Below are 57530 nucleotides of genomic sequence, written 5' to 3'. Positions count from 1 at the left end.
GGGTTGGGGTGATTTTACTGCAGTTTAGCTTTGTTGGCATTTAGATAAATCGTCCCCTTCTGTAATTTTAAACTTTAGCTCAGTGTTCTCAGAGAAGATATAAATTATTAAACAAAGGAAAGCAACTCTGGCTTCAGATCAGATGGCAATTAGCATCACCTAGCACTGAGAAAAGTCCCTTCATGTGGTCCACGTGTCAGCATAAGGAGCTTACAATTTGGCAACCATGTTCAAGTTCTGGCTGATATTAATCTCAGATGTGCCTCGAACCTGGAAAAACTAATTGACATTCACCCCGGCTAAAAGAGAAAAGAAAACCAAAAAAAAAGAAGAAGAAGAAGAAAGAAAGAAAAAGAAAATCTTGATATAAGAACAGAGAGAATCTACATTAACTGCTCATTTTCTATGTCCCATGTAGGATACAGGTGTCTCATTTTAATTTTTATATCATAAGGAAGGTACTGCGCTCTCTGCTTTGCATACAATGAAACTGGGGCTCCCGAAAGCTGAGTAACTCACCCAAGGGCACACAGCAGGAGCAGGAGGAGTGGACTCTCCATCTGCCTCAGACTGAGCGACCTGTCTGAAAAGAAGTCACAGGACCCCACAGGGAGCGGCAGAGTACACCCCAAAGGGCTCATGGACCATGACCAATGATGCCATGGGACAGGTTTAAATCTGGGCTCCCCACTCTGAATGAGTATACGAGGAAGGAGAAATAAGTCTTCATATATCAATGACATCAGAATTCTTTCCACCCCGGGAGAAGGAAAAGATTCTTTTATTCCAAACTGAGCAAAAGTCCTGAGGTCCTAGGACACCATTTCCCGGTGTGTTCTTCACTCTGATCTCCCACGTCAGCCTGTATTGTGTCTTCCTGATTAGATTAGGATCTGTGTTATATGTGTAGGAGTAGCGATGGAAATATAGATCTTATATCCCCCTTCAATGATCGAACCAGCTTCGTCCCCAACACACACTAAGTCAATATTTGAATGAATATATGTTTTACGTAAAACATATCATGGAAATAAAAGATTATAATGGATCTACCAAAATCGGGTTCAAAAAAGAAGGCTTTAGGCATTGATTTTTTTTTTTTTTCTGATTCCAAAAGTAAATCCCCTCTTGGAATTCAGAAAGTGGCAGGAGTTATTGACACTGGAATATGGGAAGAGGGGAGGTTGAATTAATCAGGTATCAAGACAAAAATCTTTATTTACAAAAATAGTCCCTCTGCCCCTTCCAGCTCCCTCGTACAACGAATGATCTTCTCAGAAATGGGGGTGGGGGGATGTGATTTATAAAGGCAAATAAAAGAATTAAAAGGACACCATCAGAAAGGCATGTAGGGCTCCCCGGTCAGAGTTCCAACTGGCCAGACAAGTGTTAACAGGACGGAGGAAGAGCAGAATGCTGCAGAGCAAGAGACCCTCAAACCACCCAGACAAAAATGAAATCCTGAACAACGAAAGCCAGAAAAGCAGGGAGGAAAATACTGCTTCAAAGCTTCCTAGCAAAGCCCTTTGACCCCCCACACACAAACTGACAGGAATGTTTCCAGACCTTGCAAGCCTTCTAGCAACCATGGCTGCTGGCCCCTGCACTCTTGGTCCTAGACCACCTGCTCGGGGTGAAACAAGCCACAGATTCTAGCTGAGCCTCCCAGGACCATCAAAGTTCACATTAGCTAGGTGACTTCTGAGCCCAAGGAAAGAGCCAGCTCAAACATTTCACTTGGGGTCATGCCAAAAAGCAGCTGCCCACATAACAGCCCCATAACCAACTCCAGTAAGATGGTCCCTCCAGATGAGAAGGGTCATTCACGCTGCCAAGAAATGGGCCACGTGGTGGTGAGAAATAGTCAGGTTAAAGACATTGACAATGTGAGAAAGTCTATATCTTTCTTCCTTGGAAATTCCAAACCTTTCTGAACAAAGACCTAGAGAGGTCCTCTGATGTAGCTACTCTCGGCCATTCTGTTACTGACTCACCTTCATAAAAGAGCTAGAGGGTATCCAACATCACCTACATGCCCAGCACTGTTGTAAGTATTTAGAAGTATTAACTCATTTAATGCAAAAAAATTCTATGATGTGTGAAATATTATTACTCCCATTTATGGATGAGGAAACTGAGGCCCCAGAAGGTTAACTTATCCAAGATCGCAGAGTTCCAGAGCCTTCACTCCTACCTGCTCCATTATACTGTATCTTCTATTAGGATCCCAGGGAATGACTCTTAGATTTTTCTGTCACTTGCTGCTGTTGACAGAGTAACTTGTCTTTCCATTGGGAACATGGGTGTGTTCCTGAGGATTTATCTAATTCAGTAGAGCCAATGAACACGTATTCAGCACCTGCCAGGGGGGAAAATCAGGGTTAGATGCAATGGCAGGTTCCACCTGGTGGTGGGACAGGGCTCTGCCCACTGCAGTTCAGTCTGCAGACACGGGACTCAGCTCCAGACACCCCGTACCATGGGGTATCCTGTGCAGTGAACAAGAAGTTAGATGCTCTTGCATCCTTGACCTGCTTTCTCTCCTCCTTATTTAATCCCTGATTTTATTTCCAGATTGTGTCCTCTTATCCTGTTAAGTGTGAGGAGTTAAGCCTCTAGCTTCCTACCAACTCCCTTCTCCCAACTCTCCCAGGGGCATGACTTAGAACAGCTCTGCTCTAGGCCATATTTCCCTAGACCTTCGCTCTGTTAGATTCAGTTGTCCTGTCCCTCTACCTTCACAGAGTGTAGTCAAGACTTGGAGGTGGGCCTCAGAGAAAGGAACCTAGGAAGCTAGATTTTAGTCGAGTTTTTGAGCTCTACAGGAGGCAAAGAAGACACTGTGACTCATATGTGGTAAAGCTAGCTCCCCTGGCCATGAGTTCCTCATGTATAGTTATCAATAGTGTGCTACCCTCTGGCCATGTCCTCCATGCAGATCTGCCTCAAAACCAGTAGTGGTAAAGAGGGACTGATTGAGAATTCTGGTTTTCAGAATTATGAAACCTGCCATGTCTACACCTCCATCTTGGAGACATCTTAGTGATATGAGGATCAATGAGCCATGGTCCTTCTCTACCATCAAGGAACTTAAAATCCAGAGGGGATACAGACTTAAATGCAAACAGCCAGGTGTAAGTAGGCAGAGAACACATGGTCTACTGGATAACACAGCAGAGGGCATGATGGACTTCAACGACAGCGATCAGAAGAAGCAATTAGGATTAACAGGATTTCATAGGCAAGGGAGGGAAGCACATTCCAGATCAAGGGAACAACACGAATGGGGACTCTGAAGCATGAAAGGCATAGGGTTTGGAGAATATTAGTGATGGAAGCATTGAATGTAGGAGAAGCTCAATGAGAGATGAAGCTGAAACCAGGATGTAGAAGACCTTAAATGAGGGGCACCTGGGTGGCTCAGTGGGTTAAAGCCTCTGCCTTTGGCTCAGGTCATGATTCCAGGGTCCTGGGATCGAGTCCCGCATAGGGATCTCTGCTCAGTGGGGAGCCTGCTTCCTCCTCTCTCTGCCTGTCTCTCTGCCTACTTGTGAAATCGGTCTGTCAAATAAATAAATAAAATCTTATTTTAAAAAAAAAGACCTTAAATATCATATTAAAGGACATGGTCTGTGTCCTTTGACAAATAAGCAAACATTCTAGGTTGAGTATTTATTCTCTGAAGACCTTCACCTACTTCTCTCTTGAACTTGGGACTAGCAAATCCAGCTGCATGGACTTGGCACATCCCCGCTTGTAATTCCCATACACATCTCAGGTCTAATATGTCCAAACCAAACTCTGATCTTTTCCCCACACCTGCTCTTCCTGTGGTCTTCCTCATCTTCCTGTTAGACCCCAAAACCTAGGTTTTACTTCTCTGTTTCTCTCACACCCTATAGCCAACCCATCAGCAAATTCTAATAGCTTGACCCTGAAAATATATCCAGAATTCTACCACTTCCCACAACCATCTCCACAGCTAACACCTTGGTCCTACTGCCATGATTTCTTATCTGGATGGTGGAAAGAACATCCTGTCTCCCACCTGGTGTCTAGTCTTCACCCAGCAACCAGAGTAATCCTTGGAAAATGGAGGTCATATCATCTCAGTCACTCCTCTGCTCAAAACATCAGGAGTTTCCCTCTTGTTTGGAATAGAGGTCAAAGACATCCTACATGACCTGCCCTTGCCCCCTTCTCTGAGCTCTTTTCCTACTGCCTCCTCCCCTTGCACTCACCCCTTCCAATCATACTGGCTTCTTGACTGTTACACACCAAACACATTCTACCTCAGGACCCTTACACTTGCCACATTCTTGGCTGGGATCTTGAGATGGGAAATTATTCAAAATTATCCAGGTGAGGCCAATGTAGTCAAAGACTTCTTAGAAGGAAGAGACAGAGAGACCTTCTAGAGAAAAGGGGAAGGTCATGTAATAATGCCAGCTGAGGCTGGAGGGGTGTGACCATAAGCCAAGGAATGCAGGCAGGCCCCAGAAGCTGGAAGAGGCAAGGAACAGAGTCTCCCTAGAACCTCCAGAAGAAACTGACCCTGCTAACACCTTGTTTTTAGCTCCCTAACACTTACCAGGCTTCTGGCCTCCAGAACTGTGAATCCATTTGTTGTTGATTTGAACGACCAAGTTTGTGGTCATTTCTTAACAACAGCAAGACGAAGATATAACCTGGAACCACAAGTGTCTGTCACAGGTGGAAAGGACACTGGAGGGGCGCCTGGGTGGCTCAGTGGTTTGGGCTGCTGCCTTCGGCTCGGGTCATGATCTCAGGGTCCTGGGATCGAGCCCCGCATCGGGCTCCCTGCTCCGCAGGAAGCCTGCTTCCCTCTCTCTCTCTCTCTCTCTCTCTGCCTGCCTCTCTGCCTACTTGTGATCTCTGTCTGTCAAATAAATAAATAAAATCTTTTAAAAATAAAAAAAAAAAGGACACTGGACAGGGGTTACTGGATCTCCTTTCACTCTTAAAATTCTTAGAAATGAAAGGGGCTTTAAAAAAACAAAATCGTGGGGCGCCTGGGTGGCTCAGTGGGTTAAGCCGCTGCCTTCGGCTCAGGTCGTGATCTCAGGGTCCTGGGATCGAGTCCCGTATCGGGCTTTCTGCTCAGCGGGGAGCCTGCTTCCTCCTCTCTCTCTGCCTGCCTCTCTGTCTACTGTGATCTCTCTCTGTCAAATAAATAAAATCTTTAAAAAAAAAAAAAAATCGTTGTAGCCTCTCCTGCTTCCGGCTCCTTTCACGGCAAGATGGCAGAGGCAGAGCCCAGCTCCGTGCCAGTCCCTTGTCCACTCAGCTGGGCCTCTTTTGTAGCAGGAACTTTAGCAAACACAATTTCCAGACCTGACATAGAGAAATCGTCTTATTTTTTTTTTAAGAGCATTCGCTTTCCTAGCTTTTTCTCTCTTTCCTTTTTTCCCTGATGGGAGGAGGAGAAAGAGAAGACTTCATGCCCCGAAGTAGAAATAATTACCTTCCGGACTGCAAGACGGCATTCCCATGGCTTATGCCGTTCTGATCAAAGTCAGTCATGAATTAAGCACAAACTGCAGCCTTCTATTCACTATTTCTTTAAATAATCTTTCTGCGTCTCCCCTTTGAGGAAAAAAATTTAAAAACTGAAGACTAGCATTAACCATAATGATAATGTTTCACATTTGTATTCTCAAAGAGCATTAGCATCATTAGCCAGTTAATGCATATGACACTTCTCTCAGCGAAGCAAGTCAGTCCTGTCATTCCCTCTTAGCGACAGGGATCTGGGGTCTATGAGATTCAGCCCTCACTCGTCCAGTGCCATCCATCAGTCACAGAGCCAGGGCTGGAAACCGGGTCAACAGCAACTCACATCTCTCCATCATGTGGAGAACCATGAGCGGCCAACAACCCCCAGAGGAGATTGTGTTTTCAGAAAAGGGGTGGGGGGGAGAAGTTTCTCAGTTATCAGTTGTGTGGTTCCTAGTCTTTAGGAGAGATAAGAACAAAAAACACATAACAGGCGACAGCATAAAAACCCAGGGCTAGGCTGTCCAGCGTAAACTGTGAGAGCTGTGGGAATTCGGAAAAGGGAGACATTGGCAGTGAAGGGGTCTGTGCGAAGCTTTCTTTTCCCACAGTTCACATCAACTAGAGTCTGCACAGCTCAGATTGGGGCTCTGCATTTGCACAGTGGGGGAGCATATCCGACCCATGGAAAGATAAAGCCGTGGCTACGTCTACAGCAGAAAAGGATGCATTAGGCATTAGTACACCAGCCTCTATGTTCCTCTGTTATGGTGAGTGACCCGGATTTAAGAAATCTCCTATAGCTTAGTGATGGCATTTCTACAAGATCCATGTGACCCAGCCTGGATCCCTGCTCCAAAGAGATAAAAGACAGAGAGAGAGAAAGAGAGAGACTCTAGTACTTGACTTGTCCTATCATTTGCTGAAATGAGCCAATATTTTAAGTAGTCCAGCGTCTCCCTTAAGGCTGCTAGGTGATTTCAGTGGATTTTTTTTTTCAAAGGGATGGAGAGGAGTTAAACCAATGGTTTCAGACTTGGGGATTTCACAGAGCAATTCAAGTTCCCCTCCCCTCAACCAACCAAAAAAAAAAAAAAAAAATGAGGGACTCAGGAACGTTTTGTTTAGGAAAGTAAAGGTATTTTTTCCTTTTAATGCTATTGTCTGTTACCATAACTTTATAAAAGAAATGGCATTTCATTGTCAAATGGCATTTCATTGTCAAATGACGTAGAAGGACTCAATCTCAGAAATCTAACAGAAAATGCACGGAGCTCTATGAAAACGCACTCCTTTGTGCCTGTTTTTCCCATTTCACTGAAGGCTGGTGAAAACTTTGCAATGCTCTGGCCACACCTGCAGCCCCGTTTCTTGGAATCTCTGCCTTAAACACTTCTTAGGTCCCTGACAGCTTTCAAAGATCTCATTTGTGGCTTGGCCATTTGTATGCAAATTCAAGGCCAGCCGGGCCATCTTCCTTTGTTGCTCCTTGAAGCCACAGTGACAGGTAGACTGTGCCTAAAGAGGGTGGTCACTGAGGGGACATTTTTTTTCTTTCCTTTCTTGAAGTACACTTGGGGAACACACACTTTCATCCATTCCACAGTTATGGAGCACCTCCTGAATAGACCATCCAGGGTCTATTTCAGCAAATGGGGAAGCAGAGAAGAATCTTCCAGCCGTACGATAACACCTGTCACGAAACAAGAGAGACAAAGTTGCTTAATGCAGCAACACAGCCCATTGCTGTGCCTGCGTCTCTCTGGGCAGAGTCAGAGATGAGGGGTTTGGGGTGTGGGGATGTGGGCACGTGCAGCACCCACCAACACTCCATTTCCATTGTGCACACCCGGTAACGCCGCTGACAGCAGGCATATCTTCAGATAAGGCAGACAATGATACATCCCACTGTTCTAATTCTGGAACCGCTATGCCACCTCATTAATATGTGAAAATGTGTTAAAAAGCTGCTGATAAACAGCTGCACAGAGGCAGAAATAGTGGCTCCCATCGCATTTGCAAGCTTTATTGGCTCTCAAACATGGCATGAGAAACGAAGCTTTGCCTGCATGTATAAACTGGGTAATTTGCTGCAATACTCCCCTTTATTGGCAGACATTTTGCCCTATCATGTCTCCCCAACCACACAGTTTCAGGACACTTCTGATTTACACGGCTCTGTTAACTGCCTCTTTCTTAGAAAGAGCTGTCGTATCGACAGGCATAGTTGTTTTAAAATTCCAATTTATCAATAAAATGGAAGATTGACTAGCTTTCATGCATTGCACAATTTCTAATAACGGAGTTTCTATTCGCCCCGAGAGCATTTGATTAAGGAATTAGGTGCAAGTTATATATAAATCAGCGTGAGCCCCGAGTCAACTGAGGCCACAAGAAGTGCATTCTGCAGGCGGGAAGAGGAAAATTTTATCCCAACCCAGGATCGGACCTGGAGTTGGCAAAGAGGCTTATCTGAAATGTTATGGCCAGAGCAGATTTTCATTTCTCACCACACTGCTCCCCAAGGTCAGGGCACAAGCCCCAATTTACCTTACCTTTGGGATGGCTCTGCTCTGTATTTCTCCAGCTACACTTCCCGCTGGAGAAAGAGTCCCAAGTGAAGCTCAATTCCAATTACCTCCTTTCTCCCCCGCCACGTCTCCCCTTTTACATGACAGATTGATGGTCTTCTCGGGTGCCTCCTGACTGCACCCGGAACACGGGATAGCAAAACTGAGCTCGCTGAATTGATTTCCACCGTGTCCCTATTTAGACCAGCCCTGTGCAGGTGATTTTCATCACTGACCTCCCCCAGCCTCCCCCTTCCCACGGAGGAATTACAGCCTGTTGGGAGACCTTCTTTCCTGGATAAATATTAAACTGCCAACTGGTAGCTGCTCTTTTCCTTCTGGGTTGGGGATTATGTATTTGTGTGATTTTTATATTGTGTTTGTTTTCTTGGCAAACGGCTCACTTCTCATTAGCGGGTGGCATGGTGGGGAGAGGAAAGATGTAACTCTAGGGGCATGTTCTCCTTGGTTAAAGGCAGATAATAAAAAGGTGGCTTTTTTTTTAATGCACGGAGAGCAAAAGTATATAATTTAACTAAGCGCGAAAAGCCTTGGATCCTACAATTATCCAAGCAATATCCAAGCAGTGCTTGGAGCAGAGTAACTTAGAAATGGGATTTTCTTTTCAGAAGAATATAGATGAGTCTCTCGGCACCTACATCTTTCACCTAGCTCTCCTGGATCCCGTCTGCACCCCACACCCCCTGGAAGAGTACAAAAGCAGGCTCTGGGTCGGCGTGTCCCACGTCTAGAAAATGTGAATGTTTCCTGGCAATGCCAAGATTAGGGGACCTTAGAATTGCAGATGCAAGAGGATTAAGTTAAAGCCCCTGGTATAAAATCTGACCTAATTAAGACACTACCGGGGCAAAGCATTCCAACAGCAATTACACAGGTTGTAAAGGGGGTGAAGTACCTTTTAAAACCAAGAAATGCTTCTGCCAAAATTATGCATCCCTGAGGGTCAAATGAGGAGTTGTAAATGCAGGACATCTCTCGACTTGACCTCAAGCGAGGTGGGGGGGGGGGGGGGGTACCTCCCTTCCATCAGCTGCCATAAAGGCTGCTTGCCTGGGGGTCTGCAGAGGCCGCTGGGATCTCTCTCCAAACATCTATCATCTTTCCCATGGACAGCTTCTCAGAAGCTGCAATGCAAAAAGCTCTCAATTGTGCCTCTGGCCTCCTTTACAAAGCCATTCATTCATTCAGAGGTTTTTTGTTTTTTTGTTTTTTGTTTTTTTACATTTACTATATACCAGGACCTAGCTCAGCTTCTAAAGATGCAGGGATGGATCAAATTCTAACAATAAGATGCCTCCACATAGCAACCCCTAGGCCAGAGGTCATTTGGGGATATTTTCTTACAAGCAGTTTTGAGTTTCTCATGATAGGAAATTATTCACTCAGCTCTATTTTGAATTTTGAGCCCTTATTAGGCCTAGGCATTACGCAAGGTACTGGAAATCGAAAGATGAGTAAGTTACATCGACTTGTCCCTGAGAAGTCACACGTCTAATGGTAAACACACAAGATAATGAGTAATGTCCCACAGCTGCAGATGGGAAACGGGGGAACTGAGATTCACCCTGGCTGAGACTGGGAACATGGTTCAGGTGGTCCCACTGAGCTTTGCAAAACAGGCACAACCACCTTAAACTAAGGGAACAAGTGGTAAGGGCCTTGCCTCCGGGACCAGATGGCACTGAGTCAAATCCCATTCCTCCAAGTATTGTGTGATCTTGAGGAAGTTACTAAACTTTCTGTGCCTCTATTTCATCTTCCGGGGAGGGAGGTTAATAAACCCATCTCTCTGAGTTGTTTTAAAGATTAAAGAAGAGACACCAAGGGTGATGCTTGCCCAGCCCCATCACTGGCTGTGCAATGTTACACAAGTTATTGGAACTCTGTGCTTCATTTCTACAAAATACCCACTTTATTGTATATTGAGAATTTAAAGAAAAACACATATAAACTTACACTCTTATATCAATGCATAGCAAAAATTCCTATTATTATTGATGTTTTTATTACTACAAACACACCCCCAATGCAATAATTTTTTTAAAAAAGCTTTACCTTTTAAATTATATTTTCATTTTGAAAGGAAAACTCATTAGCCTGGAAATCTGAACTTTAAAGGGATTTAAGAAAATTGATCAACCTCTTTGGGCCAGGGTCTTTTCGTGGATTAAATTTCTGTTCTGTTGTGAATAATTTAGCTGAGTGAATAATAAAGCTGAGTGAATAATTTCCTATCATGAGAAACTCAAATAAGGTTCTGTTCCAGAACCTTCCCTATCACCTCCTTCCTGGGAGGTAGAATCAGGGTGCAACACATTAAGAGCATGTGGGACAACAACTATCGTGGGATATTCTCGGGGACAACCTCCCAACTCATCTGTGTGCTTTGGGAGCTAGTACTTGACTTTCATTTATCCCCACCCTATAGGAGGTCCTAAATAAATGTTGGTTAAATGGACGAATCGGAGGTTTTGACCAAGGAGTTTGGGGATATTGAGAAATTCAATTAACTTACTTCAAGTAGCCAGGTTTGCTGGTGGAATATGAGCCTAGAACTCAAAGTCTTCTTACTCTTGCTACAATGCCTTCCCGGAGACTACAAAGTCAGCCACTATAGCGTGTTAAATCGAGAGTGGTTGTTCCTTTGCAAATAATTCTTTATTTTCAGGGGCTTAACATCAACTACCTGTAAATTACAAACTACTCTAGTGTATTTAAACACCGGCTTAGAAAATGTCAGCCTATCTGCAATTTGTAGGCAATATACCCGTTACACAAAGTATGTCCGGCTGGATCCTAACTCAAGATATTAACAGACGTGTGTTATAGGAATGGCTAACACCACATGTGGGCTGGAGGGTTGTTGCCATCTGCAGAGAAGAAGCTGGAAAATCACATTTTAAAGTCGTGACTGGGAGGCCCTGCTTTGTTCTTTAATTCATGGGTATTTATTTAAATAGCCAAAGAAATGGCAATGTACTCTGGAAGCCCAAAACTCAAATTATTTCTCCTCCAGGACAATGAGGTCTCCTTGTGATCCTAAATCACGATTGTGGAACACAAGAACAGTGAAAAATGAAGTCAAAAAACAGTCAGTGATCATCTTTTACATTCCCAAATGGGCTCTTGGAACTCAGAGACAAATTTTAAAAGTCAAGATGTTTGATTTCCAAGAACCCAGTTTTCAAGAATATAAGAAATGACCTAAAATGTTCTAGCCAAATGTCTGGATTTATTGACATGGGATCTGTTACCTCGTTTATAGTCAGTGGGACTCTTGTGGGTATCTACATAGTATCTTCCCAATCTCTTGGGAGCAAACAGGAGTCCTGAAGAGGAAATCCAAGGCAGGGGTGTAGCCTAGGTGAGGAGATACATTGTTACATATTAGCCACCAAGTTATATAAATAGATGAAACCCCTTTGTTATTAAGAGGTATAAGGTACTAAGTTCTTTGAACATGTTTTTAAATCTAAAAGTTCTCACATTAGGTAGCAATTTCTGTCTATAGGTCTGTCTCCTTCGGTAGCGTATGAGTAGTTTAAGTGTCAAAACTATCTCTTTGGGAGGCACCTGGGTGACTCAGTTGGTTAAGCATGTGCCTTCAGCTCAGGTGATGATCCCAGGATTCTGGGATGGAGCCCCAGCCCCAAGTCAAGCTCCCTGCTCAGCGGGGAGTCTGCTTCTCCTTCTCCCTCTGCCCTTTTCCCAGCTTGTTCTCTCTCTAATAAATAAAGTCTTTTTTAAAAATCTTGTTGGGAAAGAAGTACAGTGCCTGAAGTATCATTCAATTAATATTTGATGAATAATGGAACAAATAAATGTATGTATGTCCAGGACCAATGTGGCTAAATGCCCAGATTCTGAACATTTGATTCAGACTCCCTGGATTCTGACCCCAGCTCCCTCCTTACCAGCTGTGTGCCTTCTGACAAACTGCTCAGTCTCCCTGGATTTCCAGAGTCCCCATGTCTAATATGTTACAATAATACCAGCCGGCTCACGGAATGCATTGCACAGTACCTGACACAAAGTAAACACTCCGTATTATTACTATTATTGAATTCAGGATGTCCGACCACTGAAACTACCAGAAACTGCCAAGCATTTAGGTCATTTCATCCCTGATTCTAGTCAAGAAAGCCCCATTTCGTGAACCTTCATTTCATAAGCTGAGACGGGATTTAATGGCCTTCCAGAATGTGAGAGAGCTCTGGGCACAGGTGGTGGTAAGCAGCTGTTCCCCATCTCTGCTGAGGGCCAGCTGAGAGACTTAAAGAGCTACATGAGTGATTTGGGTATAAAGTTTTAGGAATTGCTTCCTAATGTTCGAGGGTGTGAAAGTCTAGGTTGCCTCCAGGGCAGCTGTGGAATCCCCCTCTTAAGATTCTTTAAAAAATTGGATCCTTAATCGGCTCAAAGGTGGATAAAGACCAGGAACGCACCTCACGGTCAAGTAACAAGCAGTTTGTACGGGTCAGTCCGGTGAAGCTGCTGTTGACCTAGTTCCGGTGAAGAGCTATTACCTGGAGATTCATACAGAAAGGAAGAAAGTATGGAAAGCAGATTCCTCTACTTAGTGAGATTGTAATAAAGCATCTTAATATGCTGTTAATTCTCATTCAAAATAACTTCACATCTCATTAAGAAACCATTTCTGGAGGACCCTGAGAGGATGGTGCGTGGCTCAGGCGCTCACGTGGGAGCCGGCAGCGCTGGGGGCCACGTTCAGGGGCAACCTCAGGTGAGTGCCTGCCTCCTATGGTGTGCAGATCACGATGTTTGCAATTTCCAGCTCAGGGTGGCAAACAGAAGAGGGGAAAAGTCCCTTCCATTCCACTCTCTAGGAGGGGTGGGGAGGGAGTCTCAGAGAAACTCCTGTGAGTGCACAGACCCCAAATTGCACACCTATTGTTCTTTGCAAGCAGAAGACTGTTTTTGCATATTTCCTCTTAGGAAGAAAATATTCTGATTTAGTGAAGAGATGGATGCAGCCTCTTGCTCTTGTCTTGGTTGCCCAGGGGAAGAGAGCAAAGAGAGAAAAAATAAAAAAATAAAAAGATTTCAGGGGAGGGGGGTGGTGAGGAGGAAGAAAAGCTTGCAGAGGCTTTGATCCCGAGCAACCTAAAGCTTGAGTTAAGGCTGAAAGGGATGGACGCCCAGGTGACTGGGGAAGCCCGGCGGGTTTGCAGTTTTACAGCCGTGTAAGGGGATTAGACAGAAGCCTGGAATGGTGATATGTGATAAAGACACATAAATGGAATTTAATGGTTTGTTCTCTTCCAAATTACTGAACATTAAGTGTAAATGTTGTCAAATAAATATTAAATCATATGTATATTGCAGGATCTCGTTTGCACATCACCACCCAGTTTAAGGAAAATGTAGCTTCTTTGTTCCCTATAAGTTACTCTTCCTCCAAGCTCACACCCCATTGAAGAGGGAAGAAAAGGAGCTTGCCCACTGATAACGTCTCAGGCTCTTCTCTTTCAAGCAGGGTCTCTCAGTAAAGCCTTCCCTTAGAGAATTCAGCTCAGTCTCGCTTCCCGAAATGGCTCCTGGAGATGGGAAAGGAGGCCTACCTGGGATGCAGGGCAGATGGCTGGTCTGGCCCTGCCCTGCTGGCTGCCATGGGGGCCTTGAGGGACCCTGTGCCATCATTCCCTGCAGGCGTCCACATACACCAGAGGGAAGGGAGCCTATAGCTCCGCCTTGGGCCACAGACAGCCCCAAGACCAAGCTGCTTGGGCTCTCAAGCCACAGCAGACAGTGGCCAGGCCCAAGCCAGCTTCTCTGACAGGCTGGAAGCCATCCCCCAGCTACGGATGAGGAAAGGGCCCCGAGCCCCGCGCTCTTAGACTCCCCATCTCCAGCTGCTCTGCTCTCCAAGGCTTTTGAATCCTAAAGAAGGAAACCAAGCTTCCTCGGCTGCGCTTGCTTTCACAACAGCTTCTAACCAGCCAAAGTTGCAAAAGGATCAGGACCTTGAGCAAACTCCCCACCATCGCCCTAACTAAAAAAAGCTGTTAACCAACTGAGAACTCGGAGTGACTCGGGTCATCAGACCCTGCCGGACCCAGCTGAAGGCTCTTTCCCGCCCAATAAACAGGGACTTGTTTGAAGCCATCACGTGCAGATTAATGGATGCACTCTGACCTTGCAGAGCACCAGCCGTCCATCGTGAATTGGTATAAAGAGCACGACCTCCTCCCTCTCTAGTGCGTAAAGCCCCCTGACTTCCCCCAGAAATGTTCACTGCGATGTAGCCCTCTGCCTAACTTAGCTCAGCACTGGCTCTGGGGACACTTCAGCCACCGGATTCTCCAGGGATTATCCCAATGGGAAGAGGAAGTAAGTACACAAGCATCTGATGTTTTTGCCTTCCTCTCTGGTACTCTCCTCAAGAGCTTCTTGGGCCTTTCCTTCTGCTAGTGTTCCCAGGAGCACTAAGCCATGTGACCTAGCACTGGTGGCAGAGAGGATGCAGAAAAAGAAACTAGCTTAGTAATAAAGACACCGATCGAGTAGTAGGGTTTGTTTGTTTTTTTTTTTAAAGACTTATTTATTTGAGAGAGCATTTGCATGCACACACAAGCAGGGGAAGGAGCAAAGGAAGAGAATCTCAGGCAGACTCCCCACTGATTGTGGAGCCTGATGTAGGGCTCAACCTTGAGCTCATGACCTGAACCGAAATCCAGTCGGGTGCTCAACCGACTGAACCACCCAGGGGCCCCATGAAGTAGTTCTAAATTACTGTTCCATTACCTGTATTGTGAATGAAAGATCCAGAGTTTGATTTGGTAGGCAGTGGGACAGTCTGGATTGTACTTATTAGATTGTCTGCTAATAATGTTTACTTATTTGAGAGAGGGCGAGCACAGAGGAAAAGTGAGAAGGAGAAGCAGACTCCCTGCTGAGCAGAGAGCCTGATGTGGGTGAACCATGGATGTGCTGAGATCAAGTTGAAACTGGTTCCTCTGAAACCCACAGCTGCCACAGTACCACCACTGGGTGTCAGCGTACCAAACCAAAGGAGCAGGGTCTTTTAGGGGAAGTAAGGCAATGGCATTTACCGAGAGCCCTCTCAGTCCAAAAAAAACATTTATGCACACATTTCCTAATTTAATCTGGGAGATGAATAAACTTTTGGGGGAACAGAAAATGCAATATTCAGTTAATGGAGTGACCGATTTGAATCAGAGGCGCTTTTTTCCTAAATTGAAAAAATAACATTAGAGTAGACTCGGAAGTTAAGAGAATCAGTCCCCAGATTCTTTGTTAACAAAGGGCTCTTCCCAGCTATAGACTCCTTATCACACAATGAAACCATTATTAGAAACACTTCAGGGGAAGAGTGTGCTCTGTGTGCTCTCTCCCTCTGCAAAAATCAGCCAGAGACAAGCATTTGCTATAAAATTATCTGGTTTAATCACTATCAACATCGGAACTGTGGTACATTAGAGTATGAAACCTGTATGTACAATTACACATAGAAAAACCGGTCTTTGTGAGGAGCAATTTTCAGCAAATCTGACAAACAGCAAGAGTCGTCCCTATTTTGGGTTTGAAAAGAGAACTGGAAATTTCCAAGATGTCCCCCTCCTCCCTCGGGCTCCAGTGACCCTCCCAACACCCATTTGCAAAGGCCTGAGGTGGGAAGGGCGGTATTAACAGTACCAGGCACTCATTCTCCCCTCTTATGGAAGGGGTGGATGTTCGGAGACATTTCCTATCAGTTATGACACTGATGTTCCATCCGTCTGCATCATTAGGTTCGGTAGTTACCATGACAATATGATGCCTACAGCAATCTAACTTGATAGCCAGATGCCAGAATGTGAAAAAATAGGACCAGCTAAGAAAGTGAGAGAAATATAATTAATCTGAGGCACATAAAAATGTGCACAAAACTAGGACCAAGAGGGAAACTGCTGAAATGTCACGGAGGAGGGACTTCTGCCGGGAAGCAGTAATCAAGTTTCAGTATATAAACTTTGCTAACTAGAGCTGTGAATCGGTCTATAACTAAGACTGAGGAATGCGTCAATGTTAGTCACGAATATCGCTCTGTGCATCTCCCCCAAATAATTTCCTGCCGCAGAGCCCGGTGTGTTCGTCTTGATTCCAGTCAAGGGGTGCTTCTGAAGATCTGAAGCCACCATCCGAGTGCTCCCGCCCTGGCACTCTGCTACCTCCGGGCTGCTGTTCTACCCAGCTTCTCCATCCGACGTGGTACTTAGCCAACATTCCAAAGCTAAAGTGAAGAGACTGGACTGAGCTGTGTTCTGGAACGGCCTGTCCCAGTGGAGGCAATAGGCCGGGACAAGCCTCTTGGGGGCCCCAATAGGGTAGAGGGGCTGGAAATCGAGCAAGGAGCCCAGCCTGGGACAGGTGGCCATTCTCAACATGGCTGGGTTGGATAGCGGCGCTGAGCCAGGCGATTTGGTCGGTTGAGACTAGTAGTCGTAGAGAGCTGGGAAAGAACAAAGGTCGTTCAAGATTAAAGCCCCAGGCAGGCCTCCATGCAGGGCTGGCTGGTCGGACTAAGCTAGGGCATCCTGAGTCTAGAACACTCAAGCTCCATGTGGCTTCCTGCGGTGATCTTCTAATTATCTACTTTCACCCAACACCTGCACCTCTTAAATATGCAAAAGAAATTCAGTTTTATAAAGAGGGAAGGCCAAATGGGTACATTAGAGCAATCGGTCTGGCCCCAAGTCACTGAAGATCAGGGAATTTAGTTTCTCTCAAAAGTCTGCAGTGATCCCCCAGCCCCGGGCTGGAGTGATGGTATCACCACACCACCGGTGCCAGCACCATGTATCTCTCAAAGTCTCAAGACCTGTGAAAGGTCAAGAGTGGTATTAATATAGTGACCTTGACCGAGCCTTTTCCGTGCGTGAGGCCCTTCACACACATGCTCCCATTTAACCCTCACACCCACCCTGTGAGGTGGCTACTAGTAACCCCCCTTTACAGATGCAGAAACTGAGTCTTACAGAGGGTAAGTCATTGCGCAAGAACCCACACACAGTAAATGGCAGACTAGGATTATAAACCTGAACTGCCTTCATCCAAAATCTGTGCTCCTATGCCCTCTCCCTCAGGACTCCCTTACCTGAGGGACCTGAGATGGGTTGTAGAGAGGAACACTCCCTCTCAAGGGGGTTGGGGGAAGCAGAACACCAGGGTTGAAGTAAAGCTCAGAGGGAACAGCCTGTGATGGAAAATAACAGAAAATCCTATCAGTCACTGCTTCTGCTTCCAGAACATCAAGGGTTTCCCTTGAGTGTCCGCTTTGGTCAAGAGCTGCAGATGAAAAGGGTTTCTTGATAGACCTCGGGGAATTCAAGCAAACAAACATGATTCAAGTGGGCACGGCCAACCCCTGGGTCTGGGGTGACAAATGCAGAGGCTCGGGGGCAGCTATACCTGGAGCACGTGAGAAGAAAAAGCCACAGTCAATTATCTTGATAGCATCATAAAAATGAATATCGTATTCTCTGAAAGTAGTGTTTTAACACTACAAGTGTGCGCTAACCCAACCACAAGAAAATAAAAATGTTTTCCCAGCAATCGGCATGAAAGCCATCCATACCACGTGGATGATTCATCAAGAACTTTTTACAGCCCTTGCCAAGGTCACCAACAAACTCCGGGCAAGGGCAAGAGGCCGTGCTCTAGACTTCACCTAAGGAAGTCATTATGGGCTACATCTTGTCCCCTTGAAACTTCCTGTGTGGAAATTCTAACCCCTAGTATTTCAGAATGCATTTGGAGGGAGTGTCTTTCAAAAAGTGATTAAGCAGGTGCCTGGCTGGCTCAATCACTTGAGCATGTGACTCTTGATCTCAGGGTTGTAAGTTCAAGTCCCATGTTGGGTGCAAAGATTACTTAAAAAGAAAATCTTAAAAATTAGAAAAACAGGGGTGCCTGGGTGGCTCAGTGGGTTAAAGCCTCTGCCTTTGGCTCAGGTCATGATCCCTGGGGTCCTGGGATCGAGCTCCACATCGGGCTTTCTGCTCAGTGGGGAGTCTACTTGTCCTCTCTCTCTCTCTCTGCCTGACTCTCTGCCTACTTGTGATCTCTGTCAAATAAATAAATAAAATCTTTAAAAACAAAAACAAAAACAAAAAAAATCATTAAAAAAATTTTAAAAACAGAGAGGTAGTTAATGTAAGATGGAGGTCATTAGGGCAGGTCCTAAGTCAGTAAGACTGGTGTCCTTATAAGAAGGCGAAGTGAGGACACAGACGCACACAGAGGAAGACCACGTGAAAACCATGGCCATCTACGAGCCAAGGAAAGAGGCCTCAGGAGAAACCAACACTGCCAACACCTTGCCTCAGACTTGCAGCCTCCAGAGCTGTGAGGAAATCACTTTGTGTGAGCTGCGGTCTGTGACATTTTGTCATGGTGGCCCTAGAAGACTACAACAGAAGCTTTCTGCCCTCACGGGATGGCACCTCCAGCCCACACTGAATGTTCAGTCCTCGCACACACAGGCCCGAAGCTTCAACCTATCGGCTGCTCACCTCAGGCCCAGACAGGCCTCCAGTCCCAGTACCCTCGGCAGTTCCCCCACTGGACACCGATCCTTGGACTTCGCCCTCACCTAGAAAGCAATGAGTCAGAGCTATTTCCCCTGCTCAGGGCTGAGGAGGCCCCACACCCAGAAGGTACCCTCAAGGCCTGAGAAGCAGAGAGCCCACAGACCCAAAGGACAGGAGGTTGGCGGTACCTGTGGCTCCAGATAAGGTGTCTGGCAGAGACCGGGGCTCTGGGAGAGAGGTCAGTGTGAAGCCAGGGCCAGCCTCAGGCGGAGAAGATGCTCTGGAGGTCTCCTGCATCGTGGAGAAAGACAGGCAGTGTTGGGGGTACTGATGGGTAACAAATTCATGCCCACAATAGCGGCCTCGACCTGTGACCTGCTGCTCACCCCAAAACTCCACTTGCCACCCCCAAACTCTGTGCCACTCCTCTGCTCTAGAATCAAACAACTACTGGCACCCTAAAGTGAATATTCTTCATCCTAATTTTTAAGACCCGATTGGCCTTTGCCCATTACCAGCTGCCAACTAAAGGCCTTAGAGGTTCTGAGGAAACTTCCTCCAGTGGGCCCACGGGAGAGGAAGGGTCCTTGCCCTTAGGCCCTCACACTTACCTCAGAGTCAGGACTGTCTGATGAGTCTTCCCCAGAGAGGGATGCGTTGTTGGTGGGCTTTGAGCGAAACCAGCTGAACCAGCCAAACCCTGAGCTCTGGAAGGGAAAGGAGGAAACATAGGAGCTACAGGTGTGCTTCTCCCACCGACTAGGAGACAGGCCCACCCCAGTATGCTGGTGGGGAGTCGGAGGCCCAGCCAAAGCCCGGGTTTGCAAGCCTGCCCCCCACCACCATTTGGGAAGGTGACGGTGGCCACGGAACAAGACCCTCCACCTTCATGTTCTCTTTCGTGTCTCCTGGCTTTTCTTTCTGTGCCGGACTTTGGGAAGGTTTATCATCTGCCTCATCCAAGGACTCCTCCTCATCCTCCTTGACTGAAACAGTGGAACTCACAGAATTATTTCGTGATCTGGGAATCGCTGGCACCTGGAATTAACATAAGAACAAACATTTTTATGGCACTTGACAGGTCGTGAGGGCAAATTGCCTGTTCTCCCTCAGCAACCCCACTTGGTAAATCCGTGGAACAGCCTTACAGGCCCACAGGTTACTGATGAGGAAATCGGGCTTAGCTAGGAGAAATGATTTGCGGGAGGCCACAGGACAAGGCCAGAGCCCAACCCCGCCCTCCTGCTATCCCCTAATCCTCTCTAGGCTTCCGGTTGCTGTGCTCACCCCTCCCAACATCAGAGTTCCAGAACTAGGTCGAGGCCTGGAACAGAGCATGTGGAAGTGCACCGGTGGAGAGGAAGAGGGACAGGACACACCCCACGGGTACCCACACACCCAGAAGGACAGAGACTGACCCTCACTCACTAGCAGACTTGCTCAAGACCAACTGTGAACAAATGCAGCAGAGGAAAGCATGTGCCCATGGGCCCGTGGGCCCTTATATTTGTGTGCATAGCATAAAATTCTCCAATTTAACCATTTTTAAGTGTACAATTCAGTAGCATCAGTAACTTCACAATGTTGTATAACCACCGCTAATAATCCATTTCCAAAACATTTCATTAACCTCAGCAGAAACTCTGTGCCCTGTAGACACTAATGCCCCATTTTCCCCTCCCCCCAAGCCCCTAGTCACCTCTAATTTTTTTGTTCATGAATTTGCCTCTCCTAGGTACCTCATATAAGCAGAATCACACAATATTTGTCCTTTTTTGTTATAGTCACATTTCATATTCCAAAAAGCATAATTGGTACACTTTTGGAAAATAGTTTGGCAAATCTAGAAAAATCTTCAATTCTTATTGTGGGTACAGCATTTACTAGGTAGTAAACACCAAGCACTTTCATACAGTGATTTGTTTAATCCTCTAAAGTGTCCTGTGAGGTAGGCTATTATCATCCCATTTTACATACGAGGAAACGAAGACACAGAAGGATTAGGCAACTTGTCTAAGGCCACACAGCTAGTAGTGGGCAGAGCAAGGATTCAAGCCCCAGCAGTCTGACTTTCCTTCTGGGCATTTCTCCCCGTTGAGTAATTCAAGAAATAGACAAGGCTTGCACATCTGTCACTAGAATGTCCACCACTGTATTTTATATGTGAGGGGAAGGGAAGGGAACTCAGAGAGAGGAGGAAAGAGAGAAAAGGAAGAGAGACACTCATGAAATATTTAGCAATGTGCGAAACCTAGTGCCCCTTGCCATGGCCCCCAGAGCCCTGTGTGATCCAGGCCCTATTGCTCTGGCCTCAATTCTCAGCCCACTGCTCCCCAGTTTCTACCCACAGTAGGTCCCTTGTTCTTTCTTCACGGCACCAAATCAGCCAAGTTTCAGGGCCTGTGTTCTCGCTATTCCCTCTGCCTTCAACGCTGGTTCCCCAGATACTTACCTGACTTTTATCTGCCTCCCTATTCTGACTTCTGCTCAAGACCTCCCCAGAGGGCCCCCCTACCCCAGCCACTCCATCTAGAGTAAAATCCCTCATGCACACAGTTGTTAAGTCACCTCCACTAAACAGAAATACAGGAGGGTAAGTTCCCTGTGTACCCCCAGCACAGTCACAGGGGAGCTTGGGATCTGTGAATGAATGAATGAGGGAATGAATGAATGAATGAATGAACAGATGATGGTGCTGTCACACAATGGACTTTATCATACCAATATTGAAAATCATTAATGGGGGCACCTGAGTGGCTCAGTTGGTGAGGCATCTGACACTGGCTTCTGCTCAGGTGGTGATCTCACATCGGTGAGCAAGAGCCCCATGCGCAGCTCCACACTGAGCAGGGTGTCTGCTTAAGGTTCTCTTTGCCCCTCCCCCACCCTGTAAGCTCGCTCATGTTCTCTCTCTCAAATAAGCAAATCTTTAAAACTAAAATAAAATAATTAATTTTTAAAATTTTTAAAAAAATAAAATAGGGGCACCTGGGTGACCCAGTCGGTTAAGTGTCTGCCTCGGCTCGGGTTGTGATCCCGGAGTCCTGGGATTGAGTCCCACATTGGGCTCCCTGCTTCGCGGGGACTCTGCTTCTCCTTCTTCCTCTACTCCTCCCCCACCCCACTCAAGCTCGTGCGCTCTCTCTCTCAAATAATAAAATAAATTTTAAAAATAAATGACAATAAAATAATAAAAATAAAAATCACTTATGAATGACATAGAAAACCTCATTTTATAATATTAAATAACAAATGGGAAATAAAATTTTATTTATATACACATTTAGAAACACAGGAGTGATATTTGGTTGATAATTTATGATACTTTTTCTTTATTTTTCAAATTTTCTATAACAATAATGGACTATTTTTTCAGTCAGAAAAAAAATAAGGAAAGCATAAAAGTTTTTTAAGTCCTGCAGCTCCATCACTACATGAGACATTTATATGACGTAACCACTATTTATGTGATCAGATTTATACAGTGAAACCGTCCAGCCAAGCAAAGCTGAAGAACACCTCAAATACCCATTGTTGGGGAAGGGGTGTGTTCTTGGGACAGCCAGCTAGCACGGCCAGGTGGGGAGGGCCACCTCCAAGACCTTCCAGCCTGAGGAGAAAGGACCCAGCTGCCATAGATTCTTCTTGGGGAAAAAGTGAGGTAAAAAAATTTACAGGGGCACCTGTGTGGCTCAGTGGGTTAAAGCCTCTGCCTTTGGCACAGGTCATGATCCCAGGGTCCTGGGATGGAGCCCCACATCGGGCTCTCTGCTCAACAGGGAGCCTGCTTCCTCCTCTCGCTCTCTCTCTCTCTCTCTCTGCCTGCCTCTCTGCCTACTTGTGATCCCTGTCTGTCAAATAAATAAATAAAAACTTCTAAAAAAAAAAATTACAAAAAAGAAATAAGCACCAAGGGTCCCCCAGGACAGGGCAAGACGTGGTGAGCCTTTGGTGCAGCAGGTGAGGAGAGCGTGTGAGAGATCTCTGAGGCCAGAACGAAACTCAGCCCTGCCACCCCTCCCCCCATGGACACGGGTTGGTGGACTGAACATAAACAAGAATGTGGCCCTCCTCCCTACCCCTAGGATTAGGGATAGAAAGAAACAAGAACATACACTATAGTGTGGAAAGGAGAGAGGGTGCCAGGCAGGGGAAGGAGTTTGCACGTGGCTGAGAAATCTGGGCCACTGGAAACCACCTGAAGCATTAGTGTAGACCTCAGCATCTGCTGTGCTGTGCCCTCTCACCTGAGGCTCGGAAACAACCTTTTGACCGTCGGGATGCTGGAAACTTCCTTGAGACACGGTGCTCTCTCCTATGGCACAAAACACAAACAAACATGGTGATTTGAACTTGTGCTTTTCCCATCTAACCTGAAGAAGGAATGGGACACGGTCTGCTTTTCTACCAGCTGCAGGTCCAAGCCCATGGCCCCAAGTGAGCCACGGTAAGTGTGAAATCCACATACAAAACCCTCTCCGTTCCAGCCACCCCAAGGCATGCTGGTCACCTGAACTCTGCTCTGAACCGAGCCGTTCGTTCCTTGGGAATCCCAGAAACCAGGGCCACGTGCAGTTGGATCACAGGGATCCTCCTGAGCCTCCTATCTAGGACAGGACAATATCTTCGCAGGTCAAAGATCTAATCTTGCCGTTTGGTGGTCAGCTCTCCCCCGGTGTCACTTAGCACTGCTCAGCACACTCCACCCCTGTCTCCCATCACTGCCACCCTTGGGAGCAGGACGGAAGAGTAGGTCTGTGCTAGCGAACCCCAGCAGTAAGCTCTTGGGTGCAAGATGACAGAGCTCGAGGCACAGATGGCACTTCCCTCCTTCCTCCAGCCTGCAGCCTCTCTCCTACAAACTATGCATCCAAGCGGAGGGCAGGAGGAACTGGGCTTGGCCTCGTTCTGCTTGCCCCAGCGGAGAGGCAGACTGCAAAGGAAGGAAGCAGAGTGCCCCACCCCCACCAGAGGCATGCAAAGTATCAATCCCAAGGCTGCCCCATAGTAGTGGGTCCTCAGTCAGATGTACACCCACCATTCAGGGCTTTATGGGCTCTGATCCCACCACCTCCTCCCTCTCCCACTTCCTCCGCTTCAAAACTTCTCCCCCAGGTCTTACCAAGGGGTGGGTGGAACAGCTGGGTTTCCTCCCAGGCTCCTCCTCCAGGAGTCCCTGTCAGTGCCAGGCTGCCACCAGTCCCAGGAACTGAGTAAAGAGGCACTGGGCCCCCCATCTGCCCCACACTTCCTCCTGCTGGGTGGGAGCTGAGCTGGTGGGGAAAGGCCAGCTGCCGAGGGCTGGGCTGGCCCGGGCCCATCTGCTCCAGGGTTGGCCACAAGGCTGGGCGAGCACCAAGGGTTCCTGAGTTGCTCTGACGTCCCGAGAGATCATGGTAGAAAGTGCTTTCTAAGGACATAGAGCAAAGAGGAAGAGCTGAGAACTGAAATATAGCATCAGAATGGACCGATCACACCAGGACCATTCCTGCCCACATCCTCCTTGGAAAGAAGTCACAGAGACAGGGCGCTGGAGGTGGCTGCCGTTAATGTCGATGACAGGCCCAACCCAGCAGTGGTTGTCACACCTCTCACTGCTTATGACTTGGAGTCGACAAAATGATTTCCCTCACCGCCGTGTACCATCCCTGAGCCTTAAACGAGTGCATTAGTTCACTGGGAAGATAGAAATTAGCACTTTACTTCATGCCATACTGTTTTATTTTGGATAAACTTTCCCCTTTAATGATTTCCTCATGGACTTGGGTGTTTGAAACATGGGCAGTTGATGGTTAAAATACAAATGAGACCACAGACATGATGGCTCTGCTTTTAAAGAATCAGAGCATCGGCCCTGGAAATGAGTGTGGTGGTCTTCCTTCCAGCTCTGCCATTTTGCCGATGAGATGGACCGCCGTGTGGACGTGTGCTGTGATGGGCCCAAGGTCATGGTGCTGGTAGGGCTGATGACCCCCATGCTCAACTGGGTGAAAAGAGACACGGCTGTTTCCTGGCAGAAGCGGCATTCAGAAACACCCAGCCTGACTCCCCTCTGGTCCTTGACCTTCACAGGTCCCATGACACAATGGCAAAGCCCGGACACAGCAACCAAAGCCGGCGTGCCTTGCCTTCCCCCTGCTTATTCGTAAAGGGTGTGCTAAAGGGTGGGAAACGGCTAGAATCAGAGATGAAGCCCTGTCCTGACCCCACTGTGGAGGAAAGGGCACAGAACCAACTGGGGGAAATACTTTCCGCCCAACCCAGCACCCAGAGGCAGCCTGAGGGGAAAGGAGAGATGTGTTGATGGAAGGTATGTCACATGTGTGTAGCCTTTGAATGCTCAAACCCAAAACGGATAGCTGAAAAAGATCTCCCTATGTCCCCAACATCCACAGGAAGTACGGACAACCCATCATCTCTGGCTTCCTCTCTGGGGAGAAGCTATAAAAGGCTGGTGAAACCATGAGATCACGACACAGAATAATGAGTATTAAAACCTGAATGGAGGGCAGAAACTCTCACAACGCGGGAACTGAGCAATGTGGGGATGCCCGTGGCCACCTGGAGCGGTGGGGAGAAGGTGCCTAGACCGACGCGTCAGGCTTATACTGGCAAGGCAGTGCTCCAGGAAGGGCAAGGCAAGCGTTTCCCACGTTCCACCTCTCGTATGATCAGGCGCTGAGGGTCAGCCCTCGCACACTTGGGCCCTTGGCGTGGATACCTGGTGTTCCTCTGGCTCCTGCAGCATCTGAGTGAGCAGAATGGAGATCCCCACTGTCTGCTGATACCTTGTGCTAGTGAAAAAAGGTAAAAATCTTCTTAAGCCACACAAACAAAAGCAAGAACAGGGAACAACAGTTTAAAAATTGAGTCGGGGCACCTGGGTGGCTCAGTGGGTTAAGCCTCTGCCTTAACCTAGGTCATAATATCAGGGTCCTAGGATTGAGCCACATGTCCCCCACTCATCAAGGAGCCAGCTTCTGCCCCTCACCCCATTCTCTTTCTCTCAAATAAGTAAATTAAATCTTTAAAAATAAATTAAAATTCTAAAAAATAGCAATTAAGTCAAAAAGAAATTTCAGACGGAGTGGCAAGGTAGGGGAACCTCGCCTGAATGCCAAGGGCTGGCAGGAGAGGCACAAGACATCCACTGTCTCCCCGAGGAAGGGACTAACCGTCGGGGCCAGGGTCCCTTGTGTGCAACACATGAAGGGAGTCAGAGCCGCGTGTGCTTTGAAAAATCTACCCTGTCCCGTCTTCCAAAACAGTGGAAGGAAGAGAAGGGAGGCAGCCCTGTTCCAATTATGTTCCAATTACTGCCAGCAGCTTTTGCACTTGTCAGAACAAAAAGGAAAGGCCTGGAAATCTTTTAAGCAATCGCCCTACATTACATGAAAGTGACACGGGTCCACTATGATCCGTTGTTCCTAACAGAGAGATGAAAGCTTTAATGGTCATAAAATGTATCTTCTAGGACTGCAGAGAAGGGTGGCAAGGGCGATCGGCAAGAGGGCCCCAGGTCTCACAGGCAGACACAGGAAAACATTTCCACCAGAGAGAGACAGGCAGCAGCTAGGAGGCTGAGCACCGCCCCTGCTTGGGTCCACTTGGGCCTCGTGGGAGCTGGGAGACTTCGTGGCCCTCCACGGGGTCGGGGATTTGCCAAGGTCAGTGCCTGCCTACTCGGTGCTAGGGGAGCAAAGGGAGAAACAGGTCTCAACGCCTGGCCCGGCCCCAGCCTCACTCACCAGCAGCTCCTCGCGCCGCCTGCGAAGGGGCACCAGCCAGGCTGGCTCCGGGTCCCTGTCTCCACGGTGTCTCTCTACAACCAAGGGATCGGACAGCTTCAGTCTCTCTGCTAGCTGTGCCAGGTTTCCAGCCGGGTCAGGGGTGGACATAAGAGACAGGAAAGGAGAAATAGAAACACAATGGGGAACGAGGCAGTAAGGGAATAGGAGAAAGACCGCCTTCGCTCCCTTGCAAATTAGATTACAAAGAATAATTGAGAGGTAGCAAATTCAGCAGGTACCTTTCCGAAATTGCAGCATAATAAACAATTAACCCATCTGGGTGTTAGATCCTCCGTAAGACATAAGAAGAAAGTGTTACCCAGCTCTGCACCCGTGCAAGGGGGTGTGCTCTAGTGAGGCTTCCCGAACTTCAAACTTCGGTGCTCTGGGCAACCGCCTGGACTGTTGCCAAAATGCTAATTCTGATTCCAGAATTCTGGGTGGGGCCTGAGATTCTGCATGTCTGACCAGCTTCCCAATAACGCTCATGCTGCTGGTCAAGGGACTACTATGTCTTGCAAGATTCAGAAGCCCCCAAACTTCCCACCTTCTCCACTCCTGGTCCCTGAGCTCGCCATAACCGCCAGCCTGTTGGCAGACACCAGGGGCAGGGAGCTTGGCACTTGAGGTGGGTCTCTCGCTATAGGAGCCAACACTCGGGCTTCACATAAAGCAAAGCAAAAGTTGACAGTGGGTTGCCGTCCTCTCCAGCTAATGGATTTTTCTTCCGTTAATTGGAACAACTATTGGCCTGATTGTTTTCTTCCCTAGGAACTAAGTTGATTTGTTTTTGTTTTCTTTTTTTAACATATCCCACATGTGATAAAATATTCCATGCATTTAAAAGCATTTTAATAAGGATCATTTCCCGTTTTAATCACTAAAATATATTTTCCAAGTCCAGCGTCTATAATTAGAACGGTTCATCTCAACGTGCAGTTTCACTGTCCCAGAAAAGCAGTTGCAAGACTAAGTTTCTGGCAGAGCACACGCCTGGCTTCCCACCTCCCGATCCCAGCACCCTCCACCCTCTGCCTGTTTCTTTGTGAGGTGTCAGGACTGGGCTTATCGCGCCTGGGCATGCATACGGGGTCAAAGACAGCCATGGGCTCCAATTTTCCAGCATGTTCAAAGGAGATGGGATGCAGAATCGAAGTTCTTCACAACAGCTTTCTCTGAACACCAAAGATAAAACACCTACAGAGAACCCTTTGAGAACCTCACCTTGATGAGTTCCCCTAATAGCACAGGGTGATTGCTGTCTTCCTGGCTAAGGAGGGCCGTGCCAATGGCTTCGCAGTAATGCAAGGCCTGGGACGCAAGGCCGTAATCTGCCAGCCGGGAAGCATAAAGGAGCTTATACACCTGTGAAGAGGAACAGAGCCAGTGATCACGAGTCCATCCAGGCAGGCACAGAAGGAGAAAAATGTAGATAAGACTTCCTGGAAGGCAGCTGACTGCCAGCTTCCACTAACTCTGGCATCCAAGTCTCAAGGAGGGCCTCCTGCCCATTTAGGGCATTCTATTTGGGTATGGGCACAATTTCAAATCCAGCCTGCCGGTCCTGCGTCGTGGAGAGAGAGACAGGAGTCACCACCAGCTCAGTGTCCGTAGACTGAGTCACCATCGAAAAGCACCAGACCACTTACTTCTTATCAGGAAACCCTCCCACCTGGAAAGCCTGGTGTAGGTGGGGCAGAGGACCAGGCACCAGAGGGGACACAGAAAGGAAAAAGAAAAGACTCTGACACAGAGCAGGCTGGCATTCACAGAAGCACGAGGAGCAGAGCAGGACGGAACGTTAGGGTTTGGGAATCAGACAAATCCAAGGTCAAATTCCAGCTCCACACTGGGCGTGCCACCTTGGGTTGGTTACTCCACCTCCCTGTGCCTCAGTTTCCTCACCATAATATGGGGATAATAATACTATTCACCCCTTGGATGTTGTAAAGATTAGATAATCCATGCAAAGGTCTTAGAACAAACGGTACCCAAGGGGTGGGAGCCAAGAGCACGTAAGTCCTCTGAGCGTCAGTTTCCTCTCTTGGGAAAGGGGGTCATCATGCCCACCTCAGGGGATGAGACATAACACTCTGAGACACAAAGGCGCTGTGCCCGCACCTAGAGCACACACACTAAAACCAGCACCTAGAGCACACGCACTAAAATCAGCTAGTCCCCTTACGCTCAGCCCACAGGAGACTGCAAGGGGATGACCCAAGAAGGGAGAGAGATGAAAGGACTATTCTCGAAGGAGCTGGTCCGACACAGCTTTGTCGGGGAAGGAGAGTCTGGTAAAACTCTGAAAGAAGACACTAACGGGGTCACTTCCCTTCCTATAAAGAATTCACTTGTTTTCAAGGTTTGGATTTGTGCTTTGTGTTGTGTTGTGGTGTGTGTGTGTGCGTGTGTGTGTGTGTCCAGGTGCACTCTGGGGACAGGCACTGAAGGAGTCTTGATGAATGTGAGGTGACAACAGGGCATCCAGCAGAGAAGTTAAGAGAAGAGAGGCGAACCCACAGCGTGCACACCACTTGCACAGCCAAAGCCCCAAGAGAAAGAAGGGCAGGGGAGGACTGGGGTTACAGCTGGGAGGAACTTTCCAAGCTCGAAGACAGGAGTCCAAAAGAGATGGCAGGAGCAGGTCAGATGGAGGGAGCAGACCGCGCCGTCCCTGGGCTGGGCCCCCTACTCCCACCTCCGGCAGGATGGCCAAGGGGCAGAGGAGAAGGGAGAGCTGTTTGGGGAGAGCACAAGAGACGTGTCTGCCAAGCAAGGATGAGGAGTGGGTGCCCTGGGACACCAGCTGATTTCCAGAGGGGCCGCTGCCGTGTGTTGCTTTCGTATCTTAAAATAACAGACCTTAAGGAGACCTAGGACGACATCCTAACTCTTCCCACACTCAACCTAAGGAGGAAAAGTGCCGTCGATGACTTAGCCAGGGCTACACTATGCCAAACAGCAAAGAGATCCCGCTGCCGGCGGTCATCGGCCGCTCAGACGGCGGCCGACCGTGTGCTCGGTTACCTGGAAAGAAGGGATGAAGGATTTGGGGCGGCCCAGCATCTGACAGTACTCGAAGATTTCCGTCCTCTGGATAGCCTCGGTCGTTGCAAATTTCAAAAACTCTTGACTAAAACCAGAGAATAATAATAAAAGAAATTGAGGAGGGAGGGGAGGGGAGGCTTTCCAATCCCAGCAGACAAACACCATTCGTGGAGGAGCTTCTGCCTGGGTGGATCTCCAGGACGGCTCCGAGACAGGAAAGACGCTCTGGGCCTCTGGAGGGAACGTTCGGCCTCCTCTCGTTCCACCTTCTTGAGGCTGGGGATGGAACAGAACAGAGCCCTGCACCAGAGGTGCTGGGGAGCAAAGACTGCAGAAAAGGAGGGGTTCTCCACCTTCTTTGCTGGAGGGTCCCCTAAGGCAAGCTGCTCTCCATCTCCCTTCGGGGCGCTAGGTGCTCCTCTTAAACATGCTGGGAGCGAGTCCTGTGCCCTGAAGGTCTAGAACGCACACCTGTGCGAGGCCACTTCTGGTGTGAACAGAAGAGAAGAGGGAGTGATGTGGGGCCCCAAGACAGGAAGGCGTGGATGAGGATGGGGAGGACAGCTGAGCCAAAAATCAAAAGACAGTCCCTATACTGGTGTTCTTTCAGCCAAGGAGGAAGCGGGCTGAACGAAGGAGATCCAAGGGGCTTCCAGACCCTTCCACATGCCCCTACATCTTGTTGGGGTATCGGAACCCATGGCCTCCCGGCTATCTTCAGAAACGCCCTCGTGCGACAAAAACACAGGAGGGAGACGAAAGAACCCCTACGCACTTCTTGCTGCATTTGGCACAGACGGGATGTGACAAGCCAATCAGAGGCCATCAGAGACCACGGCCAAAGAGAGCCACCCACGAGACTGTATGTTTCCGCAAAGGTAGGCCGCCTGGCACAACAGGGGTCAGTCCGGGCTCTGCTCCAGGTCCAGCGTGACTCCACACCCGCTGTGTTAACCTTGGATAAGTTATTTAACCTCTCTGTGCCTTGGTTTCCCTCCTCTATCAAGTGAAGATTAAAAATATACCTTATTTATAGGTAATGATTAAAGTCGGTAATGATTAAAGGAAACAGTGCAAATAAAATGACTGTGTAAAATAAATAAAAACAAAAATAAAATATAGAAAATAATAAAATAAAATAAGTAACGGGGGACTTTGAGTAGCTTGTGCACCAAGTCAGTGTAAGGATGTAAGGAATAAGCATAAACTTCTTCCAGCTTCCAGTTCTGCCCAGGGCTGACTCTGAGCCAGGCCCAGGGCTGCCTAGCACGGAGCCCCAAGCCGCCCTCTCCCTGATGGCACTAACGAGTCAGACGAGGTGACCTCTGCTCATGGAACCAGGGTGCCACCCAGTGGTCAGAGGGGCACAATACACCCCAAAGGAACACAAACGCAGTTTGGGGGAGCCTGAGGCCCCCGGTTGGTGTGATGCAGCACCCACTGGGCACCTCCCTGCCCAGCCCCTTGAAGAAAAGACCCCCAGAGGAAAGGAGCAGCAGTAGGTGAAATTCACACAGGAAAATGGAAAAGGGGGCCATGAAACCCAGCGAGGGCTCAAACAATCCCCTGGAAAATGTCCTTCCTGCTTCCTTCCCCCAGAGCATCACATACCTGTGGCTACTGCCAAGCAAGGCCAGATGGTCGGTCTTCACGGTGTAGTGGCCAAAGGGCACGTGAGCCATGAGGTAGCAGAAGTGAGCGGCCTCCACCAGCCCCTTCCCTGCTGCAGGAGGAGGAGAGCAAGCCCCAGTCACAGAGCCCGGCCGTGTGGGGACCCACTTGCTGGGCGTGATGGGAGAGAGATGACAGAGGGCTTGGGGCTCAGAGGGGAGCATCCTCACAGGGGTGAAGGGGACAACAGCTCAGGTCAGGAGTCACGCCCCAAACCACGCATTCTTGTCTTTGACATAATTCCGTTTCAGCTCTCTTTGGCCAAAAGAGGCCTCTAGCGCTTATTCCCCTCCTGAATTTGTGATGAGGAATTTGCTAAGCATTTTAGTCCTTCCTGAAGGTGAAAAGGGAGCAGATGCGTACATCTGAGCAAAGACACGGGCTGTGGGGAGCTGCTGTTTTTCAATTAGACTTCTTGGGGCTCTAATGCTCCTCCTGCTGAAGTCGAACAATAGGAAACTTTTCCCAGGGCTCATAAAATTCACGATAATTACCAGCTTGTTCCCACTTCCAGAATGCTCTCCCATACATTTCCCATTACCTCAAAACTGAATTAATTCAAGTAGTAAAGTACCCAGCACAGTGCCTGACACCCAGAAATGACTAAACAAATTCTTGCCCTTCTGACTGAGTGTGAACAGCCAGCCAGCTGCTCCTCCCAGCTCTTTTCAGTTTAACAGAGTGTTTTGCCACAAAGTTTACAAAGACTATCATGATTCCTAGATGTTCTGCCCCTTGACCAAATTTGAGAACCACTGAGCTGGAACATCCAGTCGCCCCTGAGTATTTATAAGGCCAGGTTCACTGAGAGAGAATACAAGTGCAGACGACACACAATTACCCAGGGTAGTTCGGGCAAAGATAGAGTTTGCTCTCCGGCTGAGCTGGGTCACTGTACGACTAACCGTAACAGGAGGCGAGGGTCCCCAGAGTTAACTCTGTCTTCAGGGAAGTCTGACCAGGGATAGAAAGCCAACTGCTGAGAGTTGCCTTCTCCAGCAGCACAGCCCCGAATCTCGGGGTCTGGACTGTACTGGCTTGCAGCGGAAATTCTGGGAAATGGAGTCAAGATTGACACTCCTTACCCTGGAGGTTCTTTCCCCCAGACACAGAGGCTTCTGGGTCAAAGGAGAGCCTGAGGCTCAGATCGGGCCCTGCACAGCACCCAAGAGCCTGCAGACAGATGTTTACAGATGGCCTAGAGATGCCCTAGAGGAGAAGAGGGCGGGAGGGCTGGCTTCGTCTTACCCAGGGTGTCCCCCATGGTGATAATGGCTCGCTGAAGCAGCTCCGGGTCCCCGCCCTGATTCGACAGAATCACAGCCAAGTGAGGCCTCCAGTCTCCCCACTGCTTGTCCGCACAGCACTGAAAGGCAGCAGACAAAGTGGGAGATTTACTGACTCACGTAGCGCTAGCCAGAGTGTAGGAGAAGAAAGCTGTCCATCTCCTAGTTTGGAGTTCGGGGAATGCGGCTCATACCGGACTATAGCACTGTCCTTCATTGATTTAGATATCTCCTTTTAAAAAAGCAAGGCTCCTAGAAGGATGGGTAGCAGACAGACACGTGCACATACATATATACATGGGAATATGGGGAGGTAGGTAAATAAAATGACACTACTGATCACTTCCTGATTTTGAGTTTCTTCCTGGTGCCCCCACCCCTGCCCAATCCCAACAAGAAGGGACAACATCCGGAAAATAAAACAAAACAAAACAAACCCTGATGTTTCAGTGGGAGAAGGAAGACCAAACATCCTTGACTCATGAAGAATCCACATTAGCCGGTTAGAAGTCAGGGGGACCCTAGGTCCTTAATACCTTACCACATGGCTTGTGTGTTCTGGTTTTACAAAGGCCTTTCACACACATCACCTCGGTTAACCTTCACAACAACCCTAGAAGTTGAATTCCTATTGGCCCTCGAAGGACGAGGAAAGCAGGCCACGTGTCCCAGCCCACCACCCAGTCTCCGCTCATCTTGCTCCTGGCTGAGGGCTGTGCCCCCTCCTTCCGGGGACAATGCAGGAGCAGCAGAGCTCCACAAGGGGGCAGTAGGGTGCACACAGAGGGGGGAAAGGGAGAATACCCCACACAAAGGGTGGGGTGTGGGCCTCCCTTCTCCAGAATGAAGAGGGATTTCAGGACAGGAAACATCAATAAAGAAACAACATGATGTCACAGAAAAAATTTGGTTCCTGGATTCAAATGGAGTCCTGCTTCCTTTTTTTTTTTTTTTTTTAAGATTTATTTATTTTAGAGGAGCACAGTGGGGTGGGCAGAGGGAAAAGGAGAGAGGGAGAGAGAGAGAATTCCAAGCAGATACCTTGCTGACCGCAGAGCCCCACACAGGGCTCCATCTCACAATCCTGAGATCAGGACCTGATCCAAAATCAACCATCCACAGCTCAACCGTCTGAGTCACACAGGCTGCTTCCTACTCACTTTGTGACCTTGAGCAAGTTTCTCAAAACCTTTTTTCCTCATCTCTTGAGTGGAGATCATCATTTCTACCTAACCGGGTAGTGCTGATAAGAAAATAAGATAGCCAGGTCAAGCACATAGCATAATGCTTTGCCCTTCGTTTGCTCATTATAAATGACACATAGTACAAATACACACACACACACACACACACACACAGACGGAAGCCCAGCAAAAGGAAAGAGGTGATTTTCAGACCAGTCCATCTCCCAGTCTGTTACACAGAGCAGGTCGAGTGGAAGATGGACACTAGTAACAGCTCAGATTTGGAGGTTAGAAAAATTCACAATTATTTGGTCTTTGTAATTATCCCAAGGAACAAAAGATGCTTTATCCAAGTGCATTTTATGGTTACTCTTTGTTTATGGGGGGATGCGGTGTGAATGCGGGAGACGAAGACAAATCACAGGAGTGGCAGCCCTCACTCACTGCACCCTGCCGGTGGACCATACCCAGTGCTGGGCATTTCTCCTGTGAGCAATCACAGGCATTGGGTCCTATTATTATCTCCACATCAGCCAGGCTTTTCTTGCTGGAATGAAAGGAACAAGCAAAAGAAAAATCCTTGTTGAAAAGAACAAACACTTAGAAGTCATTCTCCTGTCTCTTCCCCAGGTGATTTAAAAAAAAAAAAAAAAAAAACTCACTGTAAAGCCGATCTGTGGAGAGAAAGAGCACTGAAGAGAGAGCGAACACCTAACTAACTTCAATGGGTCAAGCATGGCCGTTGATATGGGTTCCGATATTCTCTGTCCTGTAATTTTCACAATAACTCTATTGGTGAGGCATCAAAATGCCCACAAAGAGGAAAGCCTGACATTCTGAGATTAGGTAAGAAGGCCAAGTTCACAGAGCAGGAAGGAGCAGACTCTGGTTAAGCCTGTTGTAGAAGCCCTCATCTAGGTTTTCTGGTTGCCATGTTTTTCCCATTCATTCCAAGTAACTAAAGACTAGCCTTTTACTGGATGCCACGATGCGAAGAAACGCTCAAACACTATGATCAAAATCCACATTGGCACATCACCCCTGGCTTCTCGGTTTTCTCACCTAAAAGCAGGGAGCATTTAGCTAACTCTCCCATCGCAGGGAGACCCAATGGACTGTACGCTGATGACATCATTTCCTGCTTTACAACATGATGCAATTTCACAGCAGCACACAGCTGTTCCGCAGACCCGTGAGCAATCCATGTTCCCATAAGCCAGTGGGCTTAACAATGGGGCAGGAAAGTCATCGTTTCCCTTTCCTTTTCCAGGACTTGTCCCCAAGCAATAAGAAGAACAAAAAAGGGGCACCTGGGTGGTTCAGTAGGTTAAGGCCTCTGCCTTCAGCTCAGGCCATGATCCTGGGGTCCTGGGATCGAGCCCTGCATAGGGCGCTCTGCTCAGCAGGGAACCTGCTTCCTCCTCTCTCTCTGCCTGCCTCTCTGCCTACTTGTGATCTCTGTCTGTCAAATAAATAAATAAAATCTTTAAAAAAAAAAAAAGAAGAAGAAGAAGAAGAAGAACAAAAAAGCAAAGTGTGAAGTCCGTTTTCATGAAAACTTTGGTGTCAGCAAAAACCCACACCTTGGAATACAAGAAAAAGCTGCCAAAAGTAGTAGAGAGTGAACAGAGAAGAGTTCAGGAGGAAGCAGAAAGAGAACTCCAGAAGGGCAGGATCCCACAGCCACCTCCGCTGGCTGGGGAGAAGCCAAGGCTGCACAGATACTCCAGAACACTCCAGATATGCAGGAAAGGCCAGTAGGCCTGCAGTGTGGCACTGGCCCCTCCCCAGCACACACCTATCCTAAACAGTTGGCCCAGGGAAGACTTGACTCCTGTCAAGGATCAAACACGGAATCTGTAAAATTCACTATAAAGATAAAAGGAGGGAAGTAACATGAAAAAATAGATGGAAGGTAGAAAGACCTTCTACTTTCCAACTATTTTTGGAAAATGGAAAAATGTTACAATGGAACAAAGAGGTGTCAGCAAACATTTCATCCTGAACTTAAATAAAATTTAAGTAAAATCTAAGTAAAATAATGAAACAATTTCTTATGAAGCAAGGGCCTAAAGCTAAGTTATAAGAACTCGAGAAAGAGACAGCAGACAAGAGGAGGAGGTAAATACGACCTTCAGAGCTCAGGGAAGAACTGGAAGAAAAATCAAAGAAATCAAGACAAAAATGCCAAGAGCACAAAAATGAAGAGACAGTGATGAGAGCACAGTAAGGGACACACAGGATGGAAATGAGAGGAGGGAGGGACGGAGGAGGAGGAGGAGGAGGAAGAGGAGGAGGGGGAGGAGGAGGGGGAGGAGGAGGAGGAGGGGGAGGAGGAGGAGGAGGGGGAGGAGGAGGAGGAGGGGGAGGAGGAGGAGGAGCAAGAGGAGGAGGGGGAGGAGGAGGAGGAGGAAGGAGGGAAGGAAGAAAACAAAAAACTGTTTTAATTAAAGAGAAAATGATATACATATAATCTGCATGTGTATATGTATATATTTATATATATATACAAAATTATGCATACGTGGAATTCCTGAAAGAAAACCAAAGTAACGGAACAAAACTAATATTGAAGAATATAATTCAAGAAAACTTTCCTGAACTGCAAAATATAAACCCAGATATTAAGAGAGCATGCTGCGGGGGCACTGGGTGGCTCAGTCGTTAAGCATCTGCCTTCAGCTCAGGTCATGATCCCCAGGGTCCTGGGATCATGCCTTGCAGTGGGCTCCCTGCTCAGCAAGAAGCCTGCTTCTCCTTCTCCCACTCCCCCTGCTTGTATTCCCTTTCTTGCATCTCTTTCTCTGTGCCAAGTAAATAAATAAAAATCTTAAAAAAGAAAAAAAAAAAAAAAAAGCATGCTGTGTACCAAGAAAAGAAAAAAAAAAAGAAACTAACCCAGCCAGTCAACATCAAGATAGATCCCAGTAAAGTTACTGACTTCAAGGATAAAGAAGGATACTCTGGGGCAAAAAGATCAAGTCTCTCTTAATGGGGAAAACATCAAGCTGGCCTCGGACTTCTCCTGAGTTCTATCCAACTCTAGACAATGTGTGAGATGGAATATATCCAGCCTTGCAGGCTCAGTGTGCAGCAGAGGGAAAGAAGGGCAGCCTCGTGGTGGGGAGCCTGGGAACAGTGTGCTCTCTCGCTATCCATGCACACAATGCAGGCGGCTGTGCTGTGGGAAAGGGGCAAGGTCTTTGGATCAGACAGATCTGAGCCAATCCTGGCTCCATTTCTCCAAGCTCTGTGATCGCGGGTCATTTTATATCTTTGCATCTCAGTTTCCACATCTGCAAAACGGGGACAATAATTCCTGCCTCTGGGGTGCCTGGGTGGCTCAGTGGGTTAAGCCCTTGCCTTCAGCTCTGGTCATGGTCTCAGGGTTCCTGGGATGGAGCCCCACGTTGGGCTCTCTGCTCAGCAGGGAGCCTGCTTCCTCCACTCTCTCTCTGCCCTCTTCTCTGCCTACTTGTAATCTCTGTCTGTCAAATAAATAAATAAAATCTTAAAAAATAATAATAATAATTCCTACCTCTGTGTATTGAGATAATATGAAGCCAAGTGCTCAGCACAGGGCCAAGCGCACAGTAGGTGATTAACACACAATTATTATTTATGTTTAGTCTTTGAAGTCAGTCCTCTTGGGGCACCCGGGTGGCTCAGTGGGTTGAGAGTCTGATTCTCCATTTGGGTCAGGCCGTGATCTCAGGGTTGTGGGATTGAGTCCCAAGTCAGGCTCTGTGATCAGCCGGGAGTCTGCCTGAGATTTTTCTCTCTCCCTCCCCACCCCTTCCTCCCTCTCCCTCTGTCTTTCCCCCCCAAAATTAAAAATAAAAATCATTAAAGTCATCACCTCCGTTCCGGAGCTGTCCCCACCCCCTAAGCCCCTACGATGCTTGGGGTACTGAGGAGTCCCATCGCAAGGAGTACCGTGGCTGCTTGTGGGATCCTCCCGGACATGAACTGGAAGAGGGTCTGCAGTGGGTCGTTGGCGGCCAGCGTGCTGGTGAAGCTGCAGAGAGAGGCGACCGTTAGGGACAACCACGACAAGAGAGCCTCTTACCCATTGCCAGCGGGGCAACAGCTCCCCTATTTTTCTATTTGATTTCAGCAGCTTCTTTTGGGACATGAATTTCTCTTGGCCGCTCAGCTGTGCTTCCGCCACTCCTACTTTTGGGGGGCTTGGCAGGATCTTCTTTCTGCCCCACGCCCCACACAGAACACCCTGTTGGGGGACACATCCTACACTTTGGCCCGACCCCCTAACTCTTGAGTAACCATTTCTCTAGGTTTTCTTTGTCATGGAAAGAATGCCCCCCACGTTTCACGGGTGCCTGGGGAGCCCCAGCAGTCAACCCAAACCTGCTCTCCGTGGGCCCCTCCACCCACTGGGCCCCCTCGATTCCCCCTCCCTGGAAGCGGCCCCCTCGTGCCCCGCTCCCAGCACTGCGGGCTGACTTCTTTCATGCACAAGCACTAAATAGCCATTTCCAGTAACCAAAGAGGCGTAGAACAGGGACCAGAAACGATCCTGCTGATGACAAACCGTGGGATATGCTTAACAAGGATATAATAAGCTCTATAGCCGATCGGAGTTTTAAGCATACTCAGTAAGAGATATTCTTCACAATTCACTGGGTCCCATCAAAAATCAATGGCCCAAGGCAAAAATCTGTAGCAGAGATGTATGCTGTAACGTGGGGTTGTGGGATGTTCATTTCCAAAACCCAAAGGAGAATCATCCCTCAGAACACGAGCTCGGAGCACCTATTATAGGAAAACTCCAGGGCTCCTTACCCGCCCTGCGCACAACCAAGTGCGCAGAGGCGTACCTGGTCCCTGCCGGGACTGAGGGTTAGGGTGGAAAAGCCAATCCGCGGATGGAGAGGGCAGTGTGACAGCCGTGAAGGCAGGTGCGATCTTCTCAGCCAACGGCCTAACAGCCAATTTATGGCCAATTTAAACTTGACTTAAGCTGTAAGGTTCACAGTTTCACAGCTTCTACCAACACAGGAAGAGGAACATTTTGAGGGAACGGATCCAAGCCTGCCCCTTAGGGGAGGGGGTCCCCAGCCCTCCCCACCCCCGCCACACGTCTGTCCCTGCCCTCCCACGGATCTGGCTGCAGCCCGAGGGGCTTACTCAGAAACCCTTCCTTCTCCAGCACCCTGACACGCAGCTCCTCCACTAACTCCCACTTACTCCAAACTCCTGGCCATGTAGTCAGCCTCCCATCTTATCTTGTCCTGGTTTGGGCATTCTTCTTTGTCTCAGTGTGCTGGCATGAGCTTTGACTAAACACAGCCCTTGGATCTTGTCATCTCCCCCTGCCCTAGATGAAGACTATGGCATCCAATCCCCAGTCGTATAACATGATCCTACTGTTCCTACTGCTCCCCCATATCCCAACCTTCCTCTCAGCGCCCACATTCCCCACTGCAAGACTAAGCAGTAGGCAGCTCCTAACTCTTGGGTCTAAGCACCTGTCAGTTAACCATAATTGGCTCCCTATACCCTCATTGATGGAACTATCTAAAATAGCTCCTCCCAAATAGAACTACCAGATTGTAGAAACCTACGTAATTCTTGGAACACACCCTGAGAAATATTACTAAAATGTTTATTTATCAAGCAGGTAGAAAGAATGTGTCCAGGTCTAGGTTATAAGAATCTATAGAAGCCATTTCCTACATCCGGGTCAGAGAAGAGAAATTGGAAAGATGCTTAGTGTGTGGGGGGCTTCCCAGGGCATTCTGCTTTTCTCACCCCCCCACCCCACCCATTGTGGGGGGAGGTTTCTCTGCTCCATTGGTCTCCTTGGCCAGTGTCCAGCTCACTCACCCGCTCATGACCCAGCTGTAGGTCCTTGGGTCCATCTTGCTGGACAGGAACAAAGCGTGGCCCCACAGGTGGTTCTTCATGGCCCACTCCAAGGCTTCCTGAAGACAAGCACACATTGCTTTCAATGCGGCCCTTCTTACCTTCCTCTACCCACAACACGGGATGGCGTTTGGGTACCTGAGCCATATTGGCTGGGTTCCTGGGAAGACTCAGAGCCTCATCTGCAAGGGCAACAAAGGAGCTCTAACTGGCACGTATTTCTAAGATGTCCCTTCCCAAGCCTTCACTTTCTCAAACCCATTAGGCTATTAGCTGCCCCTCAGACACAGTTTCCAGTTAGCCTTATCTCTTAAGCAGACATCACGCAATGTTTTAGGAACCTAAGCACCTCACCACAAGGACTGAGCCTCAAAATACAGGGAGCAAGTTGCTATTTGTGAGGACACGTTAGAGGAACCGTTTGTTTTTTGCAGCCGTGGTGGAGACTGCTGGTTCCCCACCAAAACCCGTGCTCCCCTTCCTGCACTGAATTTCCTGCCTCCCTTGCACCTAGAAGTGGCTGAGTTCCAGGCTGGGAATGGGAATAGAAGTGATGTGTGCCGCTTCCACACCTGCTCCTAGAAGCCCCTTGACCAAGCCTCCCTGCGCTTTCCCCATCAGGCTGCCTGGAAGAAAGATGCTCAGGCTGAGTCCTTGAACTGCTCCGTGGATAACCTGGGGAGATCGGTTAGAAGCTGTAAATTTTAACACACACAAAGACACGCTCACACACATCTTTTCATTCAATTTTCAGAATTATTTAGTAAGAGCTTAATTTCTACTTGAGGTTTTGACTGGTATTAATCATTTCCTTAGTACTCAAAAATAATGTGATTTTTGGACAGGAAGTCACTAATGAGGTAACTCGAGCTCCAGGTGCAAATCCCAACATCTCCCACACTATCTCCTTTGAAGAGAGAGGGCAAATTTAAACCACCACCATTGGGAAATTCAGTCTCACATCTACGACAGGGAAAAATGACCTTGAGTTACTCTTTTCATATGTTTAACTATTTCACAACAGTATTTTTTAAAGGGAATTACTAGCAATTGGTTGGGAATCACCACTTTGCTCAAAAACTTGCATCAAAGAGTAAGTGAAGAAATTGAGAAATTATACTGAGGATATTAATCTCACACAGTGTCAGAGAGGAGACACCAGTCAAATATTCATAAAGATATAAAAGATATCTGGGACTCTAGCTCCTCATGAGCCATTCTGAACTCCCAAATAATCCTCCTATCCCCTGCTCACCTTTGGGTCCAGGTATGACAGGTGGTGTGGTGGATGGTTAGAAGTCCAAGGTCAGACATCAGGCTGTCTAGATCTAAACGCTGGCTCTATGACTCAGTAACTTTTCTCATTTGCAAGTACATAAAACAAGAATAGAACCTAACCTACAGGGTTTCTATGAAGATAAATGAGGCAATGCATGTAACATGTTAAATAAGTGTTGGTACATAGAAAACATTTTTAAAATATTCACTTTTGTTATTGTTATTATTACAGTCATTACTTAATCTTTCTTAAGGAAAGAGATTATTACAGATCTATCTCTGTACCCCCCCACTGGTTTCAATGCCTTAGAAGTAGTGACTGCTTAATAAATATTTACTGAATAAATATATCCCTGGTGAAATTGCAGGTCCCTACTATATAATGAACAGGGGATGGCAGGTATATGATCCCACTGATTTTCACTGAGTATCATGCCTTGTGCTCACTTAACATCTTTGGAGCACCTGGATGGTTCAGTGGGTTAAGTGCCTGAGTTCAACTCAAGCCATGATCTCAAGGTTCTGGGATCAAGCCCCACATCTGACTCTTCCCTCAGTGGGGAGTCTGCTTGTCCCTCTTCCTCTCTCTCTGCCCCTTCTCCCACTTGTGCTCTCTCTCAAATAAATAATAAAATCTTTTAAAAATAAATAAAATATAGCCTCATACACAAATAAACAGAGATTAAAAATTCAAATGTAAAGGTAAAGTCACAAAAGTACTTGAACTTTATTTTCATAACTTAATTTTGAAGTAGGAAAGCCTTTCTAAATATCACCCCAAAAAAGTAATTGTGTACAGAAAGTCCTAAAAAAATAAAGGGCTCCTACAAATCAATAAATGGAAATAAAAAATCCATCAGAAAAATGCAGAAATTCAGGCGCCTGGGTGGCTCAGTTGGTTGAGCAACTGCCTTCGGCTCAGGTCATGATCCTGGACTTCCAGGATCGAGTCCCGCATCAGGCTCCCAGCTCCTTGAGGAGTCGGCTTCTCGCTCTGACCTTATCCTCTCTCATGCTCTCTCTCACTCATTCTCCCTCAAATAAATAAGTAAAATCTTAAAAAAAAAAAATGCAGAAATTCCATGACAAAAAGTTCACAGACTTAAAGATATTAGACTTCACTTATGATAAGAGAAATGAAAATAACTACACTGACTTAATATACATTTTTCACCTCTCAGATTGGTAGATATTAAAAGCTTAGAAACACACTGAGTTGGTGAGAGTGGGGAAACGGGCACTTACGTATTGCTGTTAATTGGTACAACCTCTAAAAAGGCAATTTGTCACTATTTCTCAAAATTTCAAGCCATATACCCTTTGACTCAACACTTCCATTTTCGGGAACTATTCTAGAAATCATATATATATCCTCCCACATGGCAAAATGACTTTCGTTGTTACTGCAGCATTATTTGTAACAGCAAAAGACTGTTAAATCACCTACATGTCAATCTATCAGGGTTTAGTTAAATTAATTATAATTTATCTTTAGAAATATATGCAGCCATAAAAAATAATGAAGATGGTATTTGTAGGTTAAAAGGAGCAGGAGTCAGGAAAATGTGGCATGGAGGCCAAATTCAGCCCACTGTCTATTTTGGTATAGCCCACAAACTAGGGATAACTTTTCACATTTTTAAATGATTGAGGAAAAAATTTAAAAACGAGTAATACTTCATTATACGTGAAAATTATATATAATTCCAATTTCTATGTCCATACATAAAACACGGCCACACTCATTCATTTACATATTGACTGTGGCTGCTTTTACTTGACAATAGCAGAATTGAGCAGGAGCAACTGGTCTGAAAAACCTCATACATTTATTGTCTGGGGCACCTGTTCAAAGATGATCTGACTCTTGAACTCAGGATCATGAGTTCGAGCACCACATTGGGTGTAGAGATTATTTAAATCAATAAAATTTTATACACACACACACACACACACACACACACACACACACACACTGTCCTTTTACAGAATATTATTGCCAATCCCAATATAGAGTGTTTACCAAGATATTTTGTTGAATGGAAAAAGGGTGAAGAAATGGTAGTTACAGGGTGCCTGGCTATAGAGCTTTCAATTCTTGAACTTGGGGTTGTGAATTTGAACCCCATGTTGGGTGTAGAGATTACTTAAAATCTTAAAAGAAGAAGAAGAAGAAGAAGAAGAAGAAGAAGAAGAAGAAGTAGAAGAGGAGGAGGAAGAAGAAATGGTGAACAGTAAGCTATTAAAAATGGAGAAAATAATTATATATGCAAAAAATACCTTTGGATATTTCAAGACAGCATTTCTGCGGCCAAGAGGATGGGAGGATTATTTTCTCCACTATATCCCCTGTTATCCTTGAGTTTTGAATCCTATTGGTTCAAGTAGATTTCAATCATACATTCCATTATTTACATTTCCTTTAACACTTTTGTAAAATGTGAGGGACAGGTGGCTCAGTCGGTTAAGTGTCTGCCTTCGGATCAGGTCATGATCCCAGGGTCCTGGGATTAAGACTCCTTGTTCAGCGGGAAGCCTGCTTCTCCCTCTCCCACTCCCGCTGCTTGTGTTCCCTCTCTCACTGTCTGTCTCTTTCTTTCTCTGACCAATAAATAAATCTTTTTTAAAAAAGATTTTTGTAAAATGTGAGTTCAATTTCAAAATTAAATGAGGCAAAAAAATAAGAAAGTAAATTAAAAAATAGGTAAATATGTGGTGACGAATATTATTAATTAACTCATAGAAAGGATCCTTTCACAATGTATTTGTGATATTTGTATATCAAACCATCACATACACTTTAAATATCCTACAATTTTGTCAAATACCTTGGTTAAAAATTTTTGAATAAATAATACAAAGATTAAAATTGCCTAATTTACATATCAAAACATCACTTCATCTGTTGAATTAAAGTATTCATTATTGGAGGGCACCTGACTGGCTCAGATGGTTAAACCTCTGCCTTTGGCTTGGGTCATGATCCCAGTGTCCTGGGATCGAGTCCCGCATCAGGCTCCCTGCTCGGCAGGAAGCCTCCTTCTCCGTCTCCCTCTGCTGCTCTCCCTGCTGGTGCTCTCTCTCTCTCTGTATCAAATAAATAAACAAAATCTTTAAAACAAATGAATGAATAAATAAATAAAGTACTCAATATTGGTAGGCACACAGTAGATATAGCTAGTGGGGACATCATTTGTAAACAAACTTTCTGGAAACTAATTTAGGGTAGATGTGAAGAACCTTCTAAAAGTGCAGTAAATAAATAAATAAATACAGAAGTGCACATACTTTAACCCATAATTCCATTCTAGGAATTTATCCTTGAAAAAGTAAGAAGATGAGCCAAAGATTTATAGAATAAGACATTCAAATTGTGTAATTTATAATAGGCGACAGCACTGTAGGTAGCTTATATATTCAAACAGTGAATTAGATAAATAAAACACTATATATTCATATAGTGGAACAGGGTCCATTTTTTAAATGGTACATTTTAAAAATGTACCATGGGAGTATTATACCATAAAAATGCCATGGGAGTATTACACCATATAATCTTATGTGAAAAAATTGTATATGTAATTTAATTTTATTTTTCCTATGCATGCATAGAAAAATGCTAGAAGTAAATATATAAAGATGTTAACAGATGTTATCTTTTTTTTTTTTTAAGCGGAGAGCCTGCTTCTCTTTCTCCCTCTGCTGCTCCCCCTGCTTGTGTGCTTTCTCTCTCTGTCAAATAAATAAATAAAATCTTTTTTAAAAATTTATTTATTTATTTGAGAGACAGGGAGAGCAGGAGTGGGAGGAGGGACAGAGGGACAAGCAGACTCTCTAGTGAGCATGGAGCCCAATGAGGGACTCGACTCGGGGCTCGATCCCAGGACCCTGGGATCATGACCTGAGCTGAAGTCAGATGCTTAACCAACTGAGCCCCCAGGTGTCCCAACAGGTGCTTTCTCTTAGTGATAAGACTATACAGTTTTTTCTTTGTGCCTTCTGAATGTCTTAAGTGCTATAAAAGAGTATCTATCACTCATCTAACTGGGAGTGGGTGCAGCATGGAGGGTGCAGCACACTTGCCTTCTTCCTTCCATAGTAGAGCAGTTTAGTGAATTTCTCTACGATCTGTGCAGGTGTCTCCATGCTGGGGGGAATCTCCCCAGTGAGCAGGTTTGGGGTCCCTGAGCTCAGCACCGGCCAGTCCTCATCGGTCAGGCTGATGAGGTTGGCCACCGGCGGCTGCCTCTTGTACTTCTCCAGCTTCTTGCAGTCTTGCATCAGCAGCTCCGCAATGTCGGACCCCACCATGGACTGCAAGGTAAGAGGGTCATCCTGAGGGAGAATCCTATTGTCCTCATGTTTGCAGCCCCAGCACCAGAGCCCCTGCTTTCTCCATGAGGAGGTGTCCAAGCAAACACGAGACTCTCCTTTCTTGGATGGTTGTATTTCAACCTTCAGCTTCACTCTCATACACTCTCAGGTATTTTCTGCCTGGCGGGAGCCACAGACCCTACCAGAACTATGCACACTCTTACAGGTATAACCCAAGAACTGTATGATGACCCCAGGCCCATGGAGGAGGGCAGGGAAAAGATTATCGTTAGCCAACGGGGTGGACATCTGAGCAATTTTTTCCCTTAGCCCCATTCATCGCTTCTTTAATATTATGTTTCACAATCATGCAAAAAGTCATCTCTATCCCAGAGAGATTTCCACTGTAATCCAGCCCGCACCTGCCCACCGCTCAGGGCGATCAGACTTTACCCCGTTCTGCCGGCAAAGGAGAACCAACAATTGCCACAGTAGAGCCGAGTCTCTGCTCCTCTGTGTCTCAGATTTTAGGCTCTGAGCTGCTTTCTGCTGGCAAAATGTCATGATGTCTACCTTGTGTACATCTTCCCTATGGAGAGATTCAGGGAGAAAAGAGTGAGAGGCAGACTCTGTCTCCGCCCAGGACCACAAGCTTCCCGCTGCATTGTGAGGATGCCAGCAGAGCGGGGGCACTGAGAGAGAAGCCTCATAACCCAGGGCTGGGGGGCCGCTCCACAGAGATTCTCTCCATTTCACAGATGAACAAACTGAGGCCCAGGGACAGCATGGGACAGCAGGCAAGAGAGCACACTTTGGAGTCAGACAACCCTGCATTTAAATCCAGCCTGCCATTTCTCAGCTTATACAAGGTTCTTATCCTGTCTGAAACTCTGCCTTTTCCCTGAAAATAGGGATAATGAGAAAAAAAACTACTTCCATACAAAAGGAATTAGCAAATTTTTTATCGTATACTAAGTAATCAATAAATGGGCAATATTGTTTGGTCAAGGTCATTCAATAAAATCAATCACATTGGGACCAGCCCCCTAGGCTCCCACAACCAGCGCAGTGCTCTACCCCACAACCTGTGCTCAAGAAGTAGACTCAACGCTCACTTTTACTTGAAGGACCTGTCAAAATACTATGCGCTTGGGGCACCCAAGAAAGCTCAACGGGTTAAGCGTCAGCCTTCGTCTTAGGTCATGATCTCAAGGTCCTGGGCTCAAGCCCTGCTTTGGGCTCCCTGCTCAGTGGGGAGTCTGCTTCTCCCTCTGCCTCTCGCCAGAACCCCAGCCTGGCTTGTGCTCCCCCTCTCTCTCTCGCTTTCTCAAGTGAATGAGCAAACTCTTGAAAAAAAAAAAAAGTATGGGCTTTTCTTGGCAGCAGAAGCTTCAGGTTAAGAATAAGTTTATATGGTAGTGATGACATAGACAGGACTTCCTTACACTTAAAGCTGACACAGCGGTGTTCCGTCATTTCCCAAACAGCAAACTAAAACTCAGAGAGGACTAACTGACGTGTCTGCCATGGGACCTCTAGTTAGTAGGATTCAGGGACCCAGGAGCGGGGTCCTCAGACTCCTGCCAGGACTCTCTTCACAGCAGAGTGTCCTAAATATTGACCAGAAACAGGAGTAGGAACTCAGAAGCAGTTCTAGCTCAATCCTGCAGAGGGCAGACTTGCACGCTGTCCAGAAACTCAACCGGCACCAGGCTATTTCTCCCTCCAGAAAAAGGCAAGAATTTTTTTCCCACTCTGAACCACTAGGATTTCCCAGGCTGTGCTCCACTTTTCTACCAGTACCTATTAAGGACTCAGAATGGTAAAACCTCCTACCATATAGCTCCTCCAAAACAGAACTGTTTTCAGATTTTTAATCCTAATTCTTCTCTCTGCCCTTCAACTATCAAATTGCTTGTCAAAATGGCTCAGGCTACATTCATTTCTATCTTGTGGCACAGAATATTCTACTCCATGGGGGACAGACATTTTCTTTCAAGGAAGCCAAGAACAAATCCCCTAAATGCTGAGCTGGGCAGGCAGATTTGATAGGTTCAAAGCCCTCCCCTGGCAGCTTTTAAGATATTTACCTGATCAGAGGTCCTGAGAAAGTCCTCAGCTCTTCTTGTTCCTCAGAGTAATTAAGAATAACCTGGATCGAAAAATCAGATTTAGCGTTTGAGACTACGTCCACCCAAAGCCCCTGTCACCAAATCCAATATCAGAACCCATGGTTATGGTCCTATGATGTGGCTTAGAGCCTTGTGGAGGACACAGGAGGACAAAAGGGAGTCCTCCAGTTGCCAAAAGGGAGCCAACACCATTTCAGGAGAAACGTAACCTAGCATCACTTCTCTGAAAGAAGATCCCCACCCTTTCCTTCCCAAGACAGTCCCCCATTCACCAGTACATGGCCCCGTTCCCCCAAAAGCTCCCCATTCCCAGAGATGCCCAGGCTCAGGCAAAGGAAGCCAGAAGGCAGCTTGCCAGCTTCCTGGGACATAGAATGTCTCTCACCTCCATGCTGTGCAGTTCTACAAGGGCTGTTTGTCCATCTCTGGGAGAACTGGGACCCACACACACCAGCTGGCCTCCTGGCCCAAAACTCACAGGCACATGGGGGATGTAGAACTTCATGGGATCCTTGGGACCAGGCGCCGAGACAGCCTCTGCCCAACAGACACAGGCACACCCTGTTAGCATTGCTGCGACTGCTTGTCCTGACTGCAGGACACGGCGGCTGTGTTTCTATCTAGATCCCACCTGGGCCAAGATAAGACTCTGGGCAGGTGGCGTCATTAGAAGGAGTGTGCTCCAAGTCAGAATTCAGCCTCTCAGAATATGTCAGAATTCAAGGTGGAGATTCATTGGTTTGGTCCACATGGGAAAGCATGGGGCCCAGGCACCCCATCGTGGCAAGAGGCTGGTATCTCCAGTGCTGCCTCTCCCCGCCTGACCCTGCTAGGAGCAGTGTTCCCTTCCAAGAATCCACTCTGATGCAACCTCCAGTACAAGAGAAAAGGTGAGAAATGGAGCCAGAATGGCCTGTCTGCCCAGGAGACCGCCACGTGTAGATGAGGCAGGGAGCCACTCTCGGAAGGACGGAGGGAGGGTGACTTCCCCCGAGGTTGCCACCCAGCCCTCTTCTCCCCAGACTTCACCAGCTCCTTCGATGGTTCAGTACTCACCGGCCTGATCTGGACTCCAAGGTGCCGGCTCTCTGGGCTCGTACAGCTCTGGGGCATCACCCATGTACTGGCTGAGCTCGTAGGCGCTGGAGCTGAGCCCAGACTCATACTGCTGCAGAAGGTTGGACTCGTCGGCCAGGGGTGGCTGGAAGTTACAGATAATCAAAACACATGGGAAGAATGAGCAGCACTTTCAGAGAGATGGCCCTCCTGTGTGTTCCTCCAAAGCAACAAAATCGAAACTTTCAAAGGAATACCTCAAATGTGGATGTGTCGCAAGGAAAAGAAGTGCTCATTTAATTGAAGGAGTTTGTGAAAAAAATGAATGATGGCCTAGTGGAAAGAGTGTAGACCTTGAGGCCAGGGGACCTGAATTCAAATCCCAGCTTTGTCAGGGCTCCTGGCTGGCTCAGTCAGTAGATCATGCAACTCTCGATCTTAAGGTTGTGATCCTCACAGTGGGTGCAGACATGGCTTAAAAGTAAAATAAATAGATCTTCAAACCCCAGCTTTGTCAACACCAGCTGTGACCTTGGATGAAGGACATGGGCTGTCTGAGCTCAGCACCCTCATCTGTAATATAATCACATCTGCCCTGTGTAGGTAGAGTTCCAGTACTTCTTCATGCATTCATTCACCAACTGTTGAATGAGCACCTACTATGCTCTAGGTTCTGTGCTTTCCCTGGGGATACAGGTGTACAAGAAATTCATGGAATTTTATCCTGGGAGGATAAACAATAGATAGGAAAGCTCTTTGCTCACTGTAAAAGGTTGTGCTTACATGTGGCTGCTGTTCTTGTAGGCATATACTGCATGGTGTGTGCCCTGCCCTATTGTTAGGTATACAGATGAAAATGTTCTCGAAACACAGACAGCTCTCAGGGCTCTTGGGTGGCTCAGTCAGTTAAGCATCTGCCTTTGGTGCAGGTCACAATCCCAGATCTTCTCCCTCTGCCTCTGCCCCTACCCCTGCTTGTGCTCTCTCTTCTCTCTCTATTTCAAATAAATACATAAAATCTTAAAAAAAAAAAAAAAAAAAGCAGACAGATTGCATCATGAAAACAAAATTAATATGACTGTCAAAAATCAAGATCCTGTCTCTGCAGTATCTTAGAATTAAAAGATTCTAGCAATGTCCCACTTCCTGGGTAAACCAAAATGCCTGTCCCCTGGGGTTACTGATGACAGCCTCTCCTCATGCCCCACATCTTGGAGCGACTTGGGTGACACTTCCTGATCCAATCAATTTGAGAAAAATGCAAAAGGGCCAGATCAGGGCCCAGACCCATAAGACTGAAACAGGGAGGAGGGAGAAGGTGGAGGTCTGAGGGGAGGCTCTGCAGAGAGGGGAGAGTGGGACCCCTCCGAGGGCTGGCTGCTACACATCCCATCCCAAGGGCCCCGCCCTGCCACTGCCGCAGTGTCGGTTGTGACTGCCACAGCCCACAGCCCCCAAGTCACTTCAGACTACCTTATCCTTCTGGGTTCCAGGTAGCAGACTCTCCGGAACTAGGTCCCCAGGCCACTCCTGTCCAGTGTTAGAAGCAGCGCTGTCTTTATAAGTGTTCTGACCCTTGGATCTGCAGCAAAATGACAGCAGCAGGTAAGGGGGGTCCTGGGTTAGCCAGCAAAACTGAGCTGCTCTCCACGGACGCTGCTGGGCTACTAAGCGTGGGCAGCGTCAGGCTGGCCTGAGTGCCACAGGGAAAAAAGTGTTGCTCCCTTTACTCCCTGTCCACCCCCCCATCTACTAATATGAGAAAAACAGGAGCTCCTGGGTCCACGGAGGAGGGTTGGTCCCTATAGCCAGACATCCAGGACTGACTTAAATCAGAGCTGCTAGGTTGGCGAGGTAAAGGGACCGGGCCTCCTGGCATCCAGGCAGGTGCTTGTGCAAAAGGCTCCTTTCTGCTCACCAGAGCCCAGGGGACATCCCATCCTTGGGGCACTGGAGTGCACAGAAGAGAAATGCCCCAGCCTCAGCCTCAACCCAATTCTGGAAACTTACAAGACCTCCTCTGCTCTGAGGCCAACATAGAATTAAGGCCCTCCTGTAGGGTGAACCTCAAGTAACCTCACCAGGGCTCAGATGACCCCAAGTTTGGATGCTGTCCGTCAAAGTCAAGGCTCCACTGAAAGCTGGCCTGGGCTGCTCCACATCCCAGTGGTCGGGACAGAAGCAGACAGGGTAAGACCCGCCTAACCAAGCCTGAGTTCAGCCGCACCGGGCTGAGCTGGCCTTTCCTTTCATACTTACAGACTATTCCGGCTGTCATGATGCTGCTCAGTCAGGTACTTCTGATCTCGGTGGTCTTCCTGCCAGATATAAGGACTCTCTTGCCTTGGCACTGCACCCTCAGAGAAAACAAAATGAAGACAGGTCACTTCCTGCTCCTAAAAGTTCAGGGAGACCACAAGCCGTGGAGCTCCGTTATTGGAGCACCGCGGCTATGAAAACGTATTCGCCAAATTGGATACAATTGGGAAGTGAGAGCTGACGATGGAGCACAACGGCACGCCCCTCAGTCCGTCCTGAACCGATGAGCTGGGCTCCATACAACTGTCAGAGCACAGGGATCGTGTGGATGCGCGTTCTGTGTGCAAACAGGTTTCCCTGGGCTGTCAGGTCAGAAACTGCCAAGAGCACACCCCTAGAACCTTACTATCAGTGACGGGAATAAATTCCTGTTGGTGCACATTGGCCACCCTCAAGGTCGGTGACGATGGGACTCATCACAGCCCAACCGCACACTGGACAACTTCATTATTAAGAACTGATTTCCCAAAAAAAAAAAAAGAACTGATTTCCCGGAGGACCTGGATGTCTCAGTGGGTTAAGCCTCTCTGCCTTTGGCTCAGGTCATGATCTCAAGGTCCTGGGATCGAGCCCCACATGGGCTCTCTGCTCAGCAGGGAGCCTGATTCTCCCTCTCACTCTGCCTTCCTTCCTGCCTACTTGTGATCCCTATCAAATTAGAAAAAAAAAAAAAAAACTGATTTCCCTAGTTAAAAATAGAGCTACTGTCTGACCCAGCAATTGCACTGCTGGGTATTTACCCCAAAGTTAGAGATGTCGTGAAACAAAGGGGCACCTGCACCCCAGTGTTCACAGTAGCGGTGTCCACCACAGCCACACTGTGGAGGAAGCTGAGATGTCCTTCAACAGATGAATAGATAAAGAAGATGTGGTTCATGTATACAATAGAATATTAGCCATCAGAAAGGATGGATACCCACCATTTACATTGACGTGGCTGGGACTGGAGGGGATTATGTTAAGTGAAATAAGTCAATCAGAGAAAGACAATCATCATATGGTTTTGCTCATATGTGGAACATAAGAAATAGAGCAGAGGACCATAGGGGAAAGGAGGGAAAACTGAATGTGATAAAATCAGAGAGGGAGACAAACCATGAGGGGCTCTTGACTCTGGGGAAAAAACTGAGGCTTTTGGAAGGGGAGGTGCGAGGGGAGATGAGGTAACTGGGTGATGGGCATTAAGGAGGGCACATGATGTCACGGGCATGGGTGTTATATGCAGCTGATGAATTACTGAGCACTACCTCTGAATCTAGTGATGTACTATATTGGTTAATTGAATTTAAATTAAAAAGACAAGAGAATTGACTTCACTGTTACTTGGTTAGAGACTATAAACTTGGCTATAAGGAGTAGAAGAAAAAATGTGGATGAAGTGGAAACTGGCTATAATCCCATTAACGTGATGGTAGGTCCAGTACTATCACCACCACGTACAAAGAAAAATGACTCCTTTCTGTCTCTTCTCCTCAAGACATCCAGCAGGAATGTCTTTGCTGTGACCTGCTGTGGCCTCTGCAACCACGAAAGAAGTGAGTGAGGACAGGGATTCCACTTCAGCTGGCCAAGGTGGGCTCTGAGCAGGCCCCGTCTACCAGATCAGCTGTGTCGCCCCGTGGGCTCCTTGAAGATTACTGCATACCTCTTTCTTCCAGAAGCTGCTGCGGGTGTCCATGATAGTAATAATTTCCATAAGCATATTCTTCCCTTAGGGCTGGAGAATGATAGCTCCGATACGGATCCTCGATGCCTGGCCTAAAACACCACAAAGAAGGCCAGCTGGTCAAGGGCGAGTGTGGTAAAGAGAGAAACCGGTGTAGGACTTGACAACTTCACAGGACAGAACTGTGACCTCAGTCTAGAACTGCTTTAAAACCAAGTTAATTCTAGAGCCTATAAACAGAAGATCCAGAATCAGAGCAGGAGTAGGGCCTTTGTTTCAGAACGAGGCTGGGCTTTTTATAGCAAAACCATAGCCAAACGTCTCATTTTCCTTCCCCATGACTCCTCCTTCTCCTCAAATACACCCAACGAAGTGACGATGTTATGTTAGAAAACCCTGCCCTGATTTTTTTTAAGATTTTATTTGTTTGTTTGTTTGTTTGAGAGAAAGAGTGAGCAAGTAGGGGGAAGAGCAGAGGGAGAAGGACAAGCAGACACTACACTGAGCACGGAGCCCAATGCAGGGCTTGATCTCACAGCTCCAAGATCATGACTTGAGCCAAAATCAGGAGTCAGATGTTCAACCAACTGAGCCACCCAGGCGTCCCTACCCTGTCATGATATTATCTTAGAATACCCCTTCCTCAGATGACTGTGTAGGTGTCCAATATGCCACTGTAATTCCCATGCACGTTACGTACAGATGGAAATGGGATGAAGAAGTCATGTTGGACTGTCTTAAATCTGATCGCCTTTATTGCCTCTGCCCTTAACATCCCTTCCTTTGAGAATTCACTACAAGAAGATTGGGGAAAGGAATGCTGTGTTTTTAGTCTCTTTATCAAGTAATAATTCTTTAGTATTTCACAGGAGCAAATGCTTTATAGTAACTGTCACAATTTCAACCTTAAATCTGTAGGCAGGTGAATATCGCCTCACTTGGAAAAGCCGAAGTGAAACATAGATGGCTTCTAATATTCCATAAAATATTAAATCCTCTGCTATCAATTAGAATTCAGGAACAGGGGGGCACCTGGGTGGCTCAGTGGGTTGAGCCTCTGCCTTCAGCTCAGGTCATGATCTCAGGGTCTTGGGATCAAGCCCCGAGTCGGGCTCTCTGCTCAGCGGGAGCATGCTTCCTCCTCTCTCTCTGCCTGCCTCTATCTGTCAAATAAATAAATAAAATCTTTAAAAAAAAAATTCAGGAACAGGAATTCCAGATTCTCCTAGAATTACTTCACTGAGATTTCTTTGTTCTGAACTTGGAGGCTGCAGCCTTAGACCCGCTTTCTCTGAGGTTGATTTCATTTTCTAAAACGTTCCCCTGTATTCATCCAACACATATTTGTTCCAGGGGTCTATCACACCCTAAGTTCTGTTGTAGGCACTGTGTCTCTTCTTGGTGCTGATGGTGTCAACGCTCACAACGCTAAGAACTTTTTTTTTTTTTTTCGCTAAGAACTTTTTATAGGAATTTCTAGGACAGACTTTTCCGAAATCTACAAATATTACCTTTTGCAATCGCAGAGCAAGAGGGAGTCATCTTCTGCCTTGAATCCGCCGTTCTTTCTACCCCCTGCCCTGGCCCCAGCCCCCAGTCACACTGCCATCGCTTCTTTAAGAAGCCCCATGAGGGGACAACAAGGAGGGAAATACTGTTTACAGTCACCGAACTCCAGGTTGGGAGAGGAACGTGTTTAGGGAAGTCCGTGTAATCGGGTAGAGAAGGAACTAGAAGAAAAAGAGCAGGAATAAAAGGAAAAGGAAGAAGGAAAGGAACGATCTATTCAGAAGCACTTAGGAGTTGGGTGAATTCCAAGCTCCAGAGCCATACCTTGAATACAACTGGCCGGGATAACCACCTTCATAATAGTCAGCCCCGGACACAGGCCAAGGCCTTTCCCCAGGCCTGGATGCATAACGAGGCTGCTGGTGGTCTGTCCTGGGGTCCTGCTGTGATGCGGGGCTCCTATGGGTGTCTTGTCGCTGATGGTACCTCTCTCCATTGTGCCAAGAGTGAGGAACGGCCCGATGAATTCCCTCTCTCTGAAGCCCTCGGTCTGGATCCTTTGCTGGAGCTGTGGGCCTCCCCCGTGGCTGTGGTGGCCACTGGGGAGCCCAAAACTCCATCCTTGACCCTCAGAATTTCCCTCGTATTTTTAGTCAGTTGTATAGTTATTTCTTCTTCCTGCAGACCAAAAACAAAACAAAACAATCACCATTTAGGTTTATATCCAAACATGATGACTGAGTAGGTTTTGCAAAAAAAAAAAAAAGCACCTATGGTCCTCAAAATCTTTTTTTCTTTTTTCTTTGTTTCTTTTTTCTTTTTTTTTTTTTTTCCAAAACTTTTATCTAAAACAAAACACATAGACATGTCTGGAAAAAAGGTGAAGCAGATACACGAAATAAATAACAGGCTAGGGGTGCATGGGTGGCTCAGTGGGTTAAAGCCTCTGCTTTCGGCTCAGGTCATGATCCCAAGGTCCTGGGATAGAGCCCTCCATCGGGCTCTCTGCTCAGCAGGGAATCTGCTTCCTCCTCTCTCTCTGCCTGCCTCTCTGCCTGCTTGTGATCTCTGTCTGTCAAATAAATAAATTAAATCTTTAATAAATAAATAAATAACAGGCTAGACAATTATGTTGATGTTGCATTAAAAACTAAAAAGTGTCTTTGGAGCAACAATAGATGTGGGAGGCAGGGGAGGCAGAGAACAGGCAGAGATAAAGCTCCAAAACACTAGCAAAGTATTCCAATTAAATACATGTTTGTTTATTTATCCCATCAGCAATGATTCCTTCAGCAATTACTGTGGAAGCCCTCGGCTATCAGAGAAATAGGTGAGCTGAGAGCTAAGCCAGAGTTTAAACCCTAAGTCTGCCACTTATTCACCAGTTAATTTTCTCAACCCTCAATTTCCTTGAGAAATAGAATGGGTAGCTTTGCAGGAATATTGTCAGAGTCAGTGATAACTTATGCAAAGTACCCAGCACACTGCCTGATACACAGTAATTTTTCGTTTTAACAGTAGTTGGTGTTACCAGAGATAAACTAGGGCAGTACGAATGGATGAAGACATTTCCCAAACAAAAAGAAGCTGCTTAAATTGACCTTAAGAGACCTCTTTTCTGAATCCTTAACCACTTAGAAGAACAAGGCTTTGTAATGCGGCATGGTTGTCTCTCCTCCAAGAGAGTCAAGTTTGGGATTGTTCTAAAGACCAACTAGACAGCCATGTCTCCGTCATATTCCCAGCTGGGAACTTTTTTTATTAAATTTTTTATTTTTTATTAACATATAATTTATTATTAGCCCCAGGGGTATAGGTCTGTGAATTGCCAGGTTTACCACTTCACCTAGCTGGAAATTTTTAAATCTGGAAGTCTTCCAGCGTCAAATTAATTTTCCCCACTTATTTTTCAAGATGAGAAATAGCTCTGAAGACGTTGTCCTCCAAGTTCTTCTGCCCCTGTATCACAGAGGAGCACCTGCCTGCAGCTGTCTCAAAGAGAAAGCACGCATTAGCCCTTACTGGTGACTTGGGGATTCTCCTACATCAGGAGAATACATTAGCTCAGTCAGACCCCATGTTTTTTTCTCTCGTGGGAACTGTTTAAGGCTGAAAGATTCCGATCAAATACAGTTAACTCGCTCCCACTCCTGAAACTCCCAACCTAACATAAAAACATTGTATCAGAACATAAGGTCAAAGGGTATATGTTGAAATCAAGATTTCACTGGACTTGAAAGCTGTGAACCCAGGGTCCACAGCTATGAGCCAAGAGCTGCGAACAGAACATAGAGAAGAGAAGTGCTTTCTACCTCAAGACCAGTTAGAGCTCAGAAAAACTCATACCTTCCTTCCTGTGTCAGCCCCCTCCCTTGAAACCAGCCAGGTGCCATGCAAGCCTTTTCCAGCAAATCCCAGCAAAAGCCAAATTCTCCAACACAGCGAAAGGGTACATGGGCCTTTCCATGGAATTTAATACCACTTGGACAAAAGTAAACTCAACAAGAAGGAAGCCTTTTTCGCCTTGTCCCCGGATTTTTTCACTAGATAGCCCTTCTTCAGTCGCAGAGGCCCAATACCCCATCTCATTGCAGAAATCACTGCATATCAATCGCTGACATATCAACTCCCATAGGTTAGACCTCAGGTTATCGTTAAGGACCCCAAATGAAAAGCACCCACGATTCTCAAAGTGGAGACCTCAAATCTACATTGACAAGCCACACTTTTGCATTCCTGTAAGTGACCCTCCCTGGTCCCAGCAAGGGTGAAATTGCCTTTCCTAATCCGATAGTACAGCACAGTCGAGACAAAGAGAGCAAAAGAGCTAGCGTCCCCACGCACCTGCTCGATGGCTTCCCCATTCCTCCAGTGCCGCTTCCTTCAGCACCCTCCAGGCCCAAGAGTGTCTCTCTCCTCTTGGGGAATGTCAAAGTCCAGGTGCCACATCTACCAAGACTCACCTGGCCTTCAGATCTCCAGCCTGTCAGGTGTCTGTTGCAACCGCCAGCCTGCATAGAGTTGATTCACGAGGGTAAAGTCCAGCCCCACTACCTTGGTTGGTCGGTTGGTTGGGGACAGGGCTGCCCGGGCGCATTTGCTCAGAACCCTGTGGGAGGCTGGGGCTGAGCCCATGTCACTTGCATCCAAGTCCCAGAGCAAACAATGAACAGAGACAGCATGGATAGGAAATGCAGAAAGCCTGAGGCAGCCTGGCCAGGAGAAGCGCACCACCTCTGGGGTGTTGACTCAGGGCTCTGCTGCTGCGGGCTCTAACGCTCATCCTCTGAGGCTGTTTCCTCCTCTCTTGATGACGGATAAGGGGAAGGGGGCCCTGGGTGACTCAGTAGGTTAAACATCTGCCTTTGGCCCAGGTCTTGGTCTGAGGGTCCTGGGATTGAGCCCCGCATCATGCTCACTGCTCAGCAGGAAGTCTGCTTCGCTCTCTGCCCCTCCCCCCTCTCTCACTCTCTCTTAAATAAATAAAATCTTTTAAGGAGGGCGGCAGAGCCCTCAATGGTGTGTAATCACCTGGTATATCTGGTTCAGGGTTTTCTCATTATTCTTTCTTTCTGTTGGGTTCTGGTTGTGGCGGCAGGTAGAAGGCAAAATGAATGCCTGATATTGATTGAACTAAAGGCATTGAGAAGTTTTCTATTACAAAAAGAAAATCATTGTTTGCATTTTAAAAATGCATTTCTTCAGGCAAACATAGAGAAGCTTATGTCCG

At 47.1% G+C, this 57530-nt stretch overlaps 1 protein-coding gene and 1 long non-coding RNA gene across 2 annotated transcripts; both read right to left on the bottom strand.

Annotated features, from left to right (window-relative positions):
• Positions 1 to 6665: 6665 nt before the first annotated feature.
• On the bottom strand, positions 6666 to 8224 carry LOC116576765. Its single transcript, XR_004280276.1, has 2 exons — positions 8073 to 8224; positions 6666 to 7210 (listed from the first exon to the last, which is right to left on the bottom strand). It is a non-coding gene; the product is annotated as an uncharacterized LOC116576765 (long non-coding RNA).
• An 8177-nt stretch (positions 8225 to 16401) lies between these two features.
• SEC16B (SEC16 homolog B, endoplasmic reticulum export factor) lies at positions 16402 to 56811 on the bottom strand. Its single transcript, XM_032318907.1, has 26 exons — positions 56645 to 56811; positions 54125 to 54478; positions 52271 to 52383; positions 50566 to 50656; positions 49780 to 49888; positions 48307 to 48451; positions 47636 to 47787; positions 47209 to 47270; positions 45572 to 45707; positions 44888 to 45118; positions 39488 to 39585; positions 37577 to 37658; positions 32419 to 32536; positions 31111 to 31222; positions 29479 to 29584; positions 27676 to 27816; positions 26410 to 26523; positions 25383 to 25455; positions 23784 to 24071; positions 22909 to 22976; positions 19547 to 19699; positions 19273 to 19368; positions 18850 to 18952; positions 18644 to 18723; positions 17227 to 17325; positions 16402 to 16581 (listed from the first exon to the last, which is right to left on the bottom strand). Exons 2-26 carry the CDS (start codon positions 54418 to 54420, stop codon positions 16510 to 16512), a joined length of 3138 nt encoding a protein of 1045 aa, XP_032174798.1. The 5' UTR covers positions 54421 to 54478; positions 56645 to 56811; the 3' UTR covers positions 16402 to 16509.
• Between the last annotated feature and the right edge of the window lie 719 nt (positions 56812 to 57530).

The sequence above is a fragment of the Mustela erminea genome, chromosome 17 (assembly GCF_009829155.1).
Source record: "Mustela erminea isolate mMusErm1 chromosome 17, mMusErm1.Pri, whole genome shotgun sequence".
Taxonomy (NCBI): Eukaryota; Metazoa; Chordata; class Mammalia; order Carnivora; family Mustelidae; genus Mustela; species Mustela erminea.
This window is presented reverse-complemented; position numbering and strand designations above follow the sequence as displayed.

Bases quoted from the DNA above. Each gene is read 5' to 3' on its own strand.
- SEC16B (XM_032318907.1), bottom strand. From the start codon at position 54,420: ATGGAGTTTTGGGCTCCCCAGTGGCCACCACAGCCACGGGGGAGGCCC. The intron at 25,456-26,409 runs GTGAGTGAGGCT...TTTTTTCACTAG, and splicing joins GGCGGCGCGAGGAGCTGCTG to CACAAGGTATCAGCAGACAG. The intron at 22,977-23,783 runs GTAAGACCTGGG...TTTGTGCCATAG, and splicing joins GCTGTTCCACCCACCCCTTG to GAGAGAGCACCGTGTCTCAA.